At 35.6% G+C, this 72,089-nt stretch overlaps 6 protein-coding genes and 1 long non-coding RNA gene across 8 annotated transcripts in view; 4 read left to right on the forward strand and 3 right to left on the reverse strand.

Moving 5' to 3' along the window:
• Nucleotides 1-1,080, forward strand: part of LOC128235273 (solute carrier family 28 member 3-like) — a 10,203-nt gene extending 9,123 nt beyond the window's left edge. Inside the window, exon 13 of the mRNA XM_052950082.1 lies at nt 1-1,080. This exon is cut by the window's left edge and continues 226 nt beyond it. The gene's annotated coding sequence lies outside the window, so the exon portion shown is untranslated.
• Nucleotides 1,081-4,255: 3,175 nt separating this feature from the next.
• On the reverse strand, nt 4,256-6,278 carry LOC128240621 (short-chain collagen C4-like). Its single transcript, XM_052957328.1, has 3 exons — nt 6,089-6,278; nt 5,593-5,664; nt 4,256-4,914 (listed from the first exon to the last, which is right to left on the reverse strand). The coding sequence occupies exons 1-3, from the start codon at nt 6,273-6,275 to the stop codon at nt 4,406-4,408; spliced, it is 768 nt and encodes a 255-aa protein (XP_052813288.1). The 5' UTR covers nt 6,276-6,278; the 3' UTR covers nt 4,256-4,405.
• A 25,400-nt stretch (nt 6,279-31,678) lies between these two features.
• Nucleotides 31,679-49,038, forward strand: LOC128234601 (26S proteasome regulatory subunit 8). Of its 2 annotated transcripts, none has more exons than XM_052948918.1 (13): nt 31,679-31,741; nt 35,315-35,395; nt 36,720-36,789; nt 37,105-37,202; nt 37,961-38,086; nt 39,823-39,984; nt 42,747-42,910; nt 43,136-43,212; nt 44,096-44,172; nt 45,891-45,989; nt 46,785-46,895; nt 47,056-47,142; nt 48,510-49,038. In XM_052948918.1, exons 1-13 carry the CDS (start codon nt 31,730-31,732, stop codon nt 48,561-48,563), a joined length of 1,218 nt encoding a protein of 405 aa, XP_052804878.1. In that variant the 5' UTR covers nt 31,679-31,729; the 3' UTR covers nt 48,564-49,038. The 2 variants fall into 2 exon arrangements, with proteins under 2 accessions (XP_052804878.1, XP_052804888.1); XM_052948928.1 differs by having other exon boundaries at nt 31,700-31,741; nt 35,318-35,395.
• Nucleotides 49,039-50,967: 1,929 nt separating this feature from the next.
• LOC128205977 (splicing factor ESS-2 homolog) lies at nt 50,968-58,397 on the reverse strand. The gene is made up of 7 exons (XM_052908127.1): nt 58,197-58,397; nt 56,741-56,897; nt 55,977-56,087; nt 55,133-55,284; nt 53,091-53,567; nt 52,554-52,666; nt 50,968-51,842 (listed from the first exon to the last, which is right to left on the reverse strand). The coding sequence occupies exons 1-7, from the start codon at nt 58,305-58,307 to the stop codon at nt 51,518-51,520; spliced, it is 1,446 nt and encodes a 481-aa protein (XP_052764087.1). The 5' UTR covers nt 58,308-58,397; the 3' UTR covers nt 50,968-51,517.
• Nucleotides 58,398-62,865: 4,468 nt separating this feature from the next.
• LOC128237462 (uncharacterized) lies at nt 62,866-64,862 on the reverse strand. The gene is made up of 3 exons (XR_008261611.1): nt 64,762-64,862; nt 64,381-64,508; nt 62,866-64,246 (listed from the first exon to the last, which is right to left on the reverse strand). It is a non-coding gene; the product is annotated as an uncharacterized LOC128237462 (long non-coding RNA).
• Nucleotides 64,863-65,161: 299 nt separating this feature from the next.
• LOC128227646 (peroxisomal carnitine O-octanoyltransferase-like) overlaps nt 65,162-72,089 on the forward strand; it is a 21,122-nt gene continuing 14,194 nt past the window's right edge. Inside the window, exons 1-3 of the mRNA XM_052938382.1 lie at nt 65,162-65,739; nt 69,443-69,571; nt 69,927-70,051. Coding sequence (XP_052794342.1) covers nt 65,733-65,739; nt 69,443-69,571; nt 69,927-70,051 — 261 coding nt within the window. The 5' untranslated portion in view covers nt 65,162-65,732. The remainder of the gene's footprint in view (nt 65,740-69,442; nt 69,572-69,926; nt 70,052-72,089) is intronic.
• The window catches only part of LOC128237452 (uncharacterized), a 4,024-nt gene continuing 2,347 nt past the window's right edge, over nt 70,413-72,089 (forward strand). Inside the window, exon 1 of the mRNA XM_052953015.1 lies at nt 70,413-72,089. This exon is cut by the window's right edge and continues 1,269 nt beyond it. Coding sequence (XP_052808975.1) covers nt 70,424-72,089 — 1,666 coding nt within the window. The 5' untranslated portion in view covers nt 70,413-70,423.

The raw sequence follows: 72,089 nt of genomic DNA on the forward strand, positions 1-72,089 counted from the left end.
GGGTGACATGGACTTTTGATTATATATTTGCTTGTGGTTTATTAGATAGAATTGCTTGGTGAGGGTTTTGGACGCAAATTATTATAATATACACAATGACATGCAAAACCCTAAAAATAGTGTTTTTGTTGGTGTTTTAAGAGATCACGTTAATTTCTCGAAGGTTGACATATTCGCAAAGTTTCAATATAAAATTGGCAAACATTTCGAGAAAATTACGAAAATCAATAAAAAAAACGTGTTGTTTTGCGTGTAAGTAGGCAATCTGACGAACTGATTAATCAAGTAGTAAAATAGTATATTTCAGCAACGGTATTGTTTTTAAACCCCTTCATCGATTTGTGATTATATTTAAAAAATAAAATTAATTACTATATTGATTACTAACCAAATTCCCGTTTCCGGGCAATTTCAAATGTATATGAATTCGTTCCTTACATGATCATATCATTACATTTCTATTTTATTTTCCTTCATTATAAATACTATTGCTTATAATTAATCAAAACATGCTCGCTTTGAAAACTTTCTCTGATTGTTAGGTTTAACATGGCTTACTAGAAGTACCTCGAAAGGTTCTAACCCAAATCCGAAATGAAAAGCTATAATCATGAAATTAAGTTGTTTAAACCTCACATATGTTCTTAATATAATCGCTATTCAACTATAGCCGCATTTATCTTTTTATATTGCTTTGATTACTAAACACGATTCACATGTTCTTACTTGGTATGATTGAAATCATTGTGAGTTGACCATGAAAATCAAGCGCTAGTCCTTGTATGGTAGTATTAAAATTATCACATTAACAAATTAAAATCTGATTAGCATGCACGTTTGAGCAAAGAATGGCTTTTGTTTCAATTCTACAAAGCATGTTTGTGATTTTTGCGTGTATCGCAATAATAATATAAATGCAAATATTGAAAACAATAAAACCTGTTTCGTACAGTTCTACTTGAATCATAGAAGCGTTTGATAATTTACGATTGGCAATGGTTAAGGTTGTTGTTTACTATTCAAGTTAATCGATATTCTTGTAGCGAATGTACACATGAAAATCGAAGAAAATAAAAATATTTTTAGAATGTGATCGTGATGTTGTTGTTCCAGCTTCTGTTTATTTTTTGTTTAAGAATAAGAAGGAAAACAATCGTCTAAATCTATCAGTAGGTGATTTTATTGACATATTGTCGCAATACCAAATGAAGGCTATTGTGAGTTTGGGTCAGTTTACTAATGTTTACTTGTCGGTGAATATTTTGCAAGTATTTCGAGACATTTCAGTCAAAATAGTAAATCAGCTTAACTTCCTTTCTGATTTCGGCGATTTACGCAATATGAACAAGGTATTGACGAATTGTCCAAAGCATCCTTAAAGACAGTTAAGTTATCAAGTTTTAGTAGTTTAAATGTAAGTATATATAAGATAAAAGACAATAAATAAGCGATCTAACGTTAAAGCTGCACTCTCACAGATTGACCATTTTTCCAACTTTTTCATTTTTTGTCTTGGAAAGAGCAAGTTTTTGCGTAAATATCTGCAAACAAATGATAAAAGATTGCTGACAAAAAATCCGATCGTACTTTTTTCATATTTCCGTTCGAAAATTAATGTTTTATGGATTAAACCGTTCCTAACGGTTTAAGAAAAATGCATAAAACGTCATTTATTGAACTTAAATATAAAACTCTGCGATCTAATTTTTTGTCAGCAGTCTTATTTAATTCATCCATTCCAAGACAAAAAATAAAACAGTTTTCAAAACGTTCAATCTGTGAGAGAGTAGCTTTAATGCAAAATGATTGGATTTAGCAATGTGTTACATAAAAAGTATTTGTAACAGGAGTATTCTTTGCAACAACTTTGATATAGATTATACAAAAAGCAAATGGGTTTGACAGAACTTCGTACATAATTAGTAACGTCTTCCCAATGAGCGACAGTATGATCGCCATAACTAATCCTTTCACCACCTCAGACCAAAACACACTTGCTCCTGGACTGACACCGCTTCAGATTGTTAAGTCTTCCGTTGAAGGTCTTGGGCAAGCAGCTGTATAATTAATTCAATCCCATTGATATCAAAACAGTAGCGGCATCGCATTTCTAAATCATTACATTCCATGTGGATCGAAAACATAATTATATCCACTTTTTTCTGTTGCTGAGAAAAGGACCAACTGTTGAAGCCATTTGCAACGTCAACTGACTATATAACGTTAACTCTAAAGTTGGTTCCAGACCAACGTTAGAAGAGTCGTTACTTTGACAACTTTTTTTATTTTTTATCTTGGAAAAAACAAACAAATATTTGCTGATATAAGACTGCTGACAAAGGGTCAGATCGCAGAGTTTCATATTAAAGTTTAGAGATTGATATTTAATGCCGAAATTCTCATTTTTCTTAAAGCATGAGTAGCGCTTTTAGCCACAAAACTTCAATTTTCGAAGTAGATATTAAAAAAAACTAAATTATCATGTGTTGGTTTGTCGAAAGTTTTTGAAAATTGTTGAATATTTACTTTAAAAGCAGTATAAAGTCAGGATATTTAGACACCATGATTGCAAATTTCGCTGGAGTCAGGGTTTCCTAGGCGGAAAAACTTCAGCCATTACAAAAAATCTAAGGATGGTGGTCAAATCAGGTCTGCACTAGACCCGACCGTTGGGAATCATCCGATGTATAACTATTAAGTCCACCGAATCCCCGCAACTTTACATCCGTTTCAAACAGCACAGATCAGGTTTTAAAAAGTATACCTTTAAAGGGACTAAACAACGGATGGTCCAAAAAACGGAAAATATAGTATTTCCTCAAAACAAGCATAGAATTGTCAATGTGAGCTAGTAGGAGGTCGAATATACATCATTACATAAATGAATCATGTTGCTGTCTTATCTGAGTTTCCCTATTCAAAATTAGCGCGTACTGGTTTCCGAATTTAAATCATATCTGTTTATCAGTGCAGATAAATATACAGACGCTATTTTAAACTCACTGGGATTTTCGTGGTAGACAACTTTAGTGACTTTCGAATTGTAAGAATGCGCAAAAAACGGCGAATGATCCATGTGCCGTAAGCAATGTGATACATCAGTAGGATTCAATTTGTCATTGTCTAGGCCCTTTAGCAATGCTCTATTTATCAAGTATTACTTTATGGAAATAGCATCATAATATCAAAATGGGGCATATGGTTTTATGCAGTTTAAACTAGTGCGAATTAAAAGACCACTTTATTTTTATTTAGATACGTTCATAGGATTGCAACGTTAATATGAATTCGAAAGCAATCCGAATAATCTTAAATATATCTTGGCAAGGAACCGAGGAGAAATAATATCGCAAAAAAACATTAAATGTATGTCTTTTGTCCACTCGTTTGAAAAGCAATCTGACCTGGGACCCATCACGGAATTTCGATAAAGAATGGGCTAACGCCATTAATGATAACAATCGCATCGTGTGTTGAGACCGCATTAATAAAACAAGAATGACATCAAGGTACTGCAGGTATCAAGGATTTACTTCCCCTTTCCATTCATCAACTCGTCTACGTTTCGAAAATAATGGTCGTGTCATGTTCTGTAGTACGCTTATTCGCTGTATGATCTATGTTTTCGATCATGATTCCATACATACTACACCGAATCTGACAATGCAGCTCCTTGAAAGAATGCCAAATTCGTGAAAATAATAATAATGGTTTGGCTAGAGCAAAGTTAATTCCATGTATGTGTATTTTACTTATTTCTATAACAATTAAACGACATTAGCCGTGTGTAGCCCGGTTGTTTAACTTTTTAATAATTCAAAAATAATCATAATAATCTGAGTGTTTTCGAGAATGTACATGCTCTGGGCAGTGCGCATGCGTGATCGCTGAATTAACCACTTTTTAAAAATAACAACAAAACAACGACTTAATTGAAAAAGTTGACTATTGTCTCCGTCAGAAGCTTTCTATTTCGTAAAATCATAGTTTTTCTGGCAATCAATAGACGGATATTTTGAGCAAAATCACTAATTTATTATTAATTATAAGTGAGTTATTGGCTTATTGAAACTACACAGATCATTCATAATTGGGCGGGATGTTGGTTTGTTATTATGAACCTTGTTTGGTTAGGATAGAAAAGAATTTAACGAAATAAACAAGTTTATGTCCTAGGCTACAAAGTAAAACAAAATAAACAAAAAATATATGCTTTAAGCTTAATTTGATTTATTAACAAATTGAAGTAATCGCAAGAAGGCAGAAGATTAGAAATTAACATTATTTATCATTTCATTTCTTTAGTAAAGTTTGATTTTGAATATTAGTAAGTTGTTTATGTTAATATAGTACAAGCATTCCCATGGCCTCTTTAGCTTGTTAAAGATGCTTGTTAAAGTCATATTCAAATAGAACACACAACACAAGCAAGTTCCCTGTTGTTCACATATGGAGGACACTCCATTCCACCCCCGCAATGAACTTCTACGAAATATAGCTCGTTACTGTTATCAAAATTCGTGGTTCCATTAACACCCTCTGGGCGATCATCAAGGCATACATATTCGGAACCATGCGAATAACCAGCAAAAGGACCGACTATGTAGCCGCTATATTCCTTCGTCCAGCCGGAATTGCAGGTGTTTCTACCAGGTATCATCATTGTCACTCCACGTGAGACCTTGCACGCCGCACACGGGACTTGTTGTCCGAATACGTTTGATCCGAGGAAGGAGATTATGTCGGACGTTTGGTGCGGATTGAAGCTGTACTCTACAGCAGTCAGGTAGATAATGTTGTCCGCGTTGTCAGAGTAGTGGCTCCATGTTGGGTTGTCAGAAAGGCAAAGGTAGTTGGCACCATCATGGTCCCCGATGTACTTTGTTTTGTCAACAAACGTACCCGCCATAAAACCTGGACAAAATAAAAACAGTTTGCTCCTTAACTGAAATGACACTCTAATGTTCTATAAAGAAAAACATACAGGATAGTTTTTTTTTATAGTGAACACTTACACATAAATTACATAAAGGTGATTGACAGGTTGATTCGAACAATGATGAGTTAAAATCAATAGTTGCGATTCTGGCGAAATCAGTTTCATGAGAGATCGCCTTTTGTACATCGCCCTTGCGATACTTTCTAGTAGACGACGGTTTGTAATTGATGTATTCATATACTCATGAATCTTTAAAATACTGTTTAGACTATGCTTGTGGTAACATAAAAGAGACTTTGAATAATCCAATGATGTCATGAACGCCATCCCTCATTAAGCATCCAATTATTATCATAACATTCGAGTTACTACTTACTTTGAATGGTTATTGTTCGCATGGAAGTAGCACTACCCAATTAAAACATATTGGGTTAAACGACGTATGTAGAACATGTTGACAGGCTATGAATAATCAAAAAGCTTTCCAAATGCTTTCATAAACAGATGAACATAAATACCAAACTGTACTTCATATCTTAATTATTATTATTATTATAAGTATTATTATTATTATTATTATTATTATTATTATTATTATTATTATTATTTATTATTATTATTATTATTATTATTATTATTATTATTATTATTACCAGAATAGACTAGGTCAGATTCGTTGCCCGGACAGCTTGTTCGACCCCATCTAATGAACGAGGATCCAGTTCCTAAAATTTCAAATTATTTTGACTTTAATATTATATCAACATATCAAGGTAGCAAATTACAAATAGGGATGAGAGTGGTCTAGTGGTAAAGAAGGCCCCCTCTCGCCCAAGAGGTTGTTGGTTTGATTCGCACAATGGCCTGTCTAAATGGACACCAGAACTAGTACATTTCCAGGAAACTGACTCGAGGGTGATTTTATAAGCTTTCGTTACAATCGAGCTAAAGGAAACAAGTATAAACTAATATATTTAAAGGTAGGTATGAGTCTTTATTGATATTAAAACCGATTGCAGCTGAATAGTCAAATCATGTACGTTGGCAATCTCACTTTTCCTCTTTTTTCGGTAATCATTACCGAACTTTGCCAATCCTACGTCCCTCTGTTTTTATCGATCATGTTAAGATTCAAACTGTAATCTTTACCTTTCGTCAATGCCAACGTGAGCGACTGTATTTGTTGTCCTTGCTGCGCAACCAGTTCTTTTAAATTGGCAACTTCCTCCGCCAGCTCCTGTGGGTTATCCACTAATATCCTCTTGTCTGTGCATCTAACAAGCTCATACCGCAGTGTGAGCACACCAAACAAAACTGCATACCAACTGATAGTCATGTCTCCTACTTTTGTCATATGAACTGACCTAAAGCTAACTTTTACGTGTATATATAGCATACAAATCTCAACTTTTAGATAAGAAAATCAGTTCATACTTTAAAATGTATGGACATTTGAACAATCGGCCAACAGAATTTAGTACCGCAAATCGAAATCAGGCATCGTCAGATCTACTTTTTGACTTGTTAAAAGAAGAAATGCGCCGGGTTACAAAATGGGGCATATGGTTTTATGCAGTTTAAACTAGTGTGAATTAAAAGACCACTTTATTTTTATTTAGATACATTCATGGGATTGCAACGTTAATATGAATTCGAAAGCAATCCGAATAATCTTAAATATATCTTGGCAAGGAACCGAGGGGAAAAGGTAATTATAGATAAAAACGCAGAGCCATTTCATAATAAAGGGAAAATAATATTATTTTATAGTAATTACTTAGTATTCATCCCGCGCAACAGATTATGGGAAGGATGTTGACTATGCCAGGTATGCCTGCCTGTCTCTCTGTCTGCCAAATATCAACTTCTAAATGTCTTATCTACTTCCCTAAAGCTAATCGGTACATTTTATAATAACACTTTACATGAACATTCATAATATAAAGCATGAATTGCCAAAACTAGCTGATTGTCCATTGCATAGTTTAAACTTGAACATTTGAGTATGATACGGACCAAATTGCACTCTATTGCATTTAAAATGTCTGGGTAGGCCACTGTTCTCATCTAACAAAAACTTATTTGGTTATATTTTATGATATTTCAGAAATTGAACTGGACAAATATTGACCCTCCCCCCCCCTCCCACTCCCTTTCCTTCTTATTTTAACTAGGCCACAATGATCACTTCAAATACTGTCCTGTATCCATTTCACACAAAAAAAAACATATTATCCTTCATAAAAGGCGAATGAGTTAAACACGATAATGCAATAAAATGAACACGTCTCCTCTAGTGTAGATCTATACTGCGTCCCTTTAACAAATAATGGCTCTACATTTTGTATTTTAATATATTTGCATATCTTCAACAAATAAAGAGATTTTATTAAAGCTAAATACACTGTGCCTGAATAAAATGCTTTTTATGTAAATCATTACACATAGTGTACAGATAAACATATCAGCAATATTTTGTCGCTTTTTAACTGGCCAATTGGTGGCCACGTATCTATTAACTAAGTAAAACAATATAAAGGTTGATATATATATATTTTTTTTTAATTTGTGCTTAAAGCATAATAATGTTTTTGTTTAGTACACATATGTACTTCATGAAGAAGTACAATTGACAACGAAAATTTCAATACAAACACATAATAATTTTATTGAAAGTTTAAGCTTATAAAGATCATCTCCTTCAATATGAAAACGTTCATGTTTATTATCTGGTTGTCTTTTGAATTTTCAAAAGCGAAACGTTCGCTTGAAAAATAATGAATTTCTATACAAAATATTTCTTGTAATGGAGTGCACAAATAAGACAGCATAACCATGTGAAGACTTATGATGTATTTTCAATCGTATTAGTGAAAAAAACAACAGTGAAATAACATGACCAGGGGCCGTATTCAATAAGCAATTTTTGACATATCCATATATTGTTTAGACCATTTTCTTGCATATTTTCATACTTTTGGTGTACAAACATTGTTCGTTTTCTTAAAGTTTAAATGAGAAAAATGCCAATTTTTCACGAAGTTGAACATTGTTACTAATATGCTTATTGAACACGGCCCCATATCTATCACTGTGTTGACAAATTACGTCTACGCGAAATAACTTACCGTCAGCAAAATTTATTGCGCTTTTTCCATAACATTTTATTGTATCTCCTTTAATATTAATTTTAAACATAAATCTTAAAGAAAATATGTTTGATTTAGAAGGATATCAAGCTTATTTCATCTCGTAATCGAAGTCTTGCTTAGATATTTCGGAAAATTTAGCAATGTAATTAAATTTAAGTATGTTGTTATGGTTTCCTGCGAGTGATTAATATGTAAATAGATACTAACACTCGATCATCATTTAGCTACATTGTGTATCTGGAGACTGTATTCAAGAAGACCACCCTTACTCTCATAAAGTATCAAGGATATCTTGTCTTATGGTAATATTTAGAACGCTTATTAATTATTTCTCGATTCAAATGTCACCAGAAAACAGTTTTCACGCACCATTCAAGAAATAATGCTTCATTCTCCTTAGAACTATTTTAAAAGACCGATTTGACTATTAACATTAACTGGATCACTGCGCGCATATCCATGACAACCACGTGCTATCGCATATCCATACGCAATTATTTTCACTAAGTACAAAAGAGTTCCAGCAAAAATACATTTTAATTTTGTTTAACTGAGGTGGGAGAAAAAGCATCTACCATAGCCGCTCGTGTAAGATAGGTTCATCCCGACCCTCGCGCATGGTGTTTTGCTGAAACTCCGTAAACACCCTACGCTCGTGCGGAATGAACCTATCTTAAACTCTCGGCCATGGAAGATACTTATAATCTGAGGTGGGAGAAAAACCCTGTCTAGAGAGTCAAGATAGAAGCCCAAGCTACACTGAACAAGATATACGAAACTACAAACATCACAAACAGAACACATACGCCTCAAACTAACTTAATCAATAAATCTTGCGATTACCGCCTTGGAACGGTCAGTGAAACACTTGTTCACAACAGTAGTGGGTAAATGGGGGACGGCGCACCGAGATAACGGTGCAAGAGGATAATGGTGTAAGAGGATAACGGTTCAATAGGATAACGGTCTATCGGGATAACGGTGCGCTAGGATGACGGTGCTAGGGCGAGAACGCGCCGGGAGAAAAGTTGTGTTGAAGCTATTCACCACCGATGTGACGTAGTCGAGCTTACCATTACTCGAGTCCCTAACCTCGATCCTAACCCTAGATCTAGGGTGTGGTTATTGTTACGCGCGCTTGGTTAATTTATTGTTTAGGCATATAGCGAGGGGTGTGAGTCAGCGCTAACGACATTTCACTGTTGAACATGGATGACACAGAAAGGAGTGATATTTTACGGCGGTATTATTTTAAAGCCAGAAACCCAGCCGCATTTGCTGGACCTCAGAAGCTGTTTGGCGCGGTTGAGCAAAAGTATCCTGGAATTTTTACGAAGAAGTACGTTAAACAGTGGTTAAATGATCAGGACGCCTATTCTCTCCTGAGGTCGAGACGTCATAAATTTAAGACAGCAAATGTACGTGTGTCGGCCATGATGAGCAGTTATATATAGATCTTTTGTCGGTGTTTAACCTAGCCGAGCAGAATGATGGAGTTCGATATCTGCTTTGTGCAATTGGGCGATGATGCGATATTTTTTTCATACAAAGTTATACAATAGCAAAGTGTTTAAATATATGAGATTGTATTTTGAGTATTAGTATACTTTGTAAAATATGTATTGACTCAGTTTTTATGTAATATATTCATAATACTGTTGCGGTTACGTTTACCTTGGTTTTAAACACTTGACAGTGTTAAGTTTCTTTACTCATGGATAAAACAGATTTGGTTGAAAGGTATTGAAAATGTAACCATAAGTATCGTTTAGACATGAAAGCTTAACTCGTGAATACCATTCTGAAATACCATGTACTAGATTTGAAATTAGATACGTTTTAAACAGCTGTATAATAAGGTTCCTTTATTATACATAAACCCGGAAAAAATACCCTTAGGTTAGTTTAAAACGGCTGTTTAAATTCCACTATTATACATTGCATTTTCCCTTCGTTAAACGGGAAACAATCGCTTATATTTTAACATAAACATTAATTTAAAATAACTCGTTCAATACCCAACCCGACTTATTTTATTCAAATGTTAAACTGATACATTTTGTTTTGTTAATGATCAAACAACCATCTTCTCTAAGGAATGCCGTAAGGGCCATCGCCTATGAATGTGTTGATCTGAAGTGCGATACTCGATAGTACGATGGTGAAAACGCGAAATCACGAAACTACGATGGTGAAAACGCGACAGTACTATGATGAAAACGCGATAGTACGATGATGAAAACGCGATAAACTATCGTGTTTTCACCATCGTACAGTCGCGTTTTCACCATCGTAGTTTCGTGATTTCGCGTTTTCATCATCGTACTGTCGTGTTTTCATCATCGTAGTATCGCGTTTTCATCATCGTACTGTCGTTTTTTCATCATCGTAGTATCGCGTTTTCATCATCGTACTGTCGTGTTTTTATCATCGTAGTATCGCGTTTTCATCATCGTACTGCCGTGTTTTTATCATTGTACTATCGCGTTTTCATCATCGTACTATCGCGTTTTCACCATCGTACTGTCGTGTTTTCATCATCGTACTATCGCGTTTTCAGTGATTCGACATTTAAGAAGGTTCATCATTATTCTTACTTAATAATTGGAGATGAGTTAATAGAAGGGTGAATATAATTTCAAATATTCTCAACTTCTGATAAAATGGAATTTACCGTGATGTGGATAGTGATTTGGATTTTTCTACGTATCATAGTTGCTACTGTTACCGCACAAACATTCGATGGTTCAATGTTGTGCACTTCCCACCAGAAAACATGTGAAGTCCGTGGATAAACCGTTGTTTGCAACAATATGATACCTAAACGCCTTCCACAGGGCAGTTCGTCACTAATTATCAACTGCTTATTGGATAATACAATTGTTGAAAATCGTGCATTTGATGAAACGTCTTATAGAACACTTAGGACATTGGAGTTGCATAGTCCATATGGCACACTTACTACGTTTAGATCAAGCTGCTTTGAAACTTTAAACGACTTGATTGAGCTGCACATCAGCGTTGCTCAATCTAGTGCGGAAACTGGTTGGCTAAGTGGCCTTAATAAGTTATCGGTGTTGAACTTGACGGGATGCATTGATATGCGGTCGCAGCAAATATATTCCGTCGTCAACATTCTTTTCCGAACCTTGGAACAGTTGTGTTAAAACGTTTTGGAATACAGTATGACAACCTGGCATTAGATGAAATATTTTGGATATTTATAAGTATAAGACCAATAAATGTCCTTGTTTTGGACATGACAGAAATATCAGTCCTGGATTTCAGGTCAATGACGGTAAATCAAATCAGGCTGAAGAAGATATCGTTTCGTATGTGCAATATTTTGCAATTAAAAGATAACCAAAATAACACAGAGGTGGTAAATGTTGAAACCATTGACACGACTGGGGTAGTTTTACCAGCCACAGGTAGACCATTTTGTTTTTGGCCGATTATAAATTTACACAACGTTGTTAAAAGCATTGACAATCTGTCTTTCCTTCGAAAAACAAAACACTTTATATTTGATGAGATTTGCAATATGGGTAATCCAGTTACCTTTGAAAAGGTTTCGAACATATTTATCATGAGTAATTTTAGCTTTAATTTGGAAACAGTTTCATTGAAAAGAAATTATATAAAGGTGTTAGATGCACAAATAAACCGTTCAGAAATATGCCTTTCCTTAACCTCGCTTTGTTTGAGTGATAATAAAATGGAATTTATGAACCCAGACGTTTTCCTGTGTTTCGGCCGAAATTTACGAACGCTTTATCTTTCCATCAATAATTTAAGTGTAACGAACAAAAGTAACAAAACTTTATTTGAAAATATATTCAAGAATTTGCTTAAAATAGAAACAATATACCTCTCTTCTTATGCTCTTGAGAGCATACCGAAGCATATGTTTGACAAAAGCATCCAACTGAGAGATCTTGATTTATCGAGAAATAGACTGCGCACCATTAGTTTTATTCTACCTACTTCCATTGAATTCGAAATGCTAAGAATATCTGCCAATTATTTCAAAACTCTTGACTCCAGTGTAATGCGAACCATTGAAGATAGTTTATACAGTAATGATAACGCCTCATTCGATCTAAGTGAAAACGACTTTCAATGTAAACTTTGTAAACATTTACATACGATTCAATGGTTAGTAAAATTTAGCAGAAAAAGCTATAAACAGACAACTTGCACAGGCACTAACGGGAATATACAAAATACTGATGAGAAAAAAGTGTCCGAATTACGGTTTGTTTGTAAGGCTCCACTTCGTCTAGGACTATCTATTGGTTTCAGTGTTGGGACATCCATTTTTGTTTGTTGTATATCGTTCCTCATCGTTGCCATGAAAAGGAGAAAGAAAAGAAAAAACGAATTGAAGAAACAATTGGATTACTAAAAGAAGGAAAACAAGATTGCGAGTTTGTAGTATTTTTGTCATTTAGCAGCTTCGACGAGAAGTTCCTTACGGAATATGTAATTTCTCCTTTAGAACAAAGTCTTCAAGATATTCTAGAAACAAGAAGGGTGGTCGTTTGTAATGGAGACCATGAATTCCGACTAGGTCACGGTATTGCTGATGAAATTGTCCTTTCCCTGCAACGATCAGCAATAGTTATTATCCTATTGTCAAACGCTTACGCACAAAGTGGGTACTTCTGTCAGGAATTCGAACAGGCGTTGCGAATGGGTAAACCAGTCATGTATGATCAAGGACACTGTAAATGAAGAGCTGCTTGCCCCAGCAATGTATGAACTGTACAAGACGAACGTTCGAATTATCTGGACTTTGGAAGAAAGGAAGTACATTCTTAAAACAACATGAAAAAACGTTTGTGACTCGATATTAGATATTTTCTGGAGTAAAAGGACTGAACCAAACAACATATGACCCAACCATTTATTGATAAAGACATGTTGTGGTCTGTGTTTGTTGTTGGTATATTGTGTATAGTAGGCCGTAACCTTGTATATTTACACAACAGCTGATGTTCTTTGTTCGATGTTATGCTAGTAGGCTTGTCCCTGTAGTTCCCATCAATATAAATTGTTTATTGACGTATTAATTATCAAATTTAAAACTACATGTAGAGTATATTTTGATTATAATCATGCTTTGTTTCACACTCAATACACTGTTCGCGCTTGCAATTTTAACTGTTGTTAGTATCGTTGTTATTTTAGAATCACAATTACAATTACATTGTAAACAATTTTGTTGAACTCTGATGTAAGTTATTATTGTGTCGTTATGGTCGTGACAATGGCAACGATTGAAAATTACGTATTCCGGAACCAAATTTAAAGATGCATGCCTTTAAAAATGTTTGAAAACAGATATTAATGAGATTGTGTTTTCTTCTTCTATAACTTATGGAACTTTGAACTGCTGGCACACAAGCCTAATAATAGAAGCACTGGCATTGATAAAATAAAGTTTTCATTAAAGATGCACTCTTACTCTAGATAAGATTTACCACAATTTATAATATTGTTTTGATATTCCCAAAAGATGAATAAATGTCAAAAACAGTGGTTCTTATGAAAAATACTGAGTTTAATTTGAAAGAAATGAGCATAAAACACGGTATTTCTACCTTATAAGACTATAGTAGAACACAGTATGCTTTTAGCATTCACCAACTATTTTAATATTTTTGCGCTTTCTGCTATTAAATACACGGTCACAATCTTGATATTTGTAATTAATATTTTCAATAAATGCATTATTTAGTAATTAGTTAAAGGTTTATCAGTCAAAATTGTTGTTTGTTATTCATGTGTATGTATTGATTTTGAATAAGAGTGTCACTTTCAGTTGTTTAAAAACCATTGGTAACTCTTTGTTTAAAACAACGTATATCTGCTTAAGAGGTTGTATCAGCGATGGGTGAAATACTGAATATATTCCCTTTATAATTATCTTACATCAATTCTGTCATGATTGTTTTGTTTTGTGAACATATCATATAATTGTTCACATATTACTGCAACAGTAAATTCTTTGATTATACATGTATGCTTATTCTTTGTAAATCTGGAAATTTAAAATGTTTTATTGAGATAAATATTATTTAAACCAATTAACATACATTTTATTGTATTGCCTTTTAAGTGTATATAAAATATCTGCATAATCGATTTTGAAAGTTTCATCTTACAGATCAGTCAGATTGGGTTTCTTTCTATACCCTTTTATCTGACAACCTTTCTACTATAACCTAGTATATATATATATAATAGATACCGGACGAGTTTGAAATTGGATAATAGATACAGCATAAGGATAAAATTGCTGTTCGTCTTAGCGAAACGGTTTCTTAGGTATGTAGAAGAAAAAACGAGAAACTGTATCTGACTTATACGACGATAAGTGTATTGTATAAAATTATATTAGTGAACAAATAAATGCAAATGAATGCGTTAATAAATAAATAAATACAGATTCCGAAAGATAAACATTAAAATATTGTCATGGCCTTTCTTATTACAATGTATTGGCTAGTGGGATTACTCGAAATTCTCGTGCACGATATGAATACACTTCTTCAATAGCTCTGCTGGGGTATAGTCTTATAAATATATAACAAACACAAGTTACTGGAGATTAATAAATGTGGCTCATCACGGTCTTAATCTCAAACAGTTTATGCAAGTTTATACTAAACAACAACATTGCAAGAACAAACATTTTTCCTCGGCACCAGGATTCGACGAGAAGCGTTCGCTCAACAGGCCTTGTGAGGCGTGTTAGGAGAGTCACGTAACGTAACAAACACAAATCATAGTTATCATTGTAGCGAAAGTTGTCATCTTTCAAATGAAGTGAGCCGTGATTGCACATCTTAAGTGATACACCGATTCGGAATTACTTTAACATTAATTAAAGCTATAAGTCAGTGTAAAGTACTGACGTTAACTAAATCCAATTTGATTTACCAAATAAATATCGTGATGTGCACAACATCAGCATTAATGTTTTACCCGATCAGAGATTTACAAAACTGATAAAATAATGTTTTAAAACGATTGCGTTGAACTAGTCTACATCAGGTCCACCGGGCCTACCTGTTCTAGTCACGTGGCATCTGATGAGGAAAGGATGAGCTTATACATACAGTTCAAGATTGCTGGTGTATAATTCACAGTTGTTGACCTGTAGCCTAGCTCACAGTTGTTGGTTTATAGCCCATTTTACAGTTGTTGATCAATATCCCATCTAACAGTTGTTGGTCTATAGCCAAGCATAGACTTAGCTCACAGTTGTTGGTATATAGCCTTGCTCATATTTTCTGATCTATAGCCTACCTAACAGTTGTTGGTCTAAAGTCTACTTCACAGTTGTTGTACTATAGACTAGATCAAAGTTGTTGATCTACAGCCTAGTACACAGTTGTTGGTCTTTAGGCTAGCTCACAGTTGTTGGTCTCAAGCCTAGCTCACAGTTGTTGGTCTTTAGCCTAGCTCACAATTGTTGGGCTTTAGCCTAGCTCACAATTGTTGGGCTTAGCCTAGCTCACAGTTGTTGGTCTCTAACGTAGCTCACAATTGTTGGTATTTAGCCTACCTCACAGTTGTTGAACTATAGACTAGATCACAGTTGTTGATCTATAGCCTAGCTCACAGTTGTTGGTCTTAAGGCTAGCTCACAGCTGTTGGTCTTTAGCCTACCTCACAGCAGTTTATCTATAGACTAGATCACAGTTGTTGATAGAAAGCCTAGCTCACAGTTGTTGATCCATGGGCTTGCTCACAGTTGTTGGTCTATAGCCTAGCTCACAGCTGTTGGTCTATAGCCTAGGTCACGGTTAGTGTTATATAGCCTAGCTTAGAGTTGTTGGTCTATAGCCTAGCTCATAGTTGTTGGTATATAGCTTAGGTCAAGGTTGTTGGTCTATAGCCCAGCTCGTGATCTATAGCCTAACTCACAGTTGTTGATTTATAGACTAGATCACAGTTGTTGATCTATAGCCTAGCTCACATGTGATGGTCTTTAGCCTACCTCACAGTTGTTGGCCTTTAGCCTAGTTCACAGTTGTTGGTCTTTAGCCTAGCTCACAGTTGTTGTTCATTAGCCCAGCTCACGGTTGTTGTTCTTTAGCCTACCTAACAGTTGTTGATCTATAGCCTACCTCAGAGTTGTTGATCTATAGACTAGATCACAGTTATTGATCTATGGCCTAGCTCACAGTTGTTGGTGTTTAGGCTAGCTCACAGTTGTTGGTCTTAAGACTAGATCACAGTTGTTGATCTATAGCCTTAGCTCACAGTTGTGGATCTATAGACTAGCTCACAGTTGTTGGTCTATAGCCTACCTCACAGTTGTTGGTCTTGAGGCTAGCTCACAACTGTTGGTCTATAGCCTAGCTCACGGGTGTTGGTCTATAGCCCAGCTCACAGTTGTTGGTCTATAGCCTAGCTCACAGTTGCTTGTCTATTGCCTAGCACACAGTTGTTGGTCTATATCCTAGGTCACAGTTGTTGGTTAAAAGACTAGCTCAGAGTTGTTGGTCTATAGCCTACCTCACAGTTGTTTTTATGCTAGCTCATAGTTGTTGATCTAAACACTAGATCACAGTTGTTTATCTATAGCCTAGCTCACAGTTGTTCGTCTATAGCCTAGGTCACAGTTGTTGGTTTATAAACTAGATCACAGTTGTTGGTATATATGCTAGCTCACAGTTGTTGGTCTATATCCTAGGTCACAGTTGTTGGTATATAGCCTAGGCCACAGTTGTTGGTCAATATACAAGCTTACAGTTGTCGGTCATATCTGTTTTTAGTCGACTAATAATTCATCTGTATTACTGACCCAAATGGCACGTCTAAGACAAATCGTGTATCAATGAGTATGGGTTCAAACATAGGAGCTGTATCTATGAAGTGGGCAAGTGAAGCTGGGCCCAAATTCATTTATTTAATAGACTTAAGTGAATATGAGTCGTGCCGTACATTTCGGGAGTGGTTTAATACAAATATATAATAGACGTCCATAATGCACTGGGGGCGTATTAATAAAGCATCTTAATTTCCCAGTGATAAACAGAATGGTTAGTAGGATAAACACAATAGATTGAGTCTTAAACCAAATCCCCATACACCATCAAATGGTTACCAACATTTGAAAGTCATAATAGTAATTAACTGTTTCATGGTATATAATCTGATTTACAAAAATAACCTCTTTATTTTTCCAATTATTGCCTTTGCTGCACGATATTCAAATTGCTAAAACCATGTCAATTTGTATCGCTTGGTTGGCTGACATGATGGTGACAGCAATATAATATTATTTTATAGAAAAAATGATATAGCGACTTTGTAAATAAGTCGAGGGCGGCTGTATTTGCTCGATGTCAACTGTCCAAGACCAAATGGCACGGCCCGTATGAAATCATATAATTAATACATCAAATAAATAACTCAGACATTGTTCTCTGTATAGTCTTCGTTAAATATCTGGCTACTGGGCTTGTGCCTGTAGTCTCGATCGTCTTTTGTACTTATATAATATGTTTATCAAGCTTTACATTCATTCAACATACAAACACACCTCGTTGTGGTCAAGACTTCAAATCAATCCAAATAATTCAATTGGGTTAAAATTACGACATTATACATTATATTTTGATAAACTCGATGAAGACTTTTATCTGTACGCAACTCATATGTTGTTTTGCCTTTTGTAATCAATAAAGTCAAATGAGTTAAGCATAACAATGTATTAAAATTCATAAGAAATTTCAACTACCTTTGTGTGTCTGTAATATGTTAGTTGTCGAGCGATTTGATCAACCAGTGAGGTTTATAAATACTAGCTTATCAAGACGTACGTACGTCTTCTAAACAAATACAAATATTTCAAAATATATCCAAAAATTGCTACATTTGCGAAAGTTTTGGATTTCATTGGATAATTGCAAAACATCTTATGCGGAAGTGAGTGTTTAGAGGGAAGTAAGTGTGCGCTCCGAGAATCATAATTAATGGGTTATTGAGGAAGGGTCTAGAAAGCAAGAATGCTAACTCTAAATTGGCTCGTTTTGTAGATACCCCTTGGCGTTATCAAATATTGTATTATTTGTCATATTCAATAATTCCTACACCGTGCGTCTGGGATGTGTCTTCCTTCAGTGGTAGCTATAATGTTTCATATAGGAGAACACTGAGCCAAAGACTGATTTCGTAGGTATACACAATAATTATGCACCAATCAATTGTTACCACGCCCCCGGGTCCGGACCGATACCGGGGATAGCCGGGGAAATGGGCCGTGTTTTGAGGTGGCCCCGCAGTGTCGAGTGAATGTGGTGGTTTTGTCTTAGCGCCCAAAATAGCGGGGGATGGGCCTTACCTGGAGTCCCTGGGGTACGGGGGAATTTGGTGGTGATTTTACAAGCAGTTCGTCACCGCAGGGCGGAGATTTTACCCGGTGTGACTGCACCGAAAGTCAAAGTCCGCGCTTTTTCGCGGACCTGGGGGCGTGGTTACGCACACGTTGTTGGTATTTTCGAATGCATGGTGTGAATATGGAAAGAATATATATCTTAATATTTGTGAAATAGCGTGGTCATTTAGACGGCCTTCCGTGAAAACCAAGTAACAATGCTCTGAAACATTCAGCACAAATTTATATCCTGTTATTAGAAACCGACGGATGCTGATAGTTCGGGACTGTCAAATATAAAGAAAGGGAGAAAACCTAAATGTCCTTGTTCAGTATGTGGAAAAGGTGTAACTGCCCGTAGTAAAGCTGTCAACTGTGATATTTGTGAAACCAGGACACATATTAGACGCTCTGGTGATACTTACTACTCAAACGTATGTACATCCAATCTTTCTATGTCACTTGTCGGAAATGTACTTTTAAAATATTACCTTTTTATCTTTGTGATGACTTAAACAATGTTTATAATGGTATAATTCAGCCAGATTGACAATCGATAGGGCTTTACAGCATCGTGTCGTAATTTTAACTGCTTTGAACTTAAAGGACTTCATTTTATTCATTTCAACATACGATCTCTATTACCAAAGTTGCCAGAAGTTATTATAGTCGGAAGTATAGATTTGCAGCCGTAAAGTTTTCAGAGACCTGGCTGGACAATTCAGTTATGGACTCGAAAATGCATATTCAAGGATACAATGTGACCAAAAAGGATCGAAACAGACGAGGTTGTAGGGTATGCTTATACGTTCATGAAGATCTGGCGTTCACCGAAAGACTGGAAAGGACAATCTTGAAGCTGTTTGGGCTGATATGTCGGGATTAAATGTTTTATCTATGGTTAGATGTGACACATAATGGTATATCTTCGGTGATTTTAACATTTTTTTTAAGAAATCAGCTCTTTTTAAAAGGTTTGAACAAGTTCTAATATCTGTAATTTAAAACAGATCATAAATGACCCTACCAGAAGATCGGAGTCCTCCTCCTCTGTAATAGAACACATTTTATGTAGCCATCAATAAAAGATTGTTCAGTCTGCTACTCTTCCGATAGGTCTTAGTGATCATTTGCTTGTATTTTGTTAAAACACAGAAAGGGACAATAAACAATAAAATTTCAATGTGAATATTTTTCTTCTAAGTCTACTGTATATTGTATGCGTTTCCCACAGCATTCCAAAATAAATATTTATATAAAACAATCTACAGAAACAAGTCCAGTAGTTAAAAGTTCAAACATAACAGCATTCCAATATAAATATATACATAAAAAGATACAGAAACAGTAGTCGAAAGTTAAAAAAATAACAGTACTCCAATATAAATATTTATAAAAAAAAACTACAGAAACAAGTTCAGCAGTCGAAAGTTCAAAATATAACACCCGTTCAATGTCACTGGATCAACATCAATTTCATAGAAAATAAACCCTGTCTAGGGAGTCAAGGTTAAAGCCCAAGAAACACAGAACGGGATATACGAAAGTACAAACATCACGAACAGAACACATACGCCTCAAAATAACTTAATTAATAAATGTTGGGATTACCGCCTTGGAACTGTCAGTGAAACAGTAGCTCACAACAACACGCGTTTATTGGAGATTGTTTGCATGACATCACATTTGTACCAAAACCCATAAATCTCCAAACTTTAGCTTAAACAGGAATTATCAAGATGAAGTATTCAAATTCCAGACATAAAATTATTGAGCATTAATATTCGAATACAAATGATTAGCTGTATCTATTAACAAAGATATTCCGGATTCAGACTGAATTGTGAAGAATGCTCCAAAATATTTTTTTTGGCAATTTACAGTTGGATGACAGAGACGTAGACGTGGGTGAGACAGGTGTAGTTATTCCAAACCCCTCTTATTAAAGGCTTACACGATCAATATTTACCTTACATTGTCTACAGTGTAGTTATATATTTTCTAGTAATTCAATGTTATTATAGATATGACAGTGATTCTTAATATAGAGTAGTGCTCTTAAGTGAATGCCTGTGGACGCTGACAGATGTGCACCTACCGTAAATGTCAATAATCGGTTTCAAACAGAAGCTGTTGTTTTATTAACGTTACATGCATGCATTTTATGCGCCCTTCGGATCACTTATTCGGAATTAATTGCCCACCTTTTTATCGGTACATTATTGTGTCACCTGAAGTATTGCCCCTCCGTCCCTCCTGCCCCCTCTTACCCACCCAATAACAATTGCAAATATTCCGTCACAGAAACTGATAAATTCTGTAATAATATAAAAGGGTAATTAACCATCTTTGCTACATATAAGACACGTTATAACTAATATAAAACCCAACCCGAATCATTTTATTTAAATGTTCAACCAACTGATACATTTGTGTTTATTATAAATGATCAACCAACCATCTTCTCCGATCGACAGATGTAAATATATGTAAAAAGGGGGATAGTTCAACCTTGTCGTGAGGTATGTTCTTCCTCTTCCTGTTTTGACATCATTGCATTTGAACGAACGCTTACAACCTATGAATAAATATAATTACTATTCGATAGTTAATGTAACTAATTGAGAGTGATTCGACATTTAAGAAGGTTCATCATTATTCTTAATTAATAATTGGAGATGAGTAAATAGAAGGGTGGTTATAATTTTAAGTATTCTCGACTTCTGACAAAATGGAATTCACCGTGATGTGGATAGTGATTTGGATTGTTCTATATATCATAGTTGCTACTGTTACTGCACAAACATCCGAGAGTTCAATGTTGTGCACTTCCCACCAGAAAACATGTGAAGTCCGTAGACAAACCATTGTTTGCAACAATATGATACCTAAACGCCTTCCACAAGGGAGTTCGTCACTAATTATCAACTGTTTATTGGATAATACAATTGTTGAAAATCGTGCATTTGAGGAAACGTCTTATAGAACACTTACGAGATTGGAGTTGCATAGTCCATATGGCACACGTACTACGTTTAGATCAAGCTGCTTTGAAACTTTAAACGACTTGATTGAGCTGCACATCAGCGTTGCTCAATCTAGTGCGGAAACTGGTTGGCTAAGTGGCCTTAATAAGTTATCGGTGTTGAACTTGACGGGATGCATTGATATGCGGTCACAGCAAATATATTCCGAATTGTATCGTCAACATTCTTTTCCGAACCTTGGAACACTCGTGTTAAAACGTTTTGGAGTACAGTATGACAACCTGGCATTAGATGAAATATTTTGGACATTTATAAGTATAAGACCAATAAATGTCCTTGTTTTTGACATGACACAAATATCAGTCCTGGATATAATGTCAATGAAGGTAAATAAAATCAGGCTGAAGAAGATATCGTTTCGTATGTGCAACATTTTGCAAATAAAAGATAGCCGAAGTAACACAGAGGTGGTAAATATTGAAACCATTGACATGACTGGGGTAGTTTTACCAGCCAACGGTAGACCATTTTGTTTTTGGCCGATTAAAAATGTACACAACATTGTTAAAAGCATTGACAATCTGTCTTCCCTTCGAAAAGCAAAACACTTGATATTTGATGAGATTTGCAATATGGGTAATCCAGTTACCTTTGAAAAGGTTTCGAACATGTTTATCATGAGTAATTTTAGCTTTAATTTGGAAACATTTTCATTGAAAAGAAATTATATAAAGGTGTTAGATGCACAAATAAACCGTTCAGAAATATGCCTTTCCTTAACCTCGCTTTGTTTGAGTGATAATAAAATGGAATTTATGAACCCAGACGTTTTCCTGTGTTTCGGCCGAAATTTACAAACGCTTTATCTTTCCATCAATAATTTAAGTGTAACGAACAAAAGTAACAAAACTTTATTTGAAAATATATTCAAGAATTTGCTTAAAATAGAAACAATATACCTCTCTTCTTATGCTCTTGAGAGCATACCGAAGCATATGTTTGACAAAAGCATCCAACTGAGAGATCTTGATTTTTGATCTGCGCACCATTAGTTTTAATTTACTTACTTCCATTGAATTCGAAATGCTAAGAATATCTGCCAACTATTTCAAAACTCTTGACACTAGTGCAATGCGAACCATTGAAGATAGTTTATACAGTAATGATAACGCCTCATTCGATCTAAGTGCAAACGACTTTCAATGTAAACTTTGTGAAAATTTGCATACGATTCAATGGTTAGTGAAATTTAGCAGAAAAAGCTATAAACAGACAACATGCACAGACACTAACGGAAATATACAAAATACTGATGAGAACATAGTGTCCGAATTACGGTTTGTATGTAAGGCTCCACTTCGTCTTGGACTATCTATTGGTTTCAGTGTTGGAACATTAATTTTTGTTTGTTGTATATCTTTCATCATCGTTGCCATGAAAAGCAGAAAGAAAAGAAAAGAACGAACTGAAGAAACAATTGGATTACTTAAAGAAGGAAAACAAGATTGCTAGTTTGTAGTATTTTTGTCATTTAGCAGCTTCGACGAGAAGTTCCTTAAGGAATATGTAATTTCTCCTTTAGAACAAAGTCTTCAAGATATTCTAGAAACAAGTAGGGTGGTCGTTTGTAATGGAGACCATGAATTCCGACTTGGTCACGGTATTGCTGATGAAATTGTCCTTTCCCTGCAACGATCAGCAATAGTTCTTATCCTATTGTCAAACGCTTACGCACAAAGTGGGTACTGCTGTCAGGAATTCGAACAGGCGTTGCGAATGGGTGAACCAGTGATATTTAGGATCAAGGACACTGTAAATAAGGAGCTGCTTTCCCCAGCAATGTATGAACTGTACAAGACGAACGTTCCAATCATCTGAACTTTAGAAGAAGGGAAGTTCATTCTTAAAACAACATGGAAAAACGTTTGTGACTCGATATTAGATATTTTCTGGAGTAGAAGGACTGAACCTAACAACATATGACCCAACCATTTATTGATAAAGACATGTTGTGGTCTGTGTTTGTTGTTGGTATATTGTGTATAGTAGGCCGTAACCTTGTATATTTACACAACAGCTGATGGTCTTTGTTCGATGTTTGGCTAGTGGGCTTGTCCCTGTAGTTCCCATCAATATAAATTGTTCATTGACGTATTAATCATCAAATTTAAAACTACATGTGCAGTATATTTTGCAATTATATTGATTATAATCATGCTTTGTTTCACACTCAATACACTGTTCGCGCTTGCAATTTTAACTGTTTTTAGTATCGTTGTTATTTTAAAATCACATTTTAACAGTTTATTTTAAGTCAGTTGTAAATTAGACTTGTGTCGTTATTGTCGTGATAATGGCAACGATTTAAAATTGCGTAGTCCGGAACAAGATTTAAATTTAGGTGCATGCCTTTAAACATGCTTAAAGACAAATATCAATGAGATTGTGTTTTCTTCTTCTATAACTTATGCAACTTTGAACTGCTGGCACATAAGCCTAATAATAGAAGCACTGGCATTGATAAAATAAAGTTTTTGATTAAAGATGCACTCTTACTCCCAGATAAGATTTATCACAATATATAATATTGTTTTAATATTCCAAAGAGATGAATAAATGTCGAAAATAGTGGTTCTTATGAAGAATACTGAGTTTAATTTGAAAGAAATGAGCATAAAACACGGTATTTCTACCTTATAAGACTATAGTAGACCAGAGTATGCTTTTAGCATTCACCAACTATTTTAATATTTTTGCGCTTTCTGCAATACACGCTCAAAATCTTGTTATCAGTAATTAATATTTTCAATAAATGCATTATTTAGTAATTAGTTAAAGGTTTATCAGTCAAACTTTTTGTTTGTTATACATGTGTATGTATTGATTTTGAATAAGCGTGTCACTTTAAGTTGTTTAAAAATCATTAGTAACTGTTTGTTTAAAAAATCATATATCTGCTTAAGAAGTTGTATCAGCGATGGGTGAAATACTGAAGATATTCCCTTTATAATTATCTTACATCAATTCTGTCATGATTGTTTTGTTTTGTGAACATATCATATAATTGTTCACATATTACTGCAACAGTAAATTATTTGATTATACATGTATGCTTATTCTTTGTAAATCTGGAAATTTAAAATGTTTTATTGAGATAAATATTATATCACCTAGTATACATATGTAATAGATACAGCACGAGGATAAAATTGGTGTTCTTCCTAGCGAAACGGTTTCTTACGTATGTAGAAGAAAAAACGAGAAACTGTATCTGACTCATACGTGTATTGTATATATTAGTGAGCAAATAAATGCAAATAAATGCGTTAATAAATAAATAAATACAGATTTATGAATAGATATATAGAAATATTTTTCCGAAAGATAAACATTAGAATATTATCATGGCCTTTCTTATCACAATGTATTGGCTAGTGGGATTACTCGAAATTCTCGTGCACGATAAGAATACACTTTTTCAATAGCTCTGCTGGGGTAAAGTCGTATTCAAAATAAATATAAGTTATTATATATAAGTTACTGGAAATTAATAAATGTGGCTCATCACGGCTTCAATCTCAAACAGTTTTTGCAATTATATACTAAACAACAACAACGCAATCTTGAACAAACATTTTCCATCGGCACCAGGATTCGACAAGGAGCGTTCGCTCAACAGGCCTTGTGATGAGTGTTAGGAGAGTCACGTAACGTAACAAACACAAATCATAGTTATCATTGTAACGAAAGTTGTTTATGGTTACATCATTCCACAAAAGAAGTGAGCCGTGAGTGCACATCTTAAGTGATATACCGATTTGAAATTACTTTTAACATAAACATTTATTTAAGCTATTTGTCAGTGTAAAGTACTGATGTTAACTAAATCCGATTTGATTTACCAAATTAATCAGAGATAAAGTTCGGTTTAAAAGTGAAACTGATAAAATAATGTTTTAAAACGACTGCGTTGAACTAGTCTACATCAAGTCCACCGGGCCTACCTGTTCTAGTCACGTGGCATCTGATGAAGAAAGGATGAGCTTATACATACAGCTCAAGATTGTAGGTGTATAATTCACAGTTGTTTATTTGCAGCCTAGCCCACAGTTGTTGGTCTATAGCCAGGCATAGACCTAGCTCACAGTTGTTGGTCTATAGCCTAGCTCACAGTTGTTGATTTATAGCCCATCTCACAGTTGTTGGTCAATATCCCATCTCACAGTTGTTGGTCTATAGCCAAGAATAGACCGAGCTCACAGTTGTTGGTCTATAGCCTAGCTCACAGTTGCTGATCTATAGCCTAGCTCACAGTTGTTGATCTATAGCCTAGATCACAGTTATTAATCTATGGCCTAGCTCACAGTTGTTGGTCTTTAGGCTAGCTCATAGTTGTTGATCTATAGACTAGATCACAGTTGTTAATCTATGGCCTAGCTCACAGTTGCTGGTCTATAGACCAGCTCACAGTTCTTGATCTATAGCCTAGCTCACAGTTGTTGATCTATAGACAAGATCACAGTTGTTGGTTTATAGCCCATCTCACAGTTATTGGTCAATATCCCATCTCACAGTTGTTGGTCTATAGCCAAGCATAGACCTAGCTCACAGTTGTTGGTCTATAGCCTAGCTCACAGTTGTTGATTTATAGCCTAGCCCACGGTTGTTGGTCTATAGCCTAGCTCACAGTTGCTGATCTATAGCCTAGCTCACAGTTGTTGGTCTATAGCCTACCTCACAGTTGTTGATCTATAGACTAGATCACAGTTATTAATCTATGGCCTAGCTCACAGTTGTTGGTCTATAGCCTACCTCACAGTTGTTGATCTATAGACTAGATCACAGCTATTAATCTATGGCCTAGCTCACAGTTGTTGGTCTTTAGGCTAGCTCACAGTTGCTGGTCTATAGCCTAGATCACAGTTGTTGGTATATAGCCTCTGTCACGGTTATATAGCCTACCTCACAGTTGTTGATCTATAGACTAGATCACAGTTGTTGATCTAAAGCCTAGCTCACAGTTGTTGAATTATAGACTTGCTCACAGTTGCTGGTCTATAGCCTAGATCACAGTTGTTGGTATATAGCCTCTGTCACGGTTGTTGTTATATAGCCTAGCTCAGAGTTTTTTGTCTATATCCTTGCTCACAGTTGTTGGTATATAGCCTAGCCCACGGTTGTTGGTCTATAGCCCAGCTCACAGTTGTTTGTCTATATCTGAGGTCACGGTTGTTGGTCTTTAATCTATCTCAGAGATTTGGTCTATATCCGAGTCCACAGTTGTTGGTCTATAGCCTAGCTCACAGTTGTTGGTCTATAGCCTAGCTCATAGTTGTTGGTATATTGGCAAGCTCACAGTTGTTGGTCTATATCCCAGCTCACAGTTGTTGGTCTATAGCCTAGCTCACAGTTGTTGGTCTATAGCCTAGCTCACAGTTGTTGGTCTATAGCCTAGCTCACAGTTGTTGGTCTATAGCCTAGCACACAGTTGTTGGTATATAGGCTAGCCCACATTTGTTGGTCCATATCCCAGGTCACAGTTGTTGGTCTATACCGAGTTCAGAGTTGTTGGTCTTTAGCCTAGCTCACAGTTGTTGGTCTATATCCTAACTCACAGTTGTTGGTCTCTATCCTAGGTCACAGTTGTTTGTCTATATACTAGCTCAGAGTTGTAAGTCTATAGCCTAGCTCACAGTTGTTGGTCTTTATGCTAGCTCACAGTTGTTGATCTATAGATTAGATCTCAGTTGTTTGTCTTAAGCCTAGCTAACAGTTGTTGGTCTATATCCGAGGTCACAGTTGTTGGTCTATAGCCTAGCTCACAGTTGTTGGTCTTTATGCTAGCTCACAGTTGTTGATCTATAGATTAGATCTCAGTTGTTTGTCTTAAGCCTAGCTAACAGTTGTTGGTCTATATCCGAAGTCACAGTTGTTGGTTTATAGCCTAGCTCACAGTGTTGGTCAATAGCCTTGCTCACAGTTGTTGGTATTATATCTTACCTCACAGTTGCTGGTCTATAGCCTAGCTCACATTTGTTAGTCTATAATTTGTTAGTCTATAGCCTACCTCACAGTTGTTGGTCTATAGCCAAGCTCACAGTTGTTGGTCTATAGCCAAACTCACAGTTGTTGGTCTATAGCCAAGCTCACAGTTGTTGGTCTATATCCTAGCTCACAGTTGTTGATCTCTATCCTAGGTCACAGTTGTTTGTCTATATACTAGCTCAGAGTTGTTGGTCTATAGCCTAGCTCACAGTTGTTGGTCTTTATGCTAGCTCACAGTTGTTGATCTATAGATTAGATCTCAGTTGTTTGTCTTAAGCCTAGCTAACAGTTGTTGGTCTATATCCGAGGTCACAGTTGTTGGTCTATAGCCTACCTCACAGTTGTTGGTCTATATCCGAAGTCACAGTTGTTGGTTTATAGCCTAGCTCACAGTGTTGGTCAATAGCCTTGCTCACAGTTGTTGGTATTATATCTTACCTCACAGTTGTTGGTCTATAGCCTAGCTCACATTTGTTGGTCTATAATTTCTTAGTCTATAGCCTACCTCACAGTTGTTGGTCTATAGCCAAGCTCACAGTTGTTGGTCTATAGCCAAGCTCACAGTTGTTGGTCTATAGGCAAGCTCACAGTTGTTGGTCTATAGCCTACCTCACAGTTCTTGGTCTATAGGCTAGCTCACAGTTGTTGGTCTATAACCTAGGTCACGGTTGTGGGTATATAGCGTAGGTCATGTTTTTGTGTCCATAGCCAAGGTCACATTTGTTGGTCAATAGACAAGCTTATAATTGTTGGTCAATAGCCAAGCTCACAGTTGTCGGTCATATCTGTTTTAGTCGACTAATAATTCATCTGTATTATTGACCCAAATGGCACGTCTAAAACAAATCGTAAAACTTTTATCAATGAGTATGGGTTCAAACATAAGAGCTGTATCTATGAAGTGGGCAAGTGAAGCTGGGCCCAAATTCATTTATTTAATAGACTCAAGACTTAAGTGAATATGAGTCGTGCCGTACATTTTGGGAGTGGTTTAATACAAATATATAAAAGACGTCCATAATGCACTGGGGTCGTATTAATAAAGCATCTTAATTTCCCAGTGATAAACAGAATGGTTAGTAGGATAAACACAAAAGATTGAGTCTTAAACCAAATCCCCATACAGCATCAAATGGTTACCAACATTTGAAAGTCATAATAGTAATTAACTGTTTCATGGTATATAATCTGATTTACAAAAATAACCTCTTTATTTTTCCAATTATTGCCTTTGCTGCACGATATTCAAATTGCTGAAACCATGTCAATTTGTATCGCTTGGTTGGCTGACATGATGGTGACAGCAATATAATGTTATTTTATAGAAAAATGATATAGCGACTTTGTAAATAAGTCGAGGGCGGCTGTATTTGCTCGATGTCAACTGTCCAAGACCAAATGGCACGGCCCGTATGAAATCATATAATTAATACATCAAATAAATAACTCAGACATTGTTCTCTGTATAGTCTTCGTTAAATATCTGGCTACTGGGCTTGTGCCTGTAGTCTCGATCGTCTTTTGTACTTAAACATAATATGTTTATCAAGCTTTACATTCATTCAACATACAAACACACCTCGTTGTGGTCAAGGCTTCAAATCAATCCAAATAATTCAATTGGGTTAAAATTACGACATTATACATTATATTTTGATAAACTCGATGAAGACTTTTATCTGTACGCAACTCATATGTTGTTTTGCCTTTTTAATTAATAAAGTCAAATGAGTTAAGCATAACAATGTATTAAAATTCATAAGAAATTGCAACTACCCTTGTGTGTCTGTAATATGTTAGTTGTCGAGCGATTTGATCAAACCAGTGAGGTTTATAAATACTAGCTTATCAAGACGTACGTCTTCTAAACAAATACAAATATTTCAAAATATATCCAAAAATTGCTACATTTGCGAAAGTTTTGGATTTCATTGGATAATTGCAAAACATCTTATGCGGAAGTGAGTGTTTAGAGGGAAGTAAGTGTGCGCTCCGAGAATCATAATTAATGGGTCATAAAGGAAGGGTCTAGAAAGCAAAAATGCTAACTCTAAATTGGCTCGTTTTGTAGATACCCCATGACGTAATTAAATATTGTATTACTTGTCATATTCAATAATTCCTCGACCGTGCGTCTGGGATGTGTCTTCCTTCTGTGGTAGCTATAATGTTTCATATAGGAGAACACTGAGCCAAAGACTGATTTCGTAGGTATACGTAATAGTTATGCACCAGTCAATTGTTACCACGCCCCCAGGTCCGGGGCGATACCGGGGATAGCCGGGAAAATGGGCAGTGTTTTGAAGTGGCACCGCAGTGCCGAGTGAATGTAGCGGTTTTGTCTTCGCGCCAAAAATAGCGGGGGATGGGCCTTACCTAGGGTCCCTGGGGTACGGGGGCATTTGGTGGTGATTTTACCAGCAGTTCGTCACCGCAGGGCGGGGATTTTTACCAGGTGTGGCTGGACCAAAAGTCAAAGTCCCCGCTATTCCCCGGACCTGGGGGCGTGGTTACAATTGACTGGTGCATTAGATGACATAAAGTAACATGATTTGGATGGGTACACCGTTTCATCGCAAATTTAGTAGAATGCCTCGGTAAAAGCAAAAAAGTACCATGCCTGATAAACGCACACGTCGTTGGTACTTTCGAATGCATGGTGTGAATATGGAAAGAATATATATCTTAATATTTGTGAAATGGCGTGGTCATTAAGACGGCCTTCCGTGAAAACCAAGTAACAATGCTCTGAAACATTCAGCACAAATTTCTGTCCTGTTATTAGAAACCGACGGATGCTGATTGTCAAATACGAAGAAAGGGAGACAACCTAAATTTCCTTGTTCAGTATGTGGAGAAGATGTAACTGCCCGTATAGTAGTAAAGCTGTCAACTGTGATATTTGTGAAACCGGGACACATATTAGATCCTTTGGTGATACTAACTACTAACTCAAACGTATGTACATCCAATCTTTCTATGTCACTTGTCGGATATGTACTTTTAAAATATTACCTTTTTATCTTTGTGATACCTTAAACAATGTTCTTCCTGGTATAATTCAGCCAGATTGACAATCGATGGGGTTTTACAGTATCGTGTCGTAATTTTAACTGATTTGAACTTAAAGGACTTCATTTTATTCATTTCAACATAAGTTGCCAGAAGTGATTAGTCAGCAGTATAGTTTAATTTAAACATATTTATTTTACAACGATTGTGAAACAAGTTATTACAACATTATATTAATCACTCTCGTTGGCACGATTTTACGCGAGAGTGTGGTCTTGTGTTGTGGGGGAAACCGGAGAACCCGGAACAAACCCACATGTCCGGCTTGGTGACCACAAACCAAACTCACATGCGCCCAAGCCGGGAATCGAACCTGGGTCGCGAGAAGCGAGTGCACTAACCACTGCGCTAACCGGACAAACTTTAGTCGGAAGTATAGATTTGCAGACGTAAAGTTTTCAGAGACCTGGCTGGACAATTCAGTTATGGACTCGGAAATGCATATTCAAAGATACAATGTTACCAGAAAAGATCGGAACAGAAGAGGTGGCGGGGTATGCTTATACGTTCATAAAGATCTGGCGTTCACCGATAGACTGGAAAGGACAATCTTGAAGCTGTTTGGGCTGATATGTCGGGATTAATTGTTTTATCTATGGTTAGATCTGACACATAATGGTACATCCTCGGTGATTTAAACATTTTTTATAAGAAATCAGCTCTTTTTAAAAGGATTAAAGAAGTTTTAAATATCTGTATTTTAAAGCAGATCATAAATGACCCTACCAGTTGGATCACATTTTATGTATCCATCAATACAGGATTGTTCAGTCTGGTACTCTTCCGATAGGTCTTAGTGGACATATATGTAATTTAAACAATAAAATTTCAATGTGAATATTTTTCTTCTTAATCTACTGTATGTTGTATACAAAGTAAAAAATTAAACCTTCTTCGCCTATGTTGTATGCGTTACTCTATTTCTATGTAGTATGCATTTCATACCAGCCCCACACCGGGCTATGCTCGGGTTGAGATGAATCTCTCTTGCACTCTCGGCCATGGAAGATACTTATTATCTCCGTTTTCGAAGAGGTCAATGCGTTAGAAATAGGAAACTTACCGATTCGTTAGAGCCGTTTTTACATTCTCGATCCGTATCGTTTAACGCATTTCCGGTACCGCATGAATCAGGAAAATGGCAAATCAGGTTCGATTTATTTTGTCTTATTTGTACCATTGTAGTTTGTTTCAGAAACCGACTATTTTATTAAAATTATTCCTTGATTAAAATATTGTCTATTGTGATATTTGTGTTTATTGAAGTTTTGAAATTGCTGTATTTCCTGTGAAAAACTGTGACAGTTTAACCGGTTCTTTCTTCGGCAGTACAGTCCTTAGAAAACTTCATCACTAATAATAATGACATAACCAAAATAAACATAATGGATACTTTACTTAGTGATAGTGAGGTTATTTATTATTTGTTTTGCTGAGTTGCTGAAGCTGATTGATGAATGTGAATGTTTGAAAAGAAAACTGGGTTTGACATGCATTCATACAAGATTGGCGGATTGTCGACATTTCGTTCTTTCCTTTTTTTTATCTCAGGTGATCTTAACAATTTTTGCTACTTTTCACAACCTTATCAAGTTATGAAAGCTATAAATGTCTAATATAGTCACTTTTTAACTTTGCCTCAGCCGGTTCAATCACGTTCACTAGTTGTTTTCAAAAGATTTTCCATCAGTAAGTTGAGTAACAAGTGCATAAAGTGTCGTCTCAAGCCTAAATGTGCTAGTACAGGAAAACATAAAAATGTCAAGACAGATAAGAGTTTTTGTAGAATTCCTATGATTGTTGCATGCAGTGTTTCCCTGATTGCTATAATTGTGGCTAATCTAAAATAATAGATGTGTTATTCAGGATTCTTCCAATCCCTTACATCTAAATGGGTTTGTGCAAAAACCGGGTTGGTTTGAAAAATATTGAAATTGTATCAAGTGAAGTACTTTATGTTTGAAGGTTTATGTTCATATTTTAACATGAAATTGCAAAGCTATTGTGCACAAAACAAGTATTAAATGCATTAAAAGACATGAGTTTCCTTTCCAATAAAACGAAAATTGACTGACACAGACAACAATTATGCCAAGCTGAACAACTCGACCCAATCATAATAACTAGGCCGCCTCCGACAAGCTTCGTGATAGACCTCGTAAATATAAGCGTAACAACTCGGCCATGGCCAAAGTGTTCTGATTGTTGTAAAACTGTGAACTGTAGCCTTACAGGTGCCATTCATGTATATATCGTTATGTTTTGACAGAATGAAATGAAGAAAAATCCATCATACTCCTAATTATTGGTTGGATATTTATCTTCTGTGTACGGAACTAATATGAAATAACATTATCTGGTAATATTTCTTGTTTTTAGCTCTACTGGCCAAAGGCCAGAAGAGCTTATGCGATGGTAATGTGTACGTAGTATGTGCATCTGTGCAGTCGTGCTTTCGTGCGTCTGTAAACAATTGCTTGTGAACACGATACAGTCTTCAGTTTTGATTGTATCGCGATGAAACTTGTACAGTATCTAGATATCCATTAGAGCTCGGTTCCTTTCGAAAACCAGCCAGATCCGCCCATAAATGCCTAGATTATGGGCCATGAAAGCCCAGGGTTCACAAGTTTGGTAAACATAAATCTGGAAAGGTTTGAAAATCTTTTTGTGTGTTTGTGCATCCATCTCAGCACAATTGATTGTGATCAATGTTGTCCTAAGATGCCCTTGACTTTGACCTTTTGACCATCTTTTTTAACTTTTAAAACTACAGAAATTTTTACTATGAGTACAGTTTTGAAAGCATTTTTTTTTTGTCAGATGACTTTTACTTGGCACATATTTAAATAGTTCATGCAACTAATCTGCTTACAAAACTTTCTGGGCTCAGATGTTGAACGTGCTACATTTTCAGGTAACCCAAACACAAAACATAAACTATTTGTCTGTTGCCTTTTACCCATACATACATGCTCTGGATTGATATGACCACAAAAGCCATGCCAGTAGAGCGTAGGCCCTTTTGGGCCTCTTGTTATGATATTTTATAGACGCAATATGGTTTAAGCCGGAATCCCGATCGGAATAACTACCCACTTATAGTACAAAACAATTTGTATGTGAAAGATTTGCCATATATCAAAAATCGTAAAAAAAATCCGTCAACGTACAATTATTTGGACTATAATTGTGGCATGAGGAGTGATCAATGTCATCCAATATCTTGATAACTGTACCATTTTTTGTCATAAAAGTAATACAATAGAGAGAATTACAATTCACAAACAAGCCGTTGACCTGTTCAAGGATATTGAATAGTTGAATTACAGAACTTGTTCCATATTGAACCTTGAAACTATTTTAAATCCAAGCTGATGCTGAGTGTAGAAATGCAGTCTTACAGGCATTCTATAAAATATTCTGACACATTCTCAATGGCAGTTGCGTAAGTGCATAATGATTGGCGTATCAGACTCTTTGATCAAAGGATCCCCATTGCAAACTTCTTCAGTGAATTGTACTGGTTATCACCAAGGAAATAGGGAATGGTTCTAGATCAGAAAAACGCGAATTGTCACGAGACATTGTGACAGGTAAACACTAAAAGTTAACCTGTCACAACAAATTTTTACCTGTGGCAATGTTTCAAACAGTATTCAGTAACATGACCCTAAATCTTGATTTTAAGCCTCATATTTAAATAAGATTTGTAATTTCCCTTCATAACATATTTAGATTTTCTTGGCTAGATGTGTCTTACTGTTGTAAATTAAAAAAGGAAGCTTAACATCAATACAAAAAAATCAATATTTGGGATCTTTAAGTCATCATTTGTTTCCTCCTTTGCCTCTCAAAAAGCTCATATTATCAGTCCTCCTGGGGGTTTTCCAACCTTGGAGAGACTAGATCTAACTCTTTTTTATTCATCTTTAAATTGAAGATGCATTATGGTTATAAAATATACCAAAACATACTACAAGTCAACATCAGACGCAAAAACAATAGTAATGTTCTTGTTATTGACAATGTTAAACAGTGCGAAAAGAGTGTTACAGTTAGCACAGTATATTCATATTTAAATTAACATGATTGCCAAAAAAATACATACCAAATACTATATAATTAATGAAGTTTTCCGTAAAATTCCAGATCTATCAAATCAGTGAGTATTAGAGTACAAGTTTAAATCAGTATCTACATGTAACATGTATTTTCGGCTTTTACAAAAATGTTAAAAAGGGGTTTAAAAAAAGTGATACGCGGATAACATGCTAACACTCTGAATGATCATAATGTAGTTAAAAATAATACTGAACATTTATTGTAAACAATCAAATAGACAGTGCTGACTGTAATTTTTCACCGGATATTGTGACCGTCCAAAACAGAAGTTTTGTCGGTCAAAATGGAAATTTATACCGGACATGTCCGACTGTCCAGCGGACATTTACATTGACTGGTTGATATCATGTACATTTAATAAAAAGCTCTCAGATACCTAAAATATAACTTACTTTTAATGACAGCTTTTTTAAAACCACACATGTATGAAAATTTTCTGAACAAATTACATTCTGATTTGAAGGATTTTGGCAATCATAATTCCCCAGAAAAGTTGCTTGTTCTCAAAATGTCTCAAAAATGGCTGGTAAACATCATTATTCAATTATTAAAATATCTTTAATCAAAACAACTGCTTCATTTTCATTATTTTCTTCAGAAGATGGAAGTGGATGACGGTCCCCCTGCTAATCATGAGGGGATCAAACAGTACTATTGCAGCAAAATCGAGGCTCTTCAGGTAAGCAAAAACAACATAAAAATATATAAAAACCTGTTTCACTGTGGTATTTCATGCACCAATTTTCTTTTATTAAGTAATTATGACACAACTGCCTGTAGGAATATTAATTTGCTTAAAATATTAATTAGTTTTTTATGCCCCCTTTTTGAAAAAAGTGGGGTATATTGTTTTGCACATGTCGGTCGGTCGGTCTGTCTGTCTGTCTGTCTGTCTGTCTGTCTGTCTGTCTGTCTGTCTGTCTGTCGGTCGGTCGGAATACCAAATGGTTTCCGATCAATAACTTGAGAACGCTTTGACCGAGGGACCTCATACTTGGTATGTGTATTGGTCATCACCAGCAGATGAACCCTATTGATTTTGAGGTCAGTGGGTCAAAGGTCAAGGTCAGTGTGACCTTTACATGAAAAAACGGTTTCCGATCAATAACTTGAGAACGCTTTGACCCAGGGACCTCATACTTGGTAGGTGTATTGGTCATGACCAGCAGATGAACCCTATTGATTTTGAGGTCAGTGGGTCAAAGGTCAAGGTCAGTGTGACCTTAACATGAAAAACGGTTTCCGATCAATAACTTGAGAACGCTTTGACCCAGGGACCTCATACTAGGTAGGCTTATTGGTCATGACCAGCAGATGAACCCTATTGATTTTGAGGTCAGTGGGTCAAAGGTCAAGGTCAGTGTGACCTTTACATGAAAAACGGTTTCCGATCAATAACTTGAGAACGCTTTGACCCAGGGACCTCATACTTGGTAGGTGTATTGGTCATGACCAGCAGATGAACCCTATTGATTTTGAGGTCAGTGGGTCAAAGGTCAAGGTCAGTGTGACCTTAACATGAAAAACGGTTTCCGATCAATAACTTGAGAACGCTTTGACCCAGGGACCTCATACTAGGTAGGCTTATTGGTCATGACCAGCAGATGAACCCTATTGATTTTGAGGTCAGTGGGTCAAAGGTCAAGGTCAGTGTGACTGTAAGCTGAAAAAAGGTTTTCTGATTGTCCATATTTTTTTAATGCATGCACAGATGATTGGGATTGATGTATAAATGTTTGTATAGAAATGATTTTCTTTTATGTTACTATTTTAGTTGGGCATTTATTTGCCTTCTTAAGTTATCATAAGTAAAGTGCATCTTATGCAATTTTGGAGAAAATTTGCCTCAAGCTCCTCTATCCACTAAGTGCCATGTTTGTTTCAAACTAAGATAGATGATCATCAAGGATATATTTTCTTCAGTAAAGTTTTAAAGTAAGAGTATTGTTCTGATATTTGTCTTATATAGTAGACAGTAGAAATTTTTTTTTAATCTCTTGCAGCTGGTTGTCACTGATAAAACACAAAATCTGCGTCGATTGGAAGCACAGAGAAATGAGCTAAATGCTAAAGGTTGGTCTTCCATTGCTTCAGTCATCAAAATATGTCTTCGGAAGAATAAGCCCAAATTCTTACATTATTGTCTTGCATATTTTAAAAAATTAAACCCTGCTTTATGAATTTCAGAATTTGAGCAAGCCTGGAATTTATTTACCAATTAAATAGCTTGTGCTAATTTGCAAAAATGTTGCTTGTTAAATAAATGTGTGGCCCTCAATCAACTACATTAATATCTGCAATGAACATTATTTATTTATTTTCAAATCTGTTGAATTAACCCCCAAAAATCACAGTTGACTATAGTTTAATGCTCGTCTTTATTTTCAGTGCGAATGTTGCGGGAGGAGTTGCAGCTACTACAAGAGCAGGGGTCGTATGTGGGGGAGGTGGTGAAACCCATGGATAAGAAGAAAGTCCTCGTTAAGGTTGGTTTGTACAAGTTCTAAGAACTGACACATATCAGGTTGAGGGGCTGGAGCCAAAGCAATTGTGACATCAGATAAAGAAACACAAGTCATAATAGAAAATTAACCCATCCTTAAAAAAAATTAAGTGTAGAACTGACCCAAATGTAGGGGTGAAAAGTGGAAAGTGTCATGATTATTTTATCATCCTGACTCTATGTAGATATGTACTTACATATACAGACTTGAAATAAGACTGGGATGTACAAGTCAGAATCCTTATAGTAGTGCACTTTAAGTTAACATCAACAAATTCACCAAGCCCTGCTACTTGAAATTTTGAGAAAGCCTGGAAAGTAAGTGGTACAGGGCTTGCCGGCTTGTGCTAAGTCTGACCACTGTATAGTGATCTGGATTTCATTAAAATTTCTATACGTGTATGGAACTAATCCATTTTTAGATTAAAACTATCTGTTATATGATTTATTTATGTCTGTGAACTCTAGAACTTCATTTAGCACTATTTTGGTTTTTTGATTGACACGGTTATCATTGTTTGGCAGCCATATTGCACTGACAATTTACACTTTCTCTACTAGAATATCTATTGATTAATTTTATAAAGGATATTAGTCATCTTTTAAGTTTTCAGTGATTAACCATTGGTTTTAATTGACTCATTTGATAAATTGTAGGCTGACAACTGAACAATGTTTGATTCTTGGAATAAAAATGTATGTTAATCATTATAACATTTTTTCCATTATCTTTCTTTCCAGGTCCACCCTGAAGGCAAGTTTGTAGTGGACATTGACAAGAATATTGATATCAACGATGTGACACCCAACTGCAGAGTGGCCCTGAGGAATGATAGCTACACCCTACATAAAATATTGCCTAACAAGGTAAAAAATACAGTTTATGTAATTTTTAGAGTACATAAAGTAAAGTCTTAATGATTAAGAATGGATGATGTGAGCATAGCGAACAAGCTCTTCTTAATCATAAAGAGTTTACTTTAGGACATCTAACTGACTTAAAATTATACCTCTTAAGCTGACACATTTTCAATGCAAAATTGTGTATTGGATGAGCTGCAACAGGGTGACCTCTAAACACCAGCGAAAGTTGAAATGTTTAATGATAAATTTAGTGCTTTCTACAATTTCATTGGCTGAAAATGTAGGTTTTTATTTTTTTATAATTCAAAATGATTTCATTCTGAGTGTTTAAATCATTTATCAAATTGTATATCCAATTTCCCTATTTCTTTGTGAAGACAAACTTGCTGATTTGCCATTGTAAAAAATCTGAAAATAATTGACAAAAATAAAGATAAAAATTACAAAATGTTATGGTAGTACATGTATATAAGCTAATGGTCTGACCATAGGATACAATAACTGTTTGTTAAATGGAATTTGTAGAAGTAGGTCAATTTGAACTTAATCTCGAATTTGTATTGCATACATGAAATTATTCAACAAGTTTAATATATCCAGTGTATTCAAAACTAAAAAAACAAAGTTTACTCTGATTTCAAAGTTTATTCTGTCTCAACGCAACTCTGCATACGTTGTTAGCAGGGCCTCTAAAAGTTCGAAACCTCAATTTGTCCAGACCCGGCGACAACCCCCCCCCCCCCCCCCCCCCCAAAAAAAAAAAATCCCCACCCCTCCAAAGGGAAAAGGCCTGTTTAAAAAAGTCTGATTATATAGAATTGTCACACATTTTCTCGATGTACATTCTGTCAATATTATTCGCGATGTGACACTTTGTAAGAGAGCTGTCTCAAGAGTAATTAGTACAAACGTAACTTCATATGAGATTCTGATCAAGTTCTGCAGTGTTTCTAACAAGAAACGCTGCAAACGTAATTAACTGTGGCCGACGGGAAGCGGTCAGACGACAAAAGGTGAAACAGTATTATGATTTATTTGCTTAAGGCTACTACAATGGGTCAACATTCAACTGATAATCTTGAATAATCATGTATATCTAGATTTATTATCGGGGCTTCCACATTTAAGTTTGATATCGCAGCGAATTTTTCATTACAGTGTGTTAAAATGACTTAAGCAGCGCACTCAGCTGTCAGACTCTGTAGTTAATCAAGCGTGTCGCTGTTGATATCCTATAGGACTAGGTTAATTAATTCGCAATTTTAATGCTTATGGGGATTAACAATTAACACCTAATCTGGATAGCTGCAAGTTCCTAATTTAGTTAATTGTGTCTTCTGCGACCTACCACTACACGTGATTGGACCGATTGCAAGCATCTGCTAAATTAACAGATACAGTATGGAGTGTTCAGCATAGCGGAAAAAGCAGCTGGTCGCATTGGTCTGATGGTAACTAGGACACTTTTATTGGGGGTAATTTTGAATGTGTGAATGATCCAAGAATGTTTATTACAATTCCTACAGTTTTTACTTACTTAGTCTTTTGGGACTGAAGTTATAAAAAAATGAGATTTTTTTTTATAATTTCAGTCCCAAAGACTAAGTCAGTAAAAACTGTAGGAATTGGCTTGGTCAAATCGGGTTCAGACCGGCAAATTGCCGGTATTTAGAAGCCCTGGTTGTTAGGATAATCTCTGAATGTAACATGATGATGTGCACATGTATTTACTATTACAGGTGGATCCACTAGTCAGCTTGATGATGGTGGAGAAAGTTCCTGACTCCACTTACGAGATGGTTGGCGGTCTTGATAAACAGATCAAGGAGATTAAAGAAGTGATAGAACTGCCTGTCAAACATCCAGAACTGTTTGAAGCTCTTGGCATTGCCCAGCCCAAGGTGAGAGGGGGAGATGGTTAATTTAATGCAGTATATTTGCAGTGCTGTCTTTCCTTGGATTTTGGTGGTCAAAATGCCTGAGGATTCTGCCCCATTTTCTGCCTTAATTATATATATATATATATTATATATAAACATTTTCCCCCAAGTTTGTGTCAAAATGTCCCTTTAGGTAAGCCTGTTTATGAAGAATACTTTTTATCAATATCCGACGTTAAAAATATGGAGCTTATTATAGATGTATGCATTATTTTCATGCAATATGCAGTCTGAGTCATGACTTATTTTAATGGGTTTGTGTTTATGCCACATCAATTCACTTACACTTATATTTATTTAAACAAAGATTCATATTAATTAAAAATTCTTATTTTCTGGCAAAAAATCTCTTTGAAGGGCTACAGCCCCCCATTCATTAGAGCTGAGAGACAACCCTGATTTGTGTAATTTTACTTTTTCACCTGCTGCATGCATGATCATGTTCAATATTCAGCCATGTCGCCTCAGTCCTTCCAAAGTTTTGCCAATTGAATAAGCAAAAACTGTAGTTTGCGACAAATGGCTCTCTTGTTTTGATTCTATCTAAATTCACAGACTTTTTTGATCACATTCTCTCACTCCAAAGCCAGTTATATTAATATTAGCTCATATCATTTCAAACACTTGTGAAGAAACCAAGTGTAAGTGGATGTTAGTCATACAGAAACAAGTTAGAGCACCTAAAATTAACCTGTACAGTGGTATGATGCTAGGGGAGAAAGAATTAACGTGTACTGTCACAATGTGATGTATATATATATAATTATGTGTACACAGTTTGACTCTACCATTTGTTTGCCTGACCTAAGTAGCAATGGATCAAATTGGTATATTCCCTACAGGGTGTGTATCTACTAAGATTAACAGGTTGATGCCTGAATGGCTCCTTAATTATGTCTCCCCCTCTCTGGGGGAGACATATTGTTTTTGCCCTGTCCGTCAGTCCGGTAGTCCGTCAGTCCGTCAGTCCGTCCGTACGTCACACTTCGTTTCCGATCGATAACTGGAAAACCGCATGACCTAGGATCACCAAACTTGGTAGGGAGGTTGGTCATGAGGTGTAGAAGATCCCTATTGTTTTTGGGGTCACTAGGTCAAAGGTCAAGGTCGCGACTCCCAATGTAAAAAACATTTCCGCTCAATATCTTGACAATGGTTTGACCTAGGTTCACCAAACTTGGTAGGGAGGTTGGTCATGAGGTGTAGAAGATCCCTATTGTTTTTGGGGTCACTAGGTCAAAGGTCAAGGTCGCGGCGACCCCCAATGTAAAAAACATTTCCGCTCAATATCTTGACAATGGTTTGACCTAGGTTCACCAAACTTGGTAGGGAGGTTGGTCATGAGGTGTAGAAGATCCCTATTGTTTTTGGGGTCACTAGGTCAAAGGTCAAGGTCGCGGCGACCCCCAATGTAAAAAACATTTCCGCTCAATATCTTGAGAATGGTTTGACCTAGGTTCACCAAACTTGGTAGGGAGGTTGGTCGTGAGGTGTAGAGGATCCCTATTGTTTTTGGGGTCACTAGGTCAAAGGTCAAGGTCGCGGCGACCCCCAATGTAAAAAACATTTCCGCTCAATATCTTGAGAATGGTTTGACCTAGGTTCACCAAACTTGGTAGGGAGGTTGGTCGTGAGGTGTAGAGGATCCCTATTGTTTTTGGGGTCACTAGGTCAAAGGTCAAGGTCGCGGCGACCCCCAATGTAAAAAACATTTCCGCTCAATATCTTGAGAATGGTTTGACCTAGGTTCACCAAACTTGGTAGGGAGGTTGGTCGTGAGGTGTAGAGGATCCCTATTGTTTTTGGGGTCACTAGGTCAAAGGTCAAGGTCGCGGCGACCCCCAATATAAAAAACATTTCTGCTCAAAATCTTGAGAACGGTTTGACCTAGGTTCACCAAACTTGGTAGGGAGGTTGGTCATGAGGTGTAGAAGATCCCTATTGTTTTTGGGGTCACTAGGTCAAAGGTCAAGGTCGCGGCGACCCCCAATGTAAAAAACATTTCCGCTCAATATCTTGAGAATGGTTTGACCTAGGTTCACCAAACTTGGTAGGGAGGTTGATCATGAGGTTTAGAAAACTCCTATATTTTGGGGGGTCACAAGGTCAAAGGTCAACGTCGCTGTGACCTCTAATGTAAAAAAATATTTCCGTGCAATATCAGGAGAATGCTTTGATCTAGGTTCACCAAACTTTGAAGTGAGGTTGGTCATGATGTCTAGTTGATTTTGCAATCAGTTTGTCAAAGGTCAAGGTCACTGACCTTGAGGTGAAGAACCGGTTTCTGCTCAATAACTCAAGAACGTTTACACCCAGGAACTTCATACTTGGTATGCCAGTTAGTCATGACTAGTTGATGGCCCCTATTGATTTTGGGATCCATCATTGATTATTTCTCACCTACGACCACACAATGGGGGAGACATGCGCTTTTTCAAAAAAGCAATCTCTAGTTGATTATATATCTTCAGTAGACCATATTTTAAACTTGTAAACCAGTTTCAATCCCCAGGGAATTTTTACTGACAATACCAAGGCAGTTACCCAAACATTTACTCAAAGCATTTTTTTTTAATTGGTGTAATGTGTTTGATGTCATGTGACTGTGTATGTCTCTTGTTTGGCCTTTGATCCTTGCACCTTTTAACAGTTGTCTGGTTTTATTTCTGGCTACTGGGCTTGTCCCTATAGTTCCCATTGTTTTACTTTCATCTCCTTTTCAGGGTGTGCTGTTGTATGGACCCCCAGGTACTGGAAAAACCCTGCTGGCTCGAGCTGTGGCTCACCACACAGAATGCACATTCATACGCGTATCTGGATCTGAGTTGGTGCAGAAGTTCATTGGAGAGGGTTCACGTATGGTCAGGGAGCTGTTTGTGATGGCTAGGTCAGTGTGTATACATGTATAAATAGTTTCCTTTGTAGATTTAAGAAAGTGCTTTCTTTAAGTGGTATTCAGATGACGGTATGAAAAGTCTTTCTAGTTAACACATACGTTTTATCTCATACATTTATATTCAAGAACTTATATATCAAAACTATTTTTGGTTCTATACCATTTGTTTGTGTATTCAGCTGACATTTTGTTCAAAGTTGACATTGAACATTACAGGGAGCATGCCCCGTCCATTATCTTCATGGATGAAATTGACTCCATAGGTTCTTCCAGGCTGGAGAGTGGATCAGGAGGTTTGTTTGATTATTTTTTTATAAGTGGTTATTTGGTGAGTTACCTTTTAATTCATACTTGAAAATGACACAAGCACTGGCTCATACTTGAACTATAGATCAGAGAAAACTATATGTTCTAGAAGTGTACACTGTACAGTAGTGCATACATACTAGGCTTTTAGTCTTTTTTTTTTTAATAAAGACAGGGTTCTCAGGGAGAAAAGGGCACAAGTTAATTGGCTGAGAAGAATAGAACATATTGATTTGACGGAAAATTGTAGGAATTGAGTTTGATTGAAGTAATATTAGATTTCAACTGCTAAATATGTAATTTAGAATCATATAAGTTTTAATCAGAACAAAATAGGCATTTAATTCTATAATGGCTGGTGTCCATAAGGGCAGAAGGGTGCTATCAAAAAAGGATGGTTCAGCACCCATCCATAACTCTTTAGCTGCAACCATACATACATACATATACTTGTTCATTTTGTAAGTTCTTACAAATGGTTTTACTTACTGGGACCATTATTTTGCATTAAGTAAGGAGGATGACTGATATAGACCTATTTTGTGATCTTACTAGCTTTATTGTGTCCACTATAAAGCATAGGAATTACTTGAGCCAGAGTCATCATCAATGGTGTTGTTGGCGTCACACTTTTGTTTCAAGTCAATTACTTGAATAACTTGTTGAGCCTTCAAACTTGGTATATGCACATTTGTCATTGTCAGAAGATGACACTAAGTAGGTCAAAGGTAATGGTTACCTTTACTATAAAATTGATTGGTGCTCCCGACAGGCTACAGTTTATATCCGCGGCAGTCCAGTTATTTTCACAGCCAGAGAATATTTTTATGAAAGTATTTTGTATAAAAAGAAGTCTTCTTTATATTTCAGGTGACAGTGAGGTGCAGAGAACAATGTTGGAGCTGCTAAACCAACTGGATGGATTTGAACCTAAACAAAACATTAAGGTACGGCAAAATGTTTCAAGTCCTGCTTAGCAAAGCATTAATTAAGGTACTACTAAGCAAAACATTAAGTTACTGCTAAGCAAAGCCTTAGTTATAAAGGTCTGCTAAGCAAAACATTAAGTTACTGCTAAGCAAAGCCTTAGTTATAAAGGTACTGCTAAGCAAAACATCAAGTTTCTTCTAAGCAAAGCATTAAGGTACTGTCTTGATTCTACTCAGATAATGGGCTATAACTTCCCAACTAGCGTTTGGAAGTACAGAAACTTTTTTTAGATAAAACTTCAAGAGGTGAAAGCTCAGAAGTTCAAGATATCGAACCTGGTGTCAGTGTTATATTTAAGGCCACATTTTTTAATAAATTTTAAATTAAAATGAACTGTTTGCATACATTAAATTAAAATGAACTGTTTGCATACATTAAATTAAAATGAACTGTTTGCATACATTAAATTAAAATGAACTGTTTGCATACATTAAATTAAAATGAACTGTTTGCATACACTTTTGTGATGTTGGCATTTTTTGGTAGCAAACTATTTCATATTTTATCAGAACAATGTTAGGATAATGTAGATTTAGTGCTCGAGAAACTTGAACTTGTATGATTGGGAGAAATAAAACTCCCAAACTAATAGCAACGAAGTTCATACTGACATTTGACAGACCAGGCTTACCTAGACTTCAGATTGATTCCAATTCAAACAAAACATTAAGGAACTGATTTATATAAAAGCTATTTTGTGAATAGCCCTAGCAGAATAGACTTGTTAGCTCTTTGGTTTTGTGATAGCCTTGGTGTCATTTGCAGCATCATCCTCATTGTGAAAGAATTTTACCAAATGTTGCAATAACTAAAAAAGACGTGAAAGAATTTTAAAATGTTCATGCGAAATTTGGTATTCAATTTTATGAGGAGAAAAATCAGATGGGCATTTGCATCTTATAGCAGCGCCTTTCTTAGGTTTTAGGTAAATCAATCCAAGTAATACATTGAGGTACTTCTGTTTAATGTTAAATGTTTCAAAGCTCTTAAGAGTGTTTTTTCTGTTAAGACAGATTTAAAGAATGCACATTTACAAATATCATTTCAAATATGATTTATGGTATGTCATTATACCCACTGATAGAAATATCTGGGGCTTTATATTGAAGTTTTGTCCTGTTCCCTTGCTTAATGAAAAAAGTCTAAAAATCTTGTGGAGCATGTTGTTCCAAAAGCATTTCGCCTATACACATGAAACCTCATAAGAAATTCATCTGCATGGAAAATATTGAGCCTACACACATGAAACTTCATAGGATGGTTCATATGCATGAGAAATATTGAGCCTACACACATGAAACTTCATAGGATGGTTCATCTGCATGGGAAATATTGAGCCTACACACATGAAACTTCATAGGATGGTTCATATGCATGAGAAATATTGAGCCTACACACATGAAACTTCATAGGATGGTTCATATGCATGAGAAATATTGAGCCTACACACATGAAACTTCATAGGATGGTTCATCAGCATGGCAAAAGGTTATCCTTTGATTTGTGTGATATTTCACTTTGTATAACAATACAAGTAATGGCCCTTTACTAGTAAATAATGGTTTGAAAAACTGTCAGGCTGACATAACACTGGCTAAGTGTTGATCAGTGTTATTTATTTAATTGAAGTTAAATGTAATTTTATGCAAAGAAACATTTCAACATTCTATTAAAGGTGATCATGGCAACAAACAGAATTGACATCCTCGACTCTGCATTGCTACGACCGGGAAGAATAGACAGAAAAATTGAATTCCCACCACCGAATGAAGAGGTCAGTATTATTGTACAGAGTTTTGGGGTACCTCGTTAATCCTGGCTTAGATACCCATCTCAGGATAACATCTGGTGGCGTCTTATATTTATTTCACTTAAAAGTGATGACAGTGATGATCAAGTTCAGGGTTGAGAGCTTTTAATTTCAGACTATTATACTAAGTTTCTTTTCTGCTTAACATTTGCATTGAAATTAGTAAGATGTACCCTGAAGTACATGTAGATAGGGATGACTTTGACAATATCAATTTATGAGTCTAGATACCTTGGCCCTGCTTTTGGCCTGCCCCCCTGGTACTCAATTGCACCTAAGTATGTAGTATCAAGGAAATGGAATTTTAAAAGCAAGAAAATTGAAACATTGTTATAAACATGTAATGGCCTGATGGCTATAACGTTCCAACAACTTGCAGCTGTCACTCAGGGCTTAATTTTATCTAAGGTCTGATAAAATAGGTATAAGACATTTAAAATGTTTGGTACAGTAGAAAAGCGTTGTAAATTATCTTTGTAATAAAATGATGAACAAATTCATTATTTTCCTAATTTTGGCACAAAATTGGCTTCTTTCCTGCTATTTTGTCAATCAAGTATCTTTTTTATTCCTACTGTTCTATGGGACACTGCTGGATAGACTGAATCCTCCAAATAGAATTATCTATAATGAACATATATATTGTGTGTTGTACTTACATTGTTATGTGTTGTTTTTTAAATGATTTTAGTATATAAGATCAACTGGCTCTGTAACTATTTAAGAATCTATATTTATGTTGACACTTTAACATTTCAGGCCCGACTGGATATTTTGAAGATCCATTCACGTAAGATGAATCTGACTCGAGGCATTAACCTGAGAAAGATCGCAGAAATGATGCCGGGAGCTTCAGGTGCTGAAGTTAAGGTGAGCGTCAACTTTCAGATGTAAAATCCATTTTTGTAATATCTATCTGATTGGAGATATATATATTAATGTCTTTGTAATGTTTGTCAACCTAAAAGTTTTCTATAAAGTTAACATTCGAAGTCTGGTGAAAATTCTAATGTTTTTCGTACATTTACAGGGCGTGTGTACAGAAGCCGGGATGTACGCTCTTCGTGAGCGCAGAGTGCATGTTACTCAGGAGGACTTTGAACTCGCAGTGGCAAAGGTATGGTCTTCATTGGTTACTATTCTGGTTCATGTACATTATTGTGTTGGATAATTATTGCCTTTCAAAGAAATTGCTGGTGCCCTTTTGTAAACACCCTGTTTGTTTGTCTGTCTGTCCCTGTGTCAGTCCTTATTTTCATGCTTTTTCTTTACAAACATTGAAGCTATAAAATTTAAACTTCATACACTTACAGCGAAAATGATATTTTTATTGAATAGTTATTTAACTCCAACTTAAATATTGTAAAAGTTATTTGTAACTTTCTAAAAAAAAACCTACATATTCATGGGCTTTTTTATTCAAAACTTTTCAATCATTGGAGACATCAACTTCAAACTTCATGAACTAGCTCACAGTAACAACGTGCTTTTAAAATTATAACAAATTACAACTCCAAGTTAGATATTGTATGTGAAATGTCCAGTTGTAATTTTAAAACATTAAACATTTTTCATGTTTTCTCCTACCCACTTTACAACCATTGAAGATATCAACTTCAAACTTTATAAACTCACTCACAGGAGCAATGTGCTATTTCTTGACATGTTATATAACTCCAATAATATTATCTACATAAGACAACTTAACGGGAATATAGCTTAAATAGTATTTATTTAATTTTTATATCAATTGTTCAAATGCTTTAGCTTTTCTTTTTTTCTTTCTTTTTTTGCAGGCTTTCATTCATTTTATAACCAATCACCATGTATATATGCAGAATATTCAATTTATCAATGATCAAGGGTCATCTTTGACTTATATCAATTTTGTCTTTATTGTGTGAACTGATTTATACGAAATAAACTGTGTTCTGTTCTGTTCTATTTAATCAAACTATTTGATAGCTATTTGAATGAAACTTGAAATTGAAATGGCATCGTACCCGCAAAAATCCCAGGTCCAATATGACGATGTGCAAACATTAAAATGTCTGAAAATTAAAACAGTCCAGATGATAGAGAAACATTTTCACAGAATGGTTCATATTTGGCCACTCAAGTCTACCAAGAAATGCAAAAACATTTCCTAAACACGCCATGCTTTGGCTTCGGCTATTCGCCCACTGTGAATCATTCCATATATGTGTATGAAAATAGAAGTCATGTTTATTGCAACAAAATCCATGCCTTTAATATTTGAAAATTTGGCCAAAATGAATGAGTCTTAGTACATTTATAGCATGAATGTGATGTAATAAGGGAACAATTAAATTATACACATGAATTTTCAGGCAATAGTGCATCTAATAGACCTTCAAAGAAAAACAATGGGAAAATAAAACACTTTACATGCATATTTTTAGGATTCTGTTTTCCACATTAAACTACCAGCTATTACAATATAATATGTATTTTTCTTTTCAGATCATGTTGAAGGACTCAGAAAAGAACTTCTCCATCAAGAAACAGTGGAAGTAACATGGCTTAAGTTCCAGTTAAGGAAGACAGTTATATCCTATCACTGGTTGTACAAGACATTATCTCGGATTGCTAGGCTCTACAATACTGTTTTGGATTGCTTGACGGTGGGACATCATTATTGCGATATGTACTGAAACATCATTATTCCAATAGACTGTGAAACATTATTATTAAGTTTTATAAGATCAGATTAATATTGAGTCAAGAGATCGGAGATATTTTGTGATCAAAATTCCATAATTTCTAAGTTAGGTATTTGTTTTATTGAATACGTAGTCTGTATCAGAGAAGATTGAAGGGATTGAATAAAAGCTATATGAGTTATTTCAACAAACTGTCTTGCAGATGATATTTAGAAAGTGTGCTATCTGTTTTCGAAAGTGTGTTGTTCCATTTCATTAACATTAAAATACATATTTGTTCTCTGTACATTTATATTTATCATTTAAGGTGATTAAATCTTCAAATGCAACAGTAATTTCTTTTTATACAATCGTCAAGATGGGTCGATACATGACTTTTACACACAATTCAAGTGTGTGTAGTTGACTGAAGTATATCCCACTTTTATGAAACTTCGAATGCAAGTTAATCAGATAAGGCTGGACATTGAACATTTGTCCACTGTACAATACAAACAACCAAAAACTGGTCATGAAGAAGTCAGGTAAAAACATGTTTTTAGTTGGTATGGAGTTTCTTTAAATCAAATGTATATGTAGAAATTGTCAGTCTTAGCGATGCGGTGTCTTATTAAAGTGAAGGAATAAAAATCATGTAGAAATGGCCATTGTCTTAGCAGTGCATCTTGAATAGCCTTGAACGTTTAAATCTGCTTGAAAATGCTTGGTCATTAGCTGAATATTGATAAAAAATATTTAAGTTTGGTTATGGTGTTGTAAAACTTAGTTTTTAATTCAAAAAAAAATAAGTTTGTATTGAAAACATTTGTGTTGAAATGGAAAGTAGACCACTTAAGTTTGATCATCATATTTTTAATGACTGGGCGGTCAATCTTTAAGCCTTTTCATAAAGGATTAGAACCAATGTTTTGAAACCTAAAACACTAAGATATCTCTGAAAATAGAAATAATGGACAAATTTCAGAATTTTATACAATTTCAGTCCTGTGGCATCACCGTCACACTTTTAGGTACAATCAATAACTTTCAACAGCTTGAAAAATCCTAATACTGTGCATATTGTTCATGGTCAGTAGATAACTACATATATTGTTATTGGAGTCACGTTCATGGTAAACTTGATCAAAAAAAGTTTTTGATCTAATTAAATTGTGAATTACTTGATGCAAAGTCCTAAAACTGTAGGCTTATTGGTCATGGTCGGAATATGAGGTCGGATTGTTGGAGTCAAGGTTTTAGTTATCTTTATTTAATAGAGAAATGGTTTCTTTAACTGACCAATGAGTGGTAAGTAAATTGTTTATGTTGTCGTCTCTTCAAACTTCTTGTCATGATGACATATCTTGATAATCGGTAAAAGACATGTTTAAGGGTCTTCAAACTTGTCATAAACCTCAAAATCAACAGTGGTCATCTGCTGGTCATTAGTTTATTTACAAGTCTACCTACCAAGTTTACGAACCTAAGTCTCAAGCATATTCTTGTTATCTAACAATCTATCAATCTAACAAGCTTTGTGCTCAAGGTCAATGCAACCATGACTTGAGCTACTGTGTCCTTAGAGAGGCCATGAGAAAGTTTCCCTGATGGGGCTCGAACCCACACTCTCTTTGGTGACAGGCGGAGACCTATACCACTTAGAGAGGCCATGAGAAAGTTTCCCTGATGGGGCTCGAACCCACACTCTCTTTGGTGACAGGCGGAGACCTATACCACTTAGAGAGGCCATGAGAAAGTTTCCCTGATGGGGCTCGAACCCACACTCTCTTTGGTGACAGGCGGAGACCCATACCACTTAGAGAGGCCATGAGAAAGTTTCCCCTTATGGGGCTCGAACCCACACTCTCTTTGGTGACAGGCAGAGACCTATACCACTTAGAGAGGCCATGAGAAAGTTTCCCCTTATGGGGCTCGAACCCACACTCTCTTTGGTGACAGGCGGATACCCATACCACTTAGAGAGGCCATGAGAAAGTTCCCCTTATGGGGCTCGAACCCACACTCTCTTTGGTGACAGGCGGAGACCCATACCACTGTCAACCATTGGGCAATATCACTTTGGAAATCTGCAATGCCTCCAAAGAAACAATGAGCTAAAAATTCATAGCATTATTTTTTAAATGTGTACATCATTAATGGTACAAGGGGCCTCTGTATCAAGCAAGTGATCATGCTTTGAAGTATCCAAGAAATGACTTAAGGATGGCCTTGTTCAACAGGCCTTATGCGCTTACCAGACAATGGATAAAAACAGTGTGTTCTATTTTCCTTTTTATTATGCCTTTAACTTCTTCAAATCCATTTGTGGATAAACAGTAAAGTATCAAACTGCTGGTAAATGTAAATGCTTGTAATAGTCCATAATAAATGACTCATAGCAAAACCAAACAGTTACATAATATGGAAAGAATAATGGCCAAGTGCACAACTGAACCACAACTGATCTAGGCTCAAACTTGAAAAGGTTACAGTTCAGGTAAGAACAATATTTTTAATCCTATATGTTGATTAACTCTAGGATTGGAGCAGTTGCGCATATTGCTATGAAGTTGATATGAAAATGAAGAGACTATGCTCAGTCCAATTTCTCCCTTATGCAAGAAGTCTGCTTGTTAGTCCAAGTTTATCCATCTGAGTTGTTATTTGGAGTTTATAAAAGGCTGCTTGCACCCATTGCCTGATGGGTTTCACCGAACACACTTGTGATACTATGGATCTTTTTCATCACAAATAACCTGCCACAGTACACCAGTCGCTTGCTTAACATTAATCCAAGTTGAAGTTCTCATTCACTAAGACAATCTATCCTCAGAAGAAATCGGTAGCTTTGGAACGTTTCTTAGGAATATGCAAGAGATTATCAGTCAACGATGGCACTTCACTCGCATCACGCTTACTACCAGGAGTAGATCTAGGAGAACTACTGTAAACAGGGGTCTTATTTTTAGGGGTCAATTTAGGGGTGAGTTTCGGGGTTTTGTCCCCAGGAGTCCGCGATGGTGAAGGGGAGTAACTGGCACGGAGAGCTTTATCAGTCCCTGTTCTGACACCTATCCGGTTTCCTAAAAGTTTCTGAGCTGCAGGGGAGAGGGAGTTGATCCGTTCTATTGCTGAGCCTTTACTGGTCCCAGGACTTGAAAAACAAAACAAAGAAAGTGAAATACAATGAAATGAATAAACAAAAATAATTATAATAATAAAATATTTTTGATTAAGTGGCGTGTGAGCTCACCCCGGCAAGTCAAAAAAAAATTAGTTAACTGAAGCCTTAACCACAAGGCCCGTGGGACTTTAACAAAAGTGGTAGATATTTTGACCTCTAACCAATACATTGATAATATCACATGATAATGTCAGTCAACCAATCACGCAACAACAAAGTGTTTAATAGAGTTGTTAACGCTTATGAAAATTAGTGGTCTTCAAAGATGATATTTGAGCAAAAATCAACATTTGCAGAAGGGTTCCAGCTTCTGATATCTTAGTTTTAACACACTTAATGATTTTCCACAATTTATTTCGTCACGCAAAATAAAAGAGCATTTTACAAAATCATGAGTGAGTACCTTTCAAAGGCTTCTAATTTTAACTACTTATTGTCAAATTGCAAACTGCTAAACAATTATTACACAATGAAAGCTTTCAATTAATTTCTCTCCATGAAAGAACTTTAGCATAGTTCATGCGTAAATGCAAAAATAACATCTTGAACAATTGCCAATGCCTGATTTGATGTACGGTACTAGGGTAAGAAAATTCTTAAAATGTCATCTGCCTTTATATTTTAACTTAATAATAATACATAGAATTGAGCGCATAGTATCTTACTGTTACAAAACCTTACCTAGCCAGCCTAGAAGCAAGTTTAAGAGCATTCTCCTTCTTGTCCCTATGCTGTTTGCTGGCCTTCTCTGCAAGTTCCAACGCCAGTTTGTCACGGTGAGGGACGGCAGGAATCTGGAAAGTAAGGTAGTAAATAAAGTAATTGTGTTAATTTAGGTTATAAATTTTTTAAATTAACTATGAAATAAATGTATTAAGAAGACCAACAGTGGAACTGATAAAACAGGTTAATGATGAAAGATGTCAATGATGTTGGATTCAAATCAAGTAATAGATTCCACTGAATTTTAGTGTTTTTTTTCTCCGTCAATATAATGTTTTAATAAAAATGTATAAAGTGCATGTATTTTCAAGAATGCTTAACAGCATCAGACCCAACTATTTCAAGGCATCTGGAAAGTCTTAATTTCTGGCATATTTTTTTTTAAATAATGAACAATTTTCAATTTTGATAGATATCCATGCAATTCAGATTCACAATTCAATGATTCTTACCAACCTGGCATTGTTTTTCAAATTTGGTGCCATAACAAAATACCTTAAATGCTGGAGCATCGGAAGGCATGAGTGGAGTCTCATTGGTCAGCTGAAAGGGTGTGCCTTCAATCTCGCCCCAGGTCATAAATGGCGAATCTTCCACCCCAGGGGCAGGCGATGGTGTGGCAACAAACCCATACCCGTTAACTCTTGGTGTGATGCCAACTTCCACTTCTTTCCCATCATGCCCTATTTTTCCAGAAAACAACAACGCTTTATCAGAGGCAGCTTGTTTCATAGCTTCTTTGTTCCTCACAGAGTTCCAGGGATTGTCTTGAAATCTCGTATTTTCATGCACAATTTTTCGAGGTATTTTCTTCTTTAATTCAACAAGTTCTGCTGCACTGTAGTCCTCACCGTCGGGTATGTACATGAGGGCGTTTTTAATCTTGTATTTCCAAGTATCGACCCCGGCCTGGCCATCTGTAATAGCTGCCTGATCCTCAATGTTTGGAAGGGCTAGTCGATCATTCTCTTCCTAGAAAAAGTCAGTCACATACATGATTCTATTACTCATTGTTCATATTCTTAAGGTTAGAATAAATATTTTTCATAAACTGCAATATAAATAAACATGACTGTCTGGATTAGTGTATTTTTTTATATGTTAATGTGAAAGTTCAATCATATATTAGTAATATTACTAGCATCGATGTAAGGTTTCCATTAAGAATTTGTAAAAGAAAGAACAAACTGCCATAATTTTTGTCCAACCATAAATATTATAATGTTTAAAAATATAATTAATTAGTTATTATAATAATATTAACTCTAACTTGAAAACTTCTTGAAATTGTATTTAAATATTTTTGCTTCATGATTAATAAAACAAGAGCTGTCACAGAGACAGCGCGCTCGACTTTTCCGCCGCTTTTCAGTGTAAGGATTGAAAAGTTTTGGCGAAACATGCATAGATTTCAATGCATTTACATGATGTGCTGAGATATTAACATAAATGTGGTTACATGCAAAATTTTAACCAGAATTTTTAAGTGTAATAATAAAGGGCAATTATTTTGCATTCAATGCAAACTAGAGTTATCTAACTTGTTTGATTTAGTAGGTTGGATGGATGAGTACCATTGTATAAAGTCTCAATGCAATACCTCAAGTAGTTGCTGAGATATTAACCTATGTGTGCTTACACGCAAATCCTTAACCAGAATTTCTAAGTCAAATAATAAAGGCCTATTTTTTGTATTAAATGCAAACTATAGTTATCTAACTTGGTTAATTAAGTAGGTTGGATGGTTGAGTACCATTGTATCAAGTCTCAATGCAATACCTCAAGTAGTTGCAGAGATATTAACCTATGTGTGCTTGCACGCAAAACCTTAACCAGAATTTCTTTGTCAAATAATAAAGGCCTATTTTTTGCATTAAATGCAAACTATAGTTATCTAACTTGGTTAATTAAGTAGGTTGGATGGTTGAGTACCATTGTATAAAGTCCCAATGCAATACCTCAAGTAGTTGCTGAGATATTTACCTATGTGTGCTTGCACGCAAAACCTTAACCAAGGGGTGACGCCGACGCCGACGCTTGGCTGAGTAGTATAACTCTCCTTATTCTTCGAATAGTCGAGCTAAAAATGTGGCCATAAAGTTAACATTAACACTAGGTTTTGATATTTTGAACTTCCAAGCCTTCTCAGTTGGAAGTTTCCTTAAATTATGGAAGTTGACTCGATTTTTGAAGTTAAACCCACTTTTATGGAGTAATCTACTTCCAGTCTGCATTTAATGGAAGCCCTACAGTATTGAAACAGTTTTCTTGTAAAACACCCCAATTAAAAATACCAATAATATTAATCTTATCAAACTAAATAAACAATGAAGCCCAAAACGACTTATAGTAGATCATTTCTTTTCAACTGATAATCATAAATAAGAAATGTATACAGGTATTATTACTGGTAGTAAATTTACTACCACTAAATAAAAATACGTTTTTTGTTTGAATAATAACACAAGTTGCTTATTGAACTGTTTCATTGAGATGGTATGGCCCCTCACTATCTACTTATTCTAAACACGCTGTACCTGTGTTCTATTTTCCTCATTTTCAAACAGCCATGCATGTTTCTCTCTTTGTTTTTTGTCTGCTTCCTCCAAAATCTGAGAGAACGAGTCATTATCTTCACTTGTGTTTTTCGACAGGAATGAATCAAGGTGCTGCTTGGACCCTTTTGTCTCTGAAATAAACATTTATCCCGGGCTATATTTATGTACTGGCAGTGCTGTACTGTAGTAAAATCATACTGATGATAGATGACTTATAAATCCTTTCATATTGTTCATTTTTTTTAAAACATTCATTATTTACTGGTGGTTACATTCAACAAATGACTAAACTTTGCGCGTTAATGATATTTACATATAATGGACAAAAAACATAAATCTTAAAAAAATGAAATTAAATGCTTTAAGCGTAAACAAATAAGATGTTTGTTTCTCTTTTCATGCCACCACCACCCCCCCCCCCCACCCCACCCCAAAAAATAGGGTAGGTAGGTCAGATTTTTTTTTATAAGGCAAATTGTTTTTGGAGATTTTTATTTCACCAAAATCAGTAAAAGATATGCTTATGAACACCTATACAATCAGAATTGGCATCACTGGTATTGTTAATGTATGGATATTTATGCCCATATCGATATTTATGCAATGTGTAAATGGCCAAAGGCAAGATGCCGATTTGCTAATAAAAAAATTGTTAAAAGTTCAAAACACTTCATTTTTAACTTAAAAAAATCAAAATGATGAAAAATATTTCATAAAGCAATTAAAAGGTCTGGCCAAAAATAGGGAAGGTTTGGAAACTAAAAACTAACATTTTAACAAGGTTTATATATATTTATCTTCATGAGACAAAAAATACACCTACCACTGATGACACTTTCAAGATTGTTCTCTGGCAAATTGACCCCTTGTGTAGATTTCTGAGTTGATGGGTGCTCCCCTCTCTCAGGAGTATCAAATGTTGAAGGTGTGTTGTCTGGAATACATTTTTATATATGAGTTACACTGTACAGTTTCCAAATCATTAGATGCATTTTATATTATTTCAAGACATTAGGCCCTGACATCAAATCAATATACGGTAATACTAATAGAATTAAATGTAAGTGAAACATATCCACTTTTAAAAGATATACATGTAGGGTTTTAGCTGGAGGGTTATGGGAGGGTGTTGCACCCCCTCTTTTTGGAAGTTCCTGGTAATCTCTGCACTCAAGGAGACCAGAATATGCACCCTAATGCCTTTATAGAATTAAATGATTGAGATAATCAAATATACTTTGTTTTGATTAAAACTTGAAATATGATTGTAAATTTAATTTTTTTTTTACATATAATATTATTTCGTAGTTGAAACATAATATTACTTTAAACAAGCACAATTTGTAACATTTTCTATAAAATTCATAATGCTCTTAATTATTTACTGCCCGATAAAATGTGCCATTTTGTCCCTCAGCTTCCTGTCCCTTTTCTGCAACACCCTGTCCTTTTTAAAACCAGGCTCAAACACTATACATGATTATATTTGATTGATCTTTTTCCTGTTCTGTTTTGGAGGAGATAGAAGGAGTGAGCATTGGATCAAAGCGCTAACCAGCCGATATCAGAACACAAAATGTTACTTACATATAGACCTGTCTGTATTCGGTCGTTTAGAGAATCTCAGCTCAAGCTCTCTCAGTTTCACAAGGTCATTTTTCTCTACAGCTTCCATATATTCTGCCTGGGCTTTTATTTTTGCAAGGTCTGGGAAAAAATCTTTCTCAATAATCTTCTCAACTTCCTGCAAATATATCGAAAAAAAATTCATGGCTGGCACTACATTCCTCCCTCTGTCAACATTTTGGAACCGGATCTGAAACCCTTAATCCAGGATATTCTGATCTTCACCTGGATGTACTGATCTTCACCTGGTTAGACTGACCCATACACGATCTGTTACAATAAATTCAGGTCTTACAAAACATTTTGTAGAGCCCAACAGGGATTTGATCCTTTCAACGCAGTGAACACCACAGCAATGTAAAAGCTAGCTCCAAAAGCAAGGCCCTTGAAAGTGTCCTGTATGAATGACGCCACAGTATATATAAAAATGTCACGGTACAACAGGTACTGGTTGGAGAGCAGTAGCTGGCAGTTTTTGCATGTTTTTGAAGATTTTCTCGGTAGATCGAAATGTAACGGAAATAATTCTTACATTTTATTAAACTAGGGGTCAAGGTCTACTAACTTTACAATATTAAAATTTGTGTAGTCAGGAAGCATGTGCCTACTGGGGCCATAAAGGGGGTAATCAATAAGTGCCAATTTCAAATTATGAGAAGCAGTACCCGGCAGTTTTATTTCAGTACCGCTTCTTGACTATAAACCCGATATTTATCGGCTTATTAAGTATTATTTCCCCATGGGGCGTCTCTTTTGAACAGGGAAGTAATACTGGTAACCAAGCGCTGGAGAAGTCTCGCTTTAACAACGCGTCTAAAACCACACCATGGATACATAACATTTTGAATATGTCTCAATATTGTTTGAAAGCGATTGACGGGCAATATGAAAATATCATCTCAACAGGCTTTTTTAAAAATACATTTTGCTGTGATTCACCGACAAATAATCGTTCATAACCAACACTTGACTGTCGGTAAATGCTAGTGCTATAATTAGATATGCAAATTTATTCAATTGCGCAGTAACATTCACGTGAGCATCTCCCACTTTTGCAAACTTTTTGACATTTCCAATACTTTTTGTAAATAAAATGTTTAAACGTAAGCTTTGTGTTGGATTCGATGCAAATTGTGTTGCTTGGATACGGTTCTTTTTTATCATTTTCACCTTTTTTAAGAAGATTAAAAAAAAAAACACGAATAAAAAGCAATTGCCGGCTACTGCTTTCCGCCGGCTACTGCTCTCCAACCAGTATGACTGATTCTCACAACGATTTTAGACACATTTTTGCATTCCTTTCCACATATTATAATGATACAATAAGCCAACGATATTATATCAAACCAGTAATACAAAATATACCATGTATAAAACGTTATCATTCGTGCTCTGCGTATCAAAAAACAAAACAAACCTCTGCGTATGTCTCTTCATCCAGCACATTGACCTTCTTTTTCTCAGGACCGAGCGCTCCCTTTGGTTTAGCAACAACAAGGGCCTTGCTGCAGACTTTGGCTAAGTCCATTCTGCTTATATGGTTAAATTTATTCAATTATCAACGATATAATTAAACAAAAATCACATGTCAAACAAAAAATGTTTTCATCTGTCAACGTTCCGGAAGTCTAGTCCTGTGGGGCGCTTGATTAAAAAATTGTTTGAAACCCGGAAAACAGTGGAAATGCCATTCGTAACAACTCGGCCATCTCCGGCAAGCTTTTTAGGTTACACACCACCATTTTTATTCCCTATATAATTCAATGTAAAATTATAATTTTTAGACAACATTTAAAGGCATTTCGAGCGAATGCAGGCTATGATAACCACATATATTCTTAAAGTACAAGCTTTAAATTACCTTTTAAGCCAATGAAAAGGGGGGTCAAGTTATTCCTAAGAAAAATCACTCCACTTGAAAAACAAACTCTAAAAATTGCACCGTCCGCCAAGACAGATCTTCCAAAATGACCTTTCAACTATAGGGCAGCGGTTTATGCTTTAATCTCTACTCTAAATGATAAATCAAGCAAGAATAGATACTTAAGGTGTAAAAGTTTCAGGAATAATGATAGTTTTGATTTACAGTGTATTGAGCATGTGAAAACATGTCTATCAATCATAAGAACATTTTATTTTTATTGAGAATTTTCCACACAACGGAAGTACATATGACGTAATGGTGACGTCATTCCTCGAGATAGACATATCTTGATACTAGCCGAGGAGTTCCGATTGGGGGCGTGCGCGCACTGGGAGCGAGATATAACGGCTTACTGCAAAATCGGCCTCTGAGATATTTCGGCCCCTTAAAAATATTACTCGAGACGTTTCGGCCCCTTAATGATCTTCAAAAGAGACATTTCGGCCCATTATTTTTTATTTTAACATAATAAAAACAGCATAAATTTTCAAATTTTATTTTAATATAAGTTGTTATGAGATCTGGGCTTGTTTTCAATATTGGTCTTAATTGGTTGTAAGAACGATGTTACTAATCGGATAACTTGTTATTAATAAATGACCATTAGAGTGAATGAAGTCAATGATGTGAGACCATAAGATTAACTTAAAGACCTAGTTTAAGGAATATTTGGCATGATAATTGTTGTGCACCCCCTGTTTTTTGCTCAAGTGTGACAACAGGGGTTCAATTTCCGGTGTTTTTGTTTATTGACTAAGGGCCATTTAGAGTTGACACTTTTAGAATAGAGAATCTCATTGTCCCACTAATACATATGATCAATATTCATAGCTAATGAGCAGATGGGAAATGTTTATAAACAAATAAGAGTAATTTGAGTGTTCTAATAGTTCAATCCACTAAATAAATGGCCACCATTTGTTATACAAAAAAATTGTGAAGCACCATGGTAATATTAATGGGCTATTATATTTAACAAATAAGAAGACTCTATTTTTATTGTAAAGCATTGTAATAATTTTATTATTATTTTAAAAGAAAGTGAACAAAAAACTGTTAGACAAGATGTTTTGTTTATAAAAATTATATAACCTCCAGTATTGCACAGCAGGACACTCAGATCTGAGATCTGATAGACAGCAGACGGCATTAAAGGTAAATATCAATACACAGAAGTTGTGTACTATACACAGATAGGGGGGGGGGGGATTCTGTAGCGAATGTCAACTAAAATAGAATGGTGAAACGGATGAATGAAAAACTATGAACATACTGAATATTATAGTGTTTTTCTATTTCAAAATGTTTTTTTTTCTTGACCTTCAGTGTTGTTGTTCGTTCTTTTCATCTTATAAATGTTATAGTATGTCGGTAGAGAACGACTCAGCATCTGACCGGTCCTTCAGATTCAAGAAGGCGCACCGAATATGCTCTCCTGGCAGAAATGGGAGCGCCAACAGCTTCCTAATTAGCTGGTGTGTTCCCTCTCGTCGCTCGTACGTGGCCTTCAGTCCCAGGTGCGGAACGTGGCCTCATCCAGAACCTCGATCAGCTTCTGGAGGACCTGCAGTTAATTATCAGACAAGACAATACATTGTTATATATACGTGTAATGTTATATAACTAAGTTATAATAATCTGATTGATATATATGCTACTCACCATCCTTGAAAACGCCTACCATGTTTCCTTCGACGATTCTCCCCGCAAGAGCTATCGTGGAAGTCTCGCAGTGCCTCCTGTCTCACCTGAAAACATATTTGGGTTTGAAAAGAGAGCGCCTCACAACAGTTTTTTTATCACCATGTCTTGTTATGCGTTAAGATAAGAATTGAATCTTGCTTTCTAAATACTTTCACTTACATCTCGGTTTAGTACGACCCTTTTTCCGGTTATGTGCGTCTGCCGGATAACAGTGCTCCTTGGTATAAAACGCAGCGATTAACGCAGCCAATATAAACGGTGTCCGCCCGGTTAGCTCAGTCGGTAGAGCGTTGGACTGTTAATTTGACAACCCGGGTTCGATTCCCGGGCGGACAAGGTCACTTCTGTTGTGATTGGTTATGAAATCCTTTCTACGACCATTCGCACTGTACCACTGCCCCTGGCATGTACAGAAGTTGTCAGTTCCTTGCAGAAGTGAAGGCACCTAGTACTGGTTCACCGCCCAGGATAGGTGTGCGGTGGTTGAACTGTCACTCTGGGACCCTTCAATGTGCTCACGCCGGGACCCGGAGTATTAACTACTAACACCACCGACCAGCCAATATAAACATGTAGGGAAAACGCAGCGGTAGCGCAGCCAATATAGCCATATAAGGAAAAGGTGTTAATGGCCATATTATGGGGTACAAGTGTCATTGATTAAACAAACAAACATTGAAATCATTTATTAAGTGTCATTCTTAACAAAAATAACATATTGACCGAGATATTTGAAAAATGTACATTATTTATTGAACAAATATATACAAATGACGGAGGTATTTATGAAGAACGAGTATGTAATAACATAACAGTTTGAACAAAGTATGATCAAAATACACTACATTTCAATATTTCAAGAGTGTCATTTGACATATATTTCATAAACAGATGCATAATGGATATGAAAATAAAACGTATTGGAAAATATGATACATAAAAAACTTTTTCATATGAAAGGCGTGGTACACATGGCGCAATTACGAAATAATTTTGGATGAAGAAATATCTCGGGAATTATGATGTACGGTATAAATGCTATTGAAATAACAAATAAAGTACCTTATATTTAATAATGCTTTATTCGACTCATTTCTGTTAAATTTATTTACAAAGACCACACATGTACTCGGCATTTACTAGCGAAACGTCAGATGGCGCATTTACACAATATTTATGGTACCATTTGTTGCAGTCGTCGCATTGAACCATATCATCAAAACATTCTGGAAGGTTACAAATGCAATATTTTTTTATATTTATAGATTTGACGCTTTTCTTTTTCCGCAGACTGATGGTTTTACTTGTCAATGGAAATTCGGTTATATCTTCGTTTTCTAAACATTGGAGTAAATGAGATCGCAACTTGTTTGAATCGAATATTAATTGGAAACATAACATTTTACGAACACAGTAAGATGTTATAAAAGCAATGGCATATAGTCCACAATTGATACTTTTATTCTGTTTCATTACGTCTGGAATCAATACATTGGTCTTCTCCGCTTAACTTTAGTCCATTGTGGAACGGAAGTGGTCACAGAAGTGGTCAGACGCGTAACAGGAGTGGCGATCGGCTGTCTTCTATGATTCGTCGCTGAAGCGGGAAGGGGAACTTCTTGTGTGGGGGCGGTGGCAGTCACAAGTGAGGGAGAAGCTAACGGCACCGCATGGATTAGGGCGTCAGCAGTCTGTGGCGTCTCGGATACAATACTGCGCGCTGCTTCACTGTAGAGTAGAGGCCCGATGACCGCACGACCTTCGTCTCTTAGAGGTCTTCTCAGCGTAGCCCTTACTGCGTTCTCAATTCACGAAGCAACGGTTTCTGTCCCTAAGAAACTTAAGTGTAGCCCGTCGCGACTGAGCAGTTTACTGTCAATACCTAAAAATAAAACATATAAAATATATGACTGGCTGGCTGGCTGGCTGACTGATTACCACCAGCTGTCGTGAAGCCGGGAACTTCCATGTACTTCAGCCAGGGCACCTCATTCTCGATCATCTGGAGGCTGCGGTTTACCTCTTCAGCCGTGTTGTTAAATGCTCTCAGAAAGCTCTGGGACAATCGCATCCCTTTGAAACTGCTCTGTGCCCTCGGTAAAACACCAGATATTACAACCGTGGCCCTATGTATTAAATGAATGATATCAAAATATACAAATAATGGGAAAAAAGTACAAATCAGAGGCTCCAATTGAGTATTGATTATAGGATTCCGATTGCCTGTCTCATATACAGATGCGAATTTACAATCAATAAAATATTTTGAGTAATACTAGTGCATTTTGCTGCATTATTTAAAAAAAAAGCGACATACGTGGGGTTAGTAGCATGTTCTTTCTCGCACAGCTCCTGTAAATCCGACAGGACGTCTTCAAGGCCAGACCTCGGTATGTCATTGGCACCCGCTATAACAACCACCACCTGCAATGAAGCATGCAGGGGATTTCTGAATTTTATGACTGTTATTATACGGACGCGTGTCACATACTAGCACCTGTCCCTGGTCAAGTACATGACAAACGGATTAGCACGTTTATTGACACGGACAGCTTCTGTTGGTTCATGATTACGTCTAATTAAGTCAAGCGGACAATAGTCAGGTTATATTAAACAGGATTTGTGTAAGACTCTTATGAACAGAACAGAACAGAATATTTATTAGCTTATCGTCATAATTACAAATATACAAACACAAAACATGTGAGAATGAATTAATATTAAATGGTGTAATTTTTAATTGAATATTACATACAGTCGGACATTATTTAAGATCATGAGAAAAACGAAGATATCTGAGTATCAACGTTGGTTATACACATTTCAAATAATAATATTTCTGTGTCCAGTTTTGTGCAATTGTATGTAATATTTTAATTGCATCATATTCGAGAATAACATGTTAAAAGTCATCATTAATAGCTCGTATTCTGTTTAAGGCCTAATACTAAAAAACTTCTTAAACGAAAAACAACAACATGAATATAAGTGATTATAAACTATTTACCGACACCGATTGTATCAAGTCAAACACAATATCCAGGTCCATGAAGTCTTTGATTTTTTTGATTTTTTTTTTTTTTTTGGGGGGGGGGGGGGTAAACACAAATTTAATATGCGGTAGTTATGTCCGTTTGTAAAAAAGTGAAGAACAGAATGACTAAAACTTTACTGAAACATTACCAATCATTCCAGTCTTGATTTGTTGAGTAACGAAAATTATTTAAATTACAAAAGAAGTTGTCAAAATATAATTTTCACAGCACATCCTTTTCTCATTGACGCACTTTTTCAAAGCCTTAAAAGTCTTTCAAGTTACCGACATGATGAATAAACAGTAATTAACTACACTTTTAATGTGAAATTATAAGTTATTTGAAACGCAAACACGCATACATGCAAATTATAACAAATTAAACAAACAACAAAATGATAAAACACTTCTTTGAGGAACCATTAGCATCTTTTATTTCCGAAATTAAACTTACCTTATTCGAAATACACACTTTTGTATCTGGTCAATAATACCAATACGTTTTTTAATATGTTATATCAAGAAAATCAATTTATTCCTTCCTTTTGTAGCACTATGAATGATTTTTTTTAAAAGCTGCGTTTTTCCTCTATACATATATTGGCTGCGTTGCTGCGTTTTATACCCTAAAAACGCAGCCTGCATATTACAGCCTGCGTAAATCGCTGCGTTTTATAGCGACCCGCTAGGTCCTTAGCGCCCTATGAGAAAACATCACCCGATGATTCACAGACGAGTACAGGAAGACATGCCCTTTCGCCTGATGATGCATCTCCACTGTCTGCTGTCCAGAGTCGGTCTCTCTCTGAAAAATGAAAAAAAAGTTGTTTGCAAAGCGTATCAAATATATGTACTAATTTTTATCTTGATGCACCACAATAAATAGCTCTATCCGTTGTAAATGCTATAATTTACTCATACAATATCATATAAACATACCTTGACATATTATGAAAACCCATCCGATGATACGAGCTTCTGCCGCTTCCGGTTGGAGCCCTCTTCAACGACATCGTACTATACCTGGGCCTCATCACCAACCACGCTGCAAGACAGCATCGGCTCTCCTATCGACATGTTAGTAATTTACAAAATGACAAGGGATATGGTACGAAGTGACCGAAAGAAGGGTACAAGATTACCGAAAAATAGATCGGCGAGATGATTAGCGAGTACGAACTATATCCCATATTGGCAACCGGCGTCCGACATTTACCTTCAGAATCAAACATCCCGGAACAACGGGTTTTCGACCGCCTAAGGATTATTTACATTTGTATCATAAATAAGTGATAATAAGAAATAAATGTTTGTGTGTACCATTTAAAGCAATCATTCATCTTTCAAAAAACAAAAAAATAAAATCTGTTTCAATCGTCTGTTGTTTACATTTTGAATCCAAAATGGCGGCTGTCACATGTTGTATTTGACCTAGATACAACATGCTTTCGACCATGACCTTTAACTATACTTCGCAACAAAAGTTTGTGTACAATATTTTTTATTTTAATTTGTATAACTTGTTTAAACTGTTTAATGTATTTTATTTTTAAAAAAAGTTCTTAGATATTTACATATTTGCCATACAGTCACTTTTTAGTGACTTATCACCACAAGAGTGGCAAAGGAATGCATCATCCTTTCTAATGGCTTTCACATGGGTACAAAATGATAAATTCACCCATCATGAACCCTGTTATCACTGGTACAACTCTGAATGAGCCTCATATGACCTGCCTAGGCTGCAATATGGTTAATTTTATGGTAACTGAGCTCCCAAATGCTATTCAATATAGTTACCTGTAGATGAATTTCATTAATTTTAGAATAAGCAACATACCATATTTTGATGCGCTTTTAATGTTGTGCACTATACTAACAAAACAATAGGGCATAGGTTTTAGGCTTTGGTAGATATGTAAGATCTGGCAAACAAAAACAACACGATTTTAAAGAAGTATTTTACATGTGAAATCATTTTAAACAAGGGTCAAATTTGGCATTAATTAAAAATGACAAATTGGTGTTGTTTCAAGTATAACTTAAGTTTTTTTAACACCACCATTCCCATTCTTTTTCAAATGAAGTTTTCTGACAGTTATACTGTTATGGTTAACAATTGGAGCTTATTTTTACCGGAAGTGACGCAAAATAGAAGTGATTTACCCATTTTCAGGAGGCGGTCGAAAATAGGTTGTGGTCGAAAATAGGTTGTTCCGGGACATCTGCAGGACTCAGATTGGAGTTTGGACTCCACAATTTTTGTCATCAAAACTCGAATTTACAGCCAAATGAAAGGTGTCATGTATTGAAAATACATTTTATGCATAGAATATTAACTATTTAACAACCTTGGCAATACTAAAAAAGATAATCATTTACATTAAACGTATGCAAGAGGTTGTCATGTGAGCTGGATGGCAAATTTCAAATGATAATAATATCCGAAACTTAAATGTTTTGTTTGATCCCTTTATTTGACTATTCTTAAAAAGAAATTCAGCGAACTGTTTTATTAAGAATGACTATAAATTATGCAAAAACTGCCAGATTTATAGCCTATTTAAGTTATTTCGAAAAGCCTGTTTACATGACTACAGGCAATCTAGTCCAAATAATTGTACGTTGACGGATTTTTTTTAGATTTTTGATATGGCAAATCCTTCACGTACAAATTGTTTAGTATCAAAAGTGGGTAGTTATTCCGATCAGGATTCCGGGTTAAAGCATATAGCGTCTCAGGGGTGTAGAAATTAATTTAAGTAGCAGGGAAGATCCCAAAAGTAGGCGGGGCGGGGGGGGGGGTAGTCTGGGTGTATTACCCCAGTTAGGGTCAACTTGTGGTATGAATTAAAGCCTTTTTTAACCAAAATTTCTAGTGTTCTGGTGCATGTTCATTTTGTAACAGGGAAACATATATATGTACTTGAATATGATACTGAATCTGCGAACTACCCCACTGAATCTGAGTACTAACCCCCCCCCCCCCCCCCCCCCACCAGTGAGGGCTAACTAATAAACCAAATAACTGTCAAATTCAGATTCAGGAAACTATTATAACTTTCCAGACCACTTGCCTTGCCATTTGCTAGCAATTCCCTCCTCATCGTAAATCATATGTAATTTCTTTTCTACCAATTATATACTTTCACCCACTGAATCTCTGTGATCCTCTGAAAATTAAACATCTTACTTAATTTTCTATGGCTATAGAAATTTCACCTGCAGCTAACTTATTTCGTTTAAACAACCAAAAGAAATATCTGGACACTTTGTGACGTATAAAGCGTACAAAATTTCACCAAAGGTACATGTAAAATTCATCAATTTTTAGCAGTGACATCACCGCAAGCTTGTTTCATGTTGTTTACATCCGGGTAACACGCGTATACAAAAAGGAATTTTGCGTAAATGGTAATAGGACTAACAGAAGGCCAGACACGCTCATGTTGCATACTTGTTACGCTTTTGGTGTCTGGAAAAAATATTCTTTTTTTCACCCTCCATTGCTTTGCAAATCATAAACATCATAACATCCCCATGGGGGGATGTTATGAATGAGGCCATGTATCAAGCTAATGCAATTGTATTCGGAATGCTTGGAAACCCAAACCTAGAACTTGAAAACATGCCAGAGGGGGATGCGACTAATGACGTCACGAATCCAGCTAATGCTGTATTGTAGTCCGAACACGCAGAAACCAAAATAAACAATACCATCAATCAGGGTTTTAAACTGATGTAAACATAAATACATGACAAAAAATAACAGATTTTATTTTTGTTGATGCGGGGAAAATAGCCGGGTGAAGATGCTAAAGTAACCGGGTTATTTTACCGGCTTCCGGCCCATTTCTACACCCCTGGCGTCTATAAAATATCATAAAAACAAGAAATATTACCAGATAATGTTATTTTATATTAGTTCTGTACACAAAAAATAAATATCCAATTTATAATTATGAGTTTGACAGCTTTTCTTCATTTCATTCTGTAAAAACATAACGATATATACATGAAGGGCACCTGCAAGGCTTCAGGGCACAGTTTTAAATCGATCAGAACATTTCGGCCATGGCCGAGTTATTAAGATTGTATAACGAGGTCTATCTCGAAGCTTTGTCGGAGGAGGCCGAGTTATTACGATTGTATCGAGTTGTTCCCCTTCGCATAATTGTTGTCTGTGTCAGTCAACTTTCGTTTTTATTGGAAAGGTAAACAACTTGTTTTAATGCATTGAATGCTTGTTTAGTGCAAAATAACATTTCACTTACATGGTAAAATATTAATATAACTCTTTATGATCAATTTCAAACATAAAATACTTCACTTAAAACAATTTAAATATTTTTAAAACACCCCCGTTTTTTGCACATTCCCATTTAGACGTTTGGGATTGGAAGAATCCCGTATAACACGTCTATTATTTTAGACTAACAGGCAATCTTACTGGCCAGTCTGAATAATCTTACTTGCCCTGATTATAAACTAACTTGTCCGAAAAACAATTAGTTATACCTTATGCTAAAACACATAAATCAACCAAATAATTGCTCAAATATATGTGGGTTTTTTCACACAGTAAATGGGGCTGAAGTTAGGGGCGGGTATGAAATGCAACAAAAAAATAAAGTAACGCATACATACAACAAAGGCAAAGAAGGGTTTTCACATTTGCATACAACATGCACAAAGAAGGATGTTGAAAAATGCATACAATAAAGAATAAGAACAAAAATATTGAAATCTTATTGTTTAAATCAATAAATTATTATGTTTATGAGTTTAGTCAAGTGAAAAATAGTTTATTCACTTTATTTTTGAATTTTGCTTTTAAAATTAAAACAAAATTTACTGGGTTTTTTTCAAACTTTTTGTTTTGTTTGAATAGGGAAAAGAACCTTATTTCAAATCATTAAAATTGGTCTTATAGCTTGAAGGATACAAAATATTATTTTTATGAAATCTTTGCAGTTGGGGAAAGTTAAGACATCATGAACAAAAGAACAACAATAAAATAATAGGAATTTTACAATTACCTGAAGAAGCATGGCAATTATAAAGACCAAGTACAGAATTACTTTTAATAACTTTCATTTCATTATAACATGAAAAACTCAACAATTATTTGGTAGTTGTAAAATGACTGAATTGATGATTTGTATTGTAAAAGGTGAGAAATATATATATAATTTGAAGTATAGTATTTACACTCCCTAACAGTACACTCCCTAAATAACATATCCTTTTTTCCACAAAATTTGCACTCTAAATTCACAAACACTAAGTATCACATCAAAAGCACAGCTAAACAAAGCTCCTTATTACTTTAATATTTCAAAAATCTTGTGTAGAATGAAGAATAAAGAAAAATTAAATGCACGCTAAAAATAAGAACAATTATTTTACATAATGTAGAAAAGTTTTTTCTAAAACAAAAGTCAAAACAAAGACAAATTGACCAAAAAATCAAATATTTCTGGGATCAAAAACTTTAATCCTACTCAGAGGCTATTTTATGCCCAAATTGTTCACAATACTCAAATCAAAATAATTCTCTTTATTGCAAATTAAGGCTCTTTATATGCTTCAACCCAGGAGCATATATATGTTTAAGCAGCATTAGCATGGCACATACATGTAGCATTTTCTGTGTTAGAAATATATTCCACATTTCTGGCATTTAAAATTTGATCATAAACAAGCATTTACAGGACTAGGATTTACAACCATTCAGTAAACAGTTTTTTTCTTGATATTTTGAAAGTTATTTTGTTTCATTCTATACCTACAGTTACTTTCTATTGTCCAATCAGAATGAACTAGTCTAAGAATTAGAGTGAGGCTGTCTGTTTCCAACTTTGACTTGCCACTGAAGATTCAAGCGGTGTTATGGAAGCCAGAACAGGGCCATTCATAAGTTCATGTTTGATATAGCATGTTGATTTATTGTTTGACTTGTGTATTAATTCATATTATTAATAAAAAAATTATTTTTCAGAAATGGAGGAACGTGATGTTGATGCAATGTTTGTATCAAAAGATGTGAAAACATTTGAGTTTGACCAGGAACTGCCAAGTCTCCCTGTACCTTCCTTACAACATACACTGGACAGATACCTCGACTCTGGTAGTGTATAAGCTGCAGTGTTCTGGATCACAAATGTTTTGAACTTTAAAATAACAGGCTGTCTGTTATTTGTTGCAATCGCCAAGTAAACAGACTCCGGACCAGAGGATACCAAGTTTGATTCCAGCGTTGAGTCTCATGATGATTTATACTGGTTATCAAATAGGAATGGTTATTAAAATGATGCTTTATAAGTGTATTATATATATGGCAAAATTTAAAAAGGGTATCTATGCTTGGCAATTACAAGCTCTTAAGAGAGTGTTCATAATTAAGACATGAAACAGATCTTTAAAAAATACTTATGTCCCTTTTACAGAACAATTATTCAAGTGTGTAATGATATTTTATATAGTGCGTCCGCATGTGACAGATGAGGAGTACAGACAGACTGAATTCCTTGCTCAACAGTTTGCCTCAGGCGTGGGCAAGGAGCTCCAGAATCAACTGCTTTCAAGGGCTGCAAACAGGAAGAACTGGGTATGCAATTTAACTGGCTTTTATATTGTGAATAAAGTGACAATAATATGATAAATGTAAAAAACCTTGCACTGATTTTTGCTTTTTTCACAATCCCAAAATGTTTTTTACTAATTATTTCAAAAGACAACTGTCAGGCACGACAAACAAAGATTGAATGAAAATTTTAGCGTGGAAATATTTGCTTTAAAACGTGTCACCAGATGAGGCAACCAATCAGAATTCATACATATATGTGGAGATTTTAATAGCAGATGTGGAGATAATGATGACTTTATCCGTGGTATTGATGATGTTATTGACAGGGAAGTTATTGATTTTACTATGAATAAGTATGGGGAACTGCTTTTAGACTTTTTAATTAATGCAAACATGTGTATTTTAAATGGCCGAAATAACGCATTTAATAACTTTACTTCTGTATCGACTAAAGGAATGTCTGTAGTTGATTATTGTTTTGTGAGCCACGAAAAGCTACCAGGTTTTGTTCAGTTTAATGTAATTCAGGTCACAGATCTCATAAACAGATCGAGTATAATTGCAACAGTCGCATCAAGTGCACTACCTGACCACTCTTTATTGGTGTGGGATATTTTACTAGAACGTGATGTTTATAACACTTCTGTAAATTACTCTTACGCATCTAGTTATACAAAATTTGATGTTAAAAATGTACCAGGTGATTTTATGCTTGATGTTGAAACATTATACCATGTTAACAATACCATTTCCAAACACGAGACGGGTTTTCAGACACAATCGGATATAGATGGGGTGTACAATGATTGGTGTAATATTATTAGCCATAATATGAATAGTAAATTGCCAAGTAAAGTTATAAAATTTGGTTCAAATAACAAGAAACGTCGTCCTGGGAAACCTTGGTGGTCTGATACTTTAACTGAGGTTTGGAATAACGTATGTATTGCAGAGAAGGCATGGCTATCTTGCGCTGATATTGGTATTAAGAAAACTCTTAAAACTGTTTATATAGATAAACGTAAACTATTTGATCGTCAAGTACAACGTGCTAAACGGTTATACTGGTTTACATTACAAACGCAATTGCTTGATGAATGTAAGGTTGACTCTTCGAAGTTTTGGAAGTCAGTTGGTAAAATAGGTGTCAACGTCACAACCAGCAATGTTATCCCAATGGAGGTTGTTATGCCAGATGGTTCTATTTCCAATGATGTAAATACTGTACTTGACAAATGGAAACATGATTTTAGCTCACTGTTTAATACTTCAAATTATTTATCTGTTGGCAGTCAAAGTAGTGTTAATGATCGAAATAGTTATGTTACTAATGATGGAAATATGGATCCTTGCCTCATTGATGGTATATCAGTCCTGGAAGTCAGAAATGCATTAATGTCTGTAAATAAAGGCAAAGCATGTGGAGTAGACAATATTCCGGTAGAGGTATTGAATAATGATGCGTCTGTTTCTTTTCTTCACGTACTGTTTAGCATTTGTTTTGACAAGGGTATTGTCCCGTCACTGTGGAGTAAGTGCATTATTAATCCTATACCTAAATCGTCCACGGCGGATAAAAGAGATCCCTTATCGTATAGGGGCATTTCCCTGGCGTCATCAATGTACAAATTGTATTGTCATGTGTTAAACAGCAGGCTAAGCAAATGGTCTGAAGAAAATAATATAGTTTCTGATGAGCAGAATGGCTTCAGGAAACGTAGAAGCACGACTGATCACATTATGTCTTTATATAATATTCTTGATACAAGGAAGAAGTCTCGTAAATCTACTATTTGTGCCTTTATTGATGTTAGAAAAGCATATGATACTATTGATAGAAATATTCTATGGAATAGGCTATCCGATCTAGGTATTGGTGGTAAAATGTTTACAGCTTTAAAGTCCATTTATAATACGGTTTCCTCTTGTGTCAGGGTTAATTCCCTTAAAACTGAATGGTTTGATGTAGATTGTGGCCTAAGACAGGGTTGTATTCTATCGCCTCTATTGTTTAATTTATTCATTAATGATTTGTCAATTTACCTCAAATCGTTTGGTG

Source organism: Mya arenaria, chromosome 1, assembly GCF_026914265.1.
Source record: "Mya arenaria isolate MELC-2E11 chromosome 1, ASM2691426v1".
Taxonomy (NCBI): Eukaryota; Metazoa; Mollusca; class Bivalvia; order Myida; family Myidae; genus Mya; species Mya arenaria.

What these genes read in the sequence shown, in the direction of transcription:
- LOC128240621 (XM_052957328.1), bottom strand. Translation starts at nt 6,275, where the DNA reads ATGACTATCAGTTGGTATGCAGTTTTGTTTGGTGTGCTCACACTGCGG. An exon ending in CACGTTGGCATTGACGAAAG is followed by an intron (nt 5,665 to 6,088) that starts GTAAAGATTACA and finishes TTGAAATTTTAG; the next exon opens with GAACTGGATCCTCGTTCATT. An exon ending in ATCTGACCTAGTCTATTCTG is followed by an intron (nt 4,915 to 5,592) that starts GTAATAATAATA and finishes TATTTTGTCCAG; the next exon opens with GTTTTATGGCGGGTACGTTT.
- LOC128205977 (XM_052908127.1), bottom strand. Translation starts at nt 58,307, where the DNA reads ATGGACTTAGCCAAAGTCTGCAGCAAGGCCCTTGTTGTTGCTAAACCA. An exon ending in TCTTGAAAGTGTCATCAGTG is followed by an intron (nt 55,285 to 55,976) that starts GTAGGTGTATTT and finishes TGTTTATTTCAG; the next exon opens with AGACAAAAGGGTCCAAGCAG. An exon ending in ATGAGGAAAATAGAACACAG is followed by an intron (nt 53,568 to 55,132) that starts GTACAGCGTGTT and finishes GACTTTTTCTAG; the next exon opens with GAAGAGAATGATCGACTAGC.
- LOC128234601 (XM_052948918.1), top strand. An exon ending in AGAAGAAAGTCCTCGTTAAG is followed by an intron (nt 37,203 to 37,960) that starts GTTGGTTTGTAC and finishes CTTTCTTTCCAG; the next exon opens with GTCCACCCTGAAGGCAAGTT. An exon ending in GCTGGAGAGTGGATCAGGAG is followed by an intron (nt 43,213 to 44,095) that starts GTTTGTTTGATT and finishes TTTATATTTCAG; the next exon opens with GTGACAGTGAGGTGCAGAGA.